At 42.1% G+C, this 72,089-nt stretch overlaps 3 protein-coding genes and 1 pseudogene across 3 annotated transcripts; 1 reads left to right on the top strand and 3 right to left on the bottom strand.

The window, feature by feature from the left end:
• The first annotated feature begins 11,397 nt into the window (after nt 1-11,397).
• Nucleotides 11,398-11,811, top strand: LOC132867777 (histone H4). Its single transcript, XM_060900781.1, has one exon. It carries the CDS (start codon nt 11,415-11,417, stop codon nt 11,724-11,726), a length of 312 nt encoding a protein of 103 aa, XP_060756764.1. The 5' UTR covers nt 11,398-11,414; the 3' UTR covers nt 11,727-11,811.
• Nucleotides 11,812-12,327: 516 nt separating this feature from the next.
• Nucleotides 12,328-12,885, bottom strand: LOC132866987 (histone H3-like). The gene has a single exon (XM_060899641.1). The coding sequence runs from the start codon at nt 12,868-12,870 to the stop codon at nt 12,460-12,462; it is 411 nt and encodes a 136-aa protein (XP_060755624.1). The 5' UTR covers nt 12,871-12,885; the 3' UTR covers nt 12,328-12,459.
• A 547-nt stretch (nt 12,886-13,432) lies between these two features.
• LOC132866988 (histone H2A-like) lies at nt 13,433-13,836 on the bottom strand (annotated as a pseudogene).
• A 3,029-nt stretch (nt 13,837-16,865) lies between these two features.
• On the bottom strand, nt 16,866-18,211 carry LOC132868093 (histone H1-like). The gene is made up of 2 exons (XM_060901049.1): nt 17,697-18,211; nt 16,866-16,953 (listed from the first exon to the last, which is right to left on the bottom strand). Exons 1-2 carry the CDS (start codon nt 18,209-18,211, stop codon nt 16,866-16,868), a joined length of 603 nt encoding a protein of 200 aa, XP_060757032.1.
• Between the last annotated feature and the right edge of the window lie 53,878 nt (nt 18,212-72,089).

Here is a 72,089-nt window from a genome sequence, read left to right on the forward strand (position 1 = left end):
CCAGAACCCGGGAAAAAGGTGGCGCACCAACCCCGCAGCCCCATGGAATCCTCCCCATTCGCGGACCTGGTCCACGCCCTTGCCATGGCTCAGCAAAGCCAGCACCAGGCACTCGTCACGCTCCGAAAGGAGCAAGAGTGGCGCTTCGAAGCCCTGGTACTGGCCCAGCAGGAAGATCGTGAGGCATTCCGGCATCTCCTCGCGTCGGCGGGGTCCACCAGTGCCCCGGCCGCGGGCCCGTCTCCCCTCACCGTGACCAAGATGGACCCGCAGGATGACCCTGAGGCATTCCTCACATTGTTCGAACAGGTCACCGAAGCCTCGGGGTGGCCGATGGAGCAGCGCGCGGCGTGCCTCCTCCCCTTCCTGATGGGAGAGGCGCAGCTGGCCACGCTACAGCTCCCCGCCGACCGGCCTACGCGGACCTTCGCCGGGCCGTCCTCCAGGGCGTGGGGTGCACACCAGAACAACAGCGCCAGCGCTTCCGCGCGCTGCGGTTGGAGGAAGTCGGCCAGCCGTTCAGCAGCTCCGGGACGCCTGCTGGCGGTGGCTGAGGGCCAACGATCGCGACGCCGAGGGAATCATCAATCAGGTGGTGCTGGAGCAGTTCATCACGCGCTTACCAGCCGGAACCGCGGAGTGGGTCCAATGCCACCGCCCGGCGTCGCTGGATCAGGCAGTAGGACTGGTGGAGGATCATTTGGCGGCTGTTCCGGTGGCAGGACAACCAACGATGTCTTCTCTTCTCTCTCTCTTTCTCCCCTCCCTTCTGTGTCCCGTCCTCGCCCCATTCCCCCACCACAGAGGCAGGGGCCGGCTCCACCCCAGCCGGCCCACCGCACCCATGGTGCCCTCCCGTTTCTCCCTTCTGTGTCTGTCTCTCCCCCCCCTCAGGTGAGTGAGCCCCAGAACACAAGTGCAGAGGGAAAGCCCGGGCCGGTTTGCTGGCGCTGCAGGGAGCCGGGCCACCTGCAACAACAGTGCACAGCAATGGAGGTGGGCACGGTGGTACGGATCCCCGACGCGCCAGAAGCTGCCCTCGATCGGGCCGGAGCGTATCGCATACCAGTGAGTGTCCAAGGGACTATATATCAGGCGTTCGTGGATTCTGGTTGCAATCAGACCTCGATCCGCCAAAGCCTGGTGCAAGACGAGGCCTTGGGGGGAGCACAGGGGGTGAAGGTGTTGTGTGTGCACGGGGATGTTCACAGCTACCCTTTGGTGTCGGTCCACATATATGTCAGAGGGGAAAAATCTATAGTGAAGGCGGAGGTTAATCCTCGCCTTACCCACTCTTATTTTGGGGACTGATTGGCCAGGATTTCGTGGTTTAATGACACGCCTAGTAAAGAGTGGGTCCTGCCATTTGACAGGGGGAGGTCCCGGTGTCACTTTGGCTGGAGCTGCTGTCGCAGAGCCGTCTACGTCATCTCCGCGACAGAGTGAGGAGCCACCGGCTCCTCCTCTTTCTGTTGGGGAATCCCTCGCGGATTTCCCATTAGAACAATCGCGAGACGAGACTCTGCGACATGCATTTGACCAAGTGAGAGTAATCGATGGTCAAACGCTCCAGCCGAACGCCACCCCGTCCTTCCCCTATTTTTCTATTATGAAGGATAGATTATACCGAGTGATGCAGGACACTCAGATGAAAGAGCGAGTCACACAGCTGTTAATTCCAAAGAGCCGCCGGGAATTGGTATTTCAGGCGGCTCACTTTAATCCCATGGCTGGACACCTAGGGCAGGATAAGACACTAGCCCGGATAATGGCCCGATTCTATTGGCCGGGGATTCGCGGTGATGTCCGTAAGTGGTGTATGGCGTGCCGCGAATGCCAGTTAGTAAATCCAGCGGCCATTCCAAAAGCACCTTTGCGCCCTCTACCATTAATTGAGACCCTGTTCGAAAGAATTGGGATGGATCTCGTCGGGCCATTAGATCGGTCAACACGAGGGTACCGCTTTATATTGGTTCTGGTGGACTATGCAACGCGATACCTGGAAGCGGTGCCTCTTCGCAATATCTCAGCATGCAGTATTGCGGAGGCCCTCTTCCACGTCATCTCCCGGGTTGGAATCCCGAAAGAGATTCTGACTGACCAAGGCACCTCGTTTATGTCACGAACACTGAGCGAACTGTATGGGCTATTAGGTATTAAGCCAATCCGCACCAGCGTTTATCACCCACAAATGGATGGTTTAGTTGAACGGTTCAATCACACCCTCAAGAATATAATTAAAAAATTCGTAAGTGAGGACGCACGTAACTGGGATAAATGGCTCGAACCCTTGTTATTTGCAGTGCGAGAGGTCCCCCAAGCCTCCATGGGGTTCTCCCTGTTTGAATTGTTATACGGGCATAAGCCGCGTGGCATTTTAGATGTGCTGCAAGAAAATTGGGAGGAGGGACCTTCACAGAGTAAAAACGAAATTCAGTACGTTATGGACCTGCGCGCAAAACTCCCCATGCTCACACACCTAACTCAGGAGAATTTGCGGCAGGCCCAGGAATGGCAAGCCCGCCTGTACAACAAGGGCACACGCCTTAGAGAGTTCACTCCGGGAGATAAGGTACTCATACTGTTGCCCACGTCGAGCTCCAAATTAATCGCCAAGTGGCAAGGACCCTTTGAGGTCACACAGCGAGTCGGGGACGTCGACTATGAGGTAAGGCGAACGGACAGGGAGGGGGCGCTACAGATCTACCACCTCAATCTGCTTAAACTCTGGAACGAGGAGGTCCCCGTGGCGTTGGTGTCGGTAGTTCCGGAGAAGGCGGAGCTGGGGCCGGAGGTTCAAAAAGGGACATTGGCATCACGTACCTCTCTGGTCCCCTGTGGAGACCACCTCTCCCCGACCCAACTCATGGAGGTCGCCCAGTTGCAGGCCGAGTTTTCGGATGTGTTCTCGCCCCTGCCCGGGTGCACTAACCTCATAGAACACCACATAGAGACGCCCCCAGGGGTGGTAGTGCGTAGCCGCTCTTACAGGCTACCCGAACACAAAAAAAAGGTGGTTCGGGAAGAACTTCTGGCCATGCTCGAAATGGGCATCGTCGAGGAGTCCCACAGTGACTGGAGCAGCCCGGTGGTCTTGGTACCCAAGGCCGACGGGTCGGTCCGGTTCTGTGTGGACTATAGAAAAGTCAATGCGGTGTCTAAATTCGACGCGTACCCAATGCCTCATACTGACGAGCTGCTCGATCAACTAGGCACGGCTTGCTTTTACTCGACACTGGATTTGACAAAGGGATATTGACAGATCCCCTTGACTCCATTATCCCGGGAAAAAACGGCCTTTTCCCACACCGTTTGGCTTACATCAATTTGTCACACTTCCTTTTGGGCTGTTTGGGGCGCCCGCTACATTTCAGCAGCTGATGGACAGGGTCTTCCGGCCCCACATCACCTATGCGGCCGCATATCTCGATGACATTATCATTTATAGTAATGACTGGCAGCGGCACCTGCAACACCTGAGGGCCGTCCTTAGGTCGCTGAGGCGGGCGGGTCTCACTACCAACCCGAAGAAGTGTGCGATTGGGCAGGTGGAAGTACGGTATCTGGGCTTCCACTTGGGCAATGGGCAGGTGCGTCCCCAAATTAATAAGACAGCAACGATTGCGGCCTGCCCAAGGCCCAAGACCAAAAAGGGGGCGAGACAGTTCCTGGGGCTGGTTGGCTACTATCGTAGGTTTATACCTAATTATTCGGACGTCATCAGCCCGCTGACTGACCTCACTAAAAAGGGGGCGCCAGATCCGGTCCAGTGGACGGAGCAGTGCCAGCAGGCTTTCTCTGAGGTAAAGGCTGCACTGTGTGGGGGGCCACTATTACACTCCCCTGACTTTTCTCTCCCTTTTGTGTTGCAGACCGACATGTCGGACAGAGGGCTGGGGGCGGTGTTGTCCCAGGAGGTGGAGGGGGAGGACCGCCCCATCCTGTACTTTAGCAGGAAGCTGTCGGTACGTGAGGGGCGCTACAGCACTATTGAGAAAGAATGCCTGGCAATCAAGTGGGCAGTCCTTGCCCTCCGCTACTACCTGCTGGGGTGCCCTTTCACCCTCTGTTCGGACCACGCGCCCCTCCAGTGGCTCCACCGCATGAAAGATGCCAACGCGCGGATCACCTGTTGGTATCTGGCACTCCAACCCTTCAATTTCAAGTTGGTCCACAGGCCGGGGGCGCAGATGGTCATGGCGGACTTCCTCTCCTGTCAAGGGGGGGGGAGTCGGCTGCGGGCCAGACGGGCGCCCGGCCTGAGTCGGGCGGTGGGGGTATGTGGCAGCGGGGGCGTGGTCAAGCACCGGTTTGTGACAGGAGGGCGGAGCCAGGGAAGGTGAGTGGCTGAATCACTACACCTGATGGTAATTAACCTGTGTTTGTGTGTCTTCCCAGTAACCACGCCCTATTTAATGAGGCAGAGGGACAGCAGAAGAGAGCTCTTCCCAGGACAAGAACACAGCATGTGTGTGTGTTTATCAGAATAAAAGCTTTTTTGTTATACTGAAAAGTCTGGCAATAAAAGCCTATTTCGTTCCTGAAGCTTTGTCCTGCCGTCCTCTGTGCTCCACCCACACCTCAGAGAGCCCTACACCGTGTTAATGAAAAGGTAAATTTTCTTAAAATGAAAACCACTTACTCGATATCGAATCAGTAGCCTTGGTGAACCACGAGGTGAATTTCATTAATCTTTTTATCTGCCGATTATCTTATGACACTATGAAGTTATAAGGAGGTTTCTCTTATTCCGTTTCTGGTTCTGATTGGTTCTTAAGTTTATCAAGAAGTAGAACGGGTAATCGAACTTGATCAGGATAAGTGCTGATTGGTTACGAAGTTTTGCTATTGTTACACTCATTCTTACAGCACGATGACAGTGGCTACTGCCTCGCTTCGCCTTTATGAGGCAGTAGCCACAAAAAAACCCCAAAACAAACAGTGGATTAAATGCTGAGCTGCAGAGCAGGAATGTCTATGAGCCAGAAGTTGGTGTGCATTTTTTTTGTGCATGTATGAGCATCCGGTGTTACTGAGTGCTACCAGCGGTCCCCTTGGGTAAACAATAGCCCCATGGCTATATGCCAGCTGCCCCAATATGAGTGCGAACAGAAGTCCCCAAACAAGCAGAAAAAACACGAGTGTTCTGAACATAGTTCATATAGTAAAATAAATAGCAGTTCAAAGAAACTAAGTAAACTGTGAAAAACTGACTGTGTACCACAGTCACACTGGGATAGGAAGTCTTGACCAGGTCAAGTATTGGGGATAGATGGGTCTATATGGCTGCGGGGCCCTTTTCTTTTGATGAGCTGATTGTGCCAAAGCAGACATGTTCTTCCACTCCACCAACACTTGATGGGTAACACTAGCCTGGGCCCGCCCATCCTAAGTGTGAGGCAACACGAGGGCCTGTTGCGAGCTTAGTCTGGCCAGGCAAGCTATCTACAGCTCTTCCAAGCTCCCAAAAAATTGGGAGCCAATCAACTTTGAGCATCTCCAACGGCCCTGGGTAGAGGCGTGTTCAAGGCAGTGACGTAGTAGAACTGCGACCGGAAGCCATAGATTGTTTACAGAATCTATGCCGGAAGTGCTTCATTCACTAGAAACATTACGAACATGGAGCAAGTACTCATTGAAAACGGAGCAAAGAGCAGCCCTGGAGGTATTTATTGAAAGGAAGGACATTTTCGCCTTGCTCCCGACCGGCTTCGGTAAGAGTTTAATCTACCAGTTAGCCCCGTCGCGTCACATACGTCAGAGGAAAGAGTGATGTGATTGGTTTAAGCTTCGTCACAGCCTTTTCTGGCTTCGACCAGTAGCAAACTGAGGCATTTCAGGGAGGCGGGTCAACCACGCACTTTGGGAAATGGTTGGGCTTAATATCTTTGCCAGACCAAATGCTTGCAGAGCTTTGAAGTCGCGTTAGCCAGACTAGGTAACATGACATTTCTTTCATTTTAGGCCCTTGTGCTAGCCGCTAGGTGCTAACATGTCACCTCATGAACTTGATCAACATCTGTTTAAACAATCTTTCTCTACAGTGTTGTAAATATAATATCTAAATCAAGTGCACATGAACATGTTGATAACACAGTTGACGAGCAATTAACCCACTCTATGTGCAGACAATAATATTGATGAAATATTGAGGAGGAGGAGAAAAGACGGACCACACTGAAGTTAAAATTTCCTCCACTAAAGGAAGTGACATCACATGCTGTTGGACAGGTGACTTTGGAGCAAACCATTGCTAAGTTAAAGGGGTTTTGCCAGTGGCTAACACAGTTGACAGAGATTTCTCGGACACATGCAAAGTGAATAATTGAATATATAGTTGTGAGTCAAATAGATTTAAAAAACACCTTTATCATGTTTTAATAGTTATTTTCAACAAAAAATGATGAAAATAATATACAAAAACATGCATCCTACTGTTAATTTGGAGAGCAAACCTTGACCTTTAACAAATCAGACAGCACAAAAAAAAAAATTCCAATGTAGTGTACACAATTTCTGCAAAATAAACTATGGGACTTGCTGACGTTTTGTATTAAATTAAAAAAGAATGTGTACCAATGTAAAATTGATAATTTTTTGAAGTGAATATTTTGTAAAATTTATAAATACAACCTGTGGACATGACATGTACCCCTAATTATAGAATGAACCAAATAAGTTAGGACAATGGATTAAAAAGATCGGCATGAGTATTAAAATAGAACATCTCCAAAAGACTGCCTTGTTAGGAACAGCGAGAATATTGCAGAAAGTTTTGGAAAAATGAAAATGATGCTTATGAAGAAACAATTAAATTCCTTTGGACCTTTGGCTACTAGTTGTAGCTCGCTCCTGAGGACAAGTCCAGTTTAACATCTATATACTGAGAAATGTAGAAACACATATTATAATAATAATAATAATAATAATAATAATAAATTAACTAAGTAGGGAAATACTTGGAGAAATGCTAAAGATTGATCCATTCATTCATTCATTCATTCATTATCTCTAGCCGCTTTATCCTTCTACAGGGTCGCAGGCAAGCTGGAGCCTATCCCAGCTGACTACGGGCGAAAGGCGGGGTACACCCTGGACAAGTCGCCAGGTCATCACAGGGCTGACACATAGACACAGACAACCATTCACACTCACATTCACACCTACGGTCAATTTAGAGTCACCAGTTAACCTAACCTGCATGTCTTTGGACTGTGGGGGAAACCGGAGCACCCGGAGGAAACCCACGCGGACACGGGGAGAACATGCAAACTCCGCACAGAAAGGCCCTCGCCGGCCCCGGGGCTCGAACCCAGGACCTTCTTGCTGTGAGGCGACAGCGCTAACCACTACACCACCGTGCCGCCCCCGCTAAAGATTGATGAATAATGTAAATAATAATGGGTGTGTTAGACAACGCTGTGTTCTGCGTGGCTCTTGATTGCCATCGTGTGGCCAAGTTTAGGAAGTGCACGTTCCCTTTGTTGATTAAAATCACAGCGTTTCAGCAATAAATCTGTAGGAAATAGCTGTGGGGGGGGGCCTTGTGCGAGGCTCGTTGCCTGTTAGAAAATCTCATCTCATCTCATTATCTCTAGCCGCTTTATCCTTCTACAGGGTCGCAGGCAAGCTGGAGCCTATCCCAGCTGACTACGGGCGAAAGGCGGGGTACACCCTGGACAAGTCGCCAGGTCATCACAGGGCTGACACATAGACACAGACAACCATTCACACTCACAATCACACCTACGGTCAATTTAGAGTCACCAGTTAACCTAACCTGCATGTCTTTGGACTGTGGGGGAAACCGGAGCACCCGGAGGAAACCCACGCGGACACGGGGAGAACATGCAAACTCCACACAGAAAGGCCCTCGTCGGCCCCAGGGCTCGAACCCAGGACCTTCTTGCTGTGAGGCGACAGCGCTAACCACTACACCACCATGCCGCCCCTGTTAGAAAATGTATTTATTAATATTAATAATAATAATAATAATTGATGTTGTACTGGATGGCTGTTGGTTTCCCTCATGTGGTCACATTTGGAAACTTGACTCGCTGCATTTTCAGTCAATAAATCGGTTGAAATAATGAAATAATCCAATAATTGTAATGTAGGATATGGATGCATGCTGCGCCCATCCCATTCATCCATGAGAGATGTGAAGAGTGTGAGTTTGTCACCATTGTGTATTAATGCCTGCATTCAACCCACTGTACTGCATGGCAGTTTGATCAACACTGGAGTGTGAATTGAGGAATATTGTAGACATGTAATAAATTAAGTAGTTAGATCAAAAATAATCAAAATAAATAATCACAAAACTAAATAAACACATCGATCTGGTCAAAACAGAGTGTAGATGTCTATACATTTACTGTAACCCAGATTGGGAAGATGATGGGCCTTAAACTCCCATTTACTGTGAGCATTGTGTTTATGGAGAAGAAAAGGCCTGGGAGTAGACAGTGCTGAGTGTGTTCATTAGAGCACTGGCTTTATTTTGACAGATGGGTTTGATGTTCTGCATGTTGGTTTATTTTGCCCAACTGGTGAAATGAATAAGATTTCCCTGTAAATGAAACTTGGAGTTTAAGAATGAGGTTAGTGTTGGTGAAAATGCAGCGAATTTAGAACTTTATAGATTCTGTATTAAATGTTGCATTTGTGAGAGCTGATAAAGTAAGGTCTGATATTTGTTATTGCATTCCTTTCTGTCCTGCTGCTGGTAACTTAGATAAATTAGTGGCATGTTCATTGACATTTATATAACTATTTTGTCTATTTTTAAATTATTTTATCTTAACCGTTCAAGCACCAACCACCAAAGCAAATTCCTTGTATGTGAGAACCAACTTGGCAATAAACTAGATTCTGATTCAGATTTGTGCGTAACTAACACACACACACACACACACACACACACAGAGGATAAACATTGAGTGACATGCACTTCTTAAACTTGACCATACGATGGTAGTCAAGGTGGTCATTATTTTTTAATCTTCCTCCAAAATTATTTATTTAAATTACCTATTATTATTATTATTATTATTATTATATAAGAATATTTGAATATTTTGATATAAATGTCCCTTGTGACAATGTCATTACTATGTAGTGTTTTAGAAATTGTGATCGGAGGCCAATTTTGGGAATGAGACTCGCAATGGGGCCCTCATCTAAAAGAAGAAAACTCTCCTCATCTACTGCCTCACCTGAAACACAGAAAACAGTAGTTGTACATTGTGGGTCTTATAATGGCACAAATTATACAGCTAACCCACTGCCATCCCAGCCCTTATCCACAGACACACAGTACACATTTTACTCATTCATCTCATCTCATTATCTCTAGCCGCTTTATCCTTCTACAGGGTCGCAGGCAAGCTGGAGCCTATCCCAGCTGACTACGGGCGAAAGGCGGGGTACACCCTGGACAAGTCGCCTGGTCATCACAGGGCTGACACATAGACACAGACAACCATTCACACTCACATTCACACCTACGGTCAATTTAGAGTCACCAGTTAACCTAACCTGCATGTCTTTGGACTGTGGGGGAAACCGGAGCACCCGGAGGAAACCCACGCGGACACGGGGAGAACATGCAAACTCCGCACAGAAAGGCCCTCGCCGGCCCCGGGGCTCGAACCCAGGACCTTCTTGCTGTGAGGCGACAGCGCTAACCACTACACCACCGTGCCGCCTACACATTTTACTGTGTATTATATTGGATACTATTGTTAATTAATATAAGTATTGTAGTTTTCCATTGCAGAAACTTCCAGCAATTACACACCTACCTCCAAAACCGTCTGTGAGCTCGTGAAGCTCCTATTTTGCAAGTTTGTTTTTGACACAGCTGTCCGTTTATATGCATACAAAGGCTGCAGGAAAAACACACATCTGTCAAAACAAAATCAACATGTCTGTCTCAATGAAGAAAAGCAGCAGCAACATGTCGTAACATTTGATGATATCTGTGTCAATACGAATAAGGATTGACATTCACCACCTGTATCACCATGCAAACTGGCTAACTGTGAATAAATTTTTCCATGTAATTTTGCTGCCTTTACAGCAGGGAGAGTTTGTGTAAGCACATCATAATATTACAAACCTTAATCTGTGTGGCTTTAAACTGCCTCCTTGCCAGTCGTCGTCTTCCCGGGCACAAAGACTGTTCATTGGGGAAAAAACAGTGCTTTTAAATGTAGTGTGGCCCAGCGGCTGGGGTGTTTTGACTCAACAGCAGCCCAACAGCTGCGCAAGATTAGAAGTGACCGTGCCTGAGTACACTGGACAATGCCTAGCTGTTAAAACTACACAACACTACACAACATGATCATCACAAATAAAGCATTATTTGTTTACATTAATTAATCAGATCATTCACAATCATCTCTGAAAATCAGCAGGGGAAGGAGCTTAGAAACAGCTGGTTATGGCTTGCGGCTCCTTGTCCCATTGACTGTCCATTCCCTTCCCTGTCAGTTCCCTTCTGTCTGTGAATCGCCACTCTGCTGATCCGCTGAAACTACTTTGTTTATTGCCCTTCAAAATCAGCCCTTTTCCAGTTCATTTTGAAAGATACTGGACAGGACAGTTGGAAGAATAGTGGGGTTTTTTTTAATTGTTATGTAACTCAACTACTATAACGACCGATTTAAATGAACGCAGCTGCTGGGTAGATTGCATCATATCTGACTGTCCTCAACCACTAAGCCAGCAGCTGGGTTATAGAAAGCAACTCAGAATGAGTTAAAATAACCCAAGAATATGACCCCACAGCCTCGACCCAGCGTTTAGGTTGGGGGAGGAAGAAAAACAAGGCAGCATTTTTTCGAGGGTACTTGTGTGGTGAAGCGTCGGCTCTTTTAACAGTGTACAGAGACATCGGTGTGGATCAGAGCTGAGTGCCGGGCCGAGTAATAAGGTGATGTTCTGCGTTCTGTGACCTGTAGCTGTAGTGGACCGAGGAGTTTAGAATCCGGGCCTTGAAGCCACAGACGGGCTCAAAAGGGAACGCCAATGTTGCACAAACACAGAGTGCTTTTACTAACCTCATTACAGTGATGGCTGTTTGTTTGTTTGTTGACAGGGAGTAACTGCGCATGAGCAGACTATGATCTGTCGGCAGTTGTTTGCAGTTCGCTCAGCCGATCAAAACGGCGTAAAAAATAATGTGAATGATAATGTTTCTGTGCACAGAAAGGATGAAGAATGCGCTCGCCAGTGAAAAGCTGTGGCGTTTTGTTTCTTTTTGAATGTGTTTTACTGCGGGACCGTTGTTCTTAGGCCTGAGGCCCGCCCACTCCGGGTCTCAACTCGGTCCTGTAGAGAGTGTATAAAAGCTGTGGGTGCTACGCAGTGACATGAACTGAGCGGCTTGATTTGGAGAGAGCAGCGCGATGTCTGGCAGAGGAAAGGGCGGCAAGGGGCTCGGGAAAGGCGGCGCTAAGCGGCACCGGAAAGTTCTTCGCGACAACATCCAGGGAATCACCAAGCCGGCTATTCGCCGTCTCGCTCGCCGTGGCGGTGTGAAGCGCATTTCCGGCCTGATCTATGAAGAGACCCGCGGTGTGCTGAAAGTGTTCCTGGAGAACGTGATCCGCGACGCCGTCACTTACACGGAGCATGCCAAGAGAAAGACCGTCACCGCTATGGATGTGGTGTACGCCCTGAAACGCCAGGGACGCACTCTATACGGCTTCGGCGGTTAAACGCTGCGACACTGAACCGCACCAACACAACGGCTCTTTTAAGAGCCACCCACTTATTCATAGAAGAGTAAATTCGTGTCTCTCGGTACTGTTTCCTTGTCTTACATTAAATGCAGAGTTGAATGAATACTTATTTACGGAAGATACATCGAAAAAAGTTACTATGTCAATGAGTAAATAAAGGAGCTATTTTACTTACAAAGCGAAAATAACTGAGTAAAAATTATATGGGTGCTGCGCAATGACTTCTATTGAGTCGCTTGACTGAGTTATTTAAAATGTTTTATTTGTATCTGCGGATAAATGGAAATCTGCCTTGTGACAATGTCCATTGTTAAAAACAAAACGTGTGTGAAGTGATAAATGTATTGAAATACGCACAAGGATTTGTCCTTGATACAAATAGACCAATTATTAAATACAACATTACCTTTGCTCATTTCCAAGCAGCGGAGAAAACTTTCTGCTTCCCTCTTCTGATTACTGAAGCGGCGCTCAGACACCACAATATCTAAAAGGACGGGGACAAAAACCTGTCAGTCAAACCGCGAGGAGTTCTAGAACTCTGGCCACTGTGTCCTAACAGCTGTTCTGTTTCACTGCTCTGATTCCACTCTAACCGTGAGCTCAAACAGAACGGTGTTCCGTGCAGGGGATGGAGACGGGCTCGTTTCTGTGAGACAGTGAGGTGGCTCTTAAAAGAGCCTTTGTGTGCGTTAGACGGAGTCCGCGTTTAAGCGCGCTCTCCGCGAATACGGCGTGCCAGCTGAATGTCCTTGGGCATGATGGTCACTCTCTTGGCGTGGATGGCACACAGGTTAGTGTCCTCGAACAGGCCGACCAAGTATACCTCGCTCGCCTCCTGCAGTGCCATGACAGCCGAGCTCTGGAAGCGCAAATCGGTCTTAAAGTCCTGAGCGATTTCTCTTACCAGGCGCTGGAAGGGCAGCTTACGGATGAGCAGCTCAGTAGATTTCTGATAACGGCGGATCTCCCTCAGAGCCATGGTGCCGGGCCTGTAACGGTGAGGCTTCTTCACGCCGCCAGTAGCGGGGGCGCTCTTGCGGGCAGCCTTCGTGGCGAGCTGCTTCCTGGGCGCCTTGCCACCAGTGGATTTACGAGCCGTCTGCTTGGTTCTTGCCATAGCGGCGAGTTCTGCACTTCACAAATAAGAAACAGAATAAACGGCGCCGGCGGACGCTGGCTTTTTCAACTCTAACAGCGCCCTGCGCTCATTGGGCGTCTTGAACGCGGTCGGCTGTCATTGGAGAGAACGCGCTGCGTCACCTATTCGCTATTGGACCGCCTTTTCCCGCCGATACAGTTTGAAACACAGCCACACCCGTCCCTAATTTATTGCCGCTCGCGCAGCTCCGCAGAGCCAACAGCGCAGCTTAGCGCATTTTGTAGGTTCAATCGCCGCACGGACAGCGCCGTCATAATCTATTTTCACCCATCAACCTTCCTTTATCGCCAGCACACTACTGTTATTAGTGTTATACTATTACGACTAAAATGCGTTCTAAATAAAATGCATCATTACTATTAACACCACTTGATTATATTGTTTATGAATTCCTTTTAGGCTAGAGCTATGAAATACCCCAAAACCTGGGAAAGGATTAAAAAAAAGTGCACTTTTTGAGCATAGATGGGTGGCTTTTAAAAGAGCCTTTAGGGACTGACGAACGCACCAACGGGCGAATTTATTTGGTCTTGACGGTCTTCTCGGTCTTTTTGGGCAAAAGCACCGCCTGAATGTTCGGCAGCACACCACCCTGAGCGATGGTCACTCCGCCGAGCGGTTTGTTCAGCTCCTCGTCGTTGCGCACAGCGAGCTGTAAGTGGCGGGGAATGATGCGAGTCTTCTTGTTGTCACGAGCGGCGTTACCGGCCAACTCCAGGATCTCAGCAGTCAGGTACTCCAGCACGGCGGCCAGATAAACTGGAGCGCCGGCGCCGACACGCTCGGCATAGTTGCTTTCCGCAGGAGCCTGTGGACACGGCCCACGGGAAACTGGAGTCCGGCTCTGGATGAACGAGTTTTAGGTTTAGCTTTAGCCTTACCACCGGTCTTTCCTCTTCCACTCATTCTGCTGCTCAAATCTGTTGTAGGAACAACTCTGAAATAAAAAGCGCTGCAGCTCGTGCCCTCTGTGATAAAGACAACACGGCTCTTCTCTGATTGGTTAAGATCGTTGTGGCTGAAAAAACAATCACAAACATACCGTCAAATTCCAGCGTCAGTCTGCGTGACAACCATCCCACGAGTGTGTGTGTGCACAGCAAATTCCTCAGTGTTGAATTAACACTTTCAGAGTTAATTTGTGTCCAATTGGACCTATATAAACACAGTAGGGTGTTAAAGCAACACTCTGGGTGTTAATTCAACACTGGGGATTTTGCTGTGTGTGTGTGTGTGTGTGTGTGTGTGTGTGTAAGAGAGAGATATGAAAAAGGAAAGAAGGGAATATAGGCATATATATATATATATATATATATATATATATATATATATATAAAGTTTATATATATATATATATATATATATATATATATATATATATATATATATATATATATATATATAAAGTTTATATATCGGAAATGTAAATTGTTATTAGCAGGGCCGGCTCTAGGTCTTTGGCTGCCCTAGGCGAGATTGAGTTTTGGCGCCCCCCCCCAAGAAAAATACCCCTCTAATAACATCTAAATAACACTTTAATCTAATCACTCTATTCTGTTACTATTAAACAATGTACGGTGCATGGACAATAAACAAGAAGTCATTTTTATCTTTTTCATTATTGTTATTATTGTTATCATTATTAACATAAAGGCCGAATCCCATTTCACCCCTTGGACCAACCCCTTGGCCCTTCCCCTCCATTTTGCGCGTTCACGTGAAGGGGTAGGGGTATCCCAATCCCAGTTAACGCGGAGGGGTAGGGGAAGGGGTAGGGCTTCTGTACCCTTCCAAACGGAGATTTTCCTGGAGCTGACTCTGAACGAAGGGGTTTGAGTGATTTCCCACAATGCCATGCGGATTTCAGCGAGATTTCATGTGGATTTCAGAAAGATGGCGGTTCCCGTGGCGAAAGATAGTCATAAATGTATTTTCTCCATTATTTACGTGTTTTAAGTTGTTATCCAGAGGAAACACGCCGCTTGATTCGCTTTCGAGCTGAGAATGAGCAGCGATTTCTGAAATCCAAGCTGCTGCTAAAAAGCTTTGGGAGTGAGTATTGTTTTCGGTTGCTTGACTGTGTACGTTTTGTTCTGTTATTCTCGCTTTTATTGTTTACATGAGTGTTCTGACACCTCATTCTGTCGGATGTGGTGCACGAAGCGCCAAAGATATCCCATTCAGTGGTGTTAGTTAACAAATCACACCCTGCCAGCAGAGATCTCTGGCTCTGACTGTAGCGGCTGGTCGCAGCCAATGATGCATTTGGTCGCGTTTTGCTAACGTAAACGCTGACGGAGGTACGCAATGACGTATGCGATCGTTGAAGGGCTATCCCAATACGTAAGGGTTGAATTTCAAGCCCTATCCCTTGTAGTTCAGTTTCAAGGGGAAGGGCCAAGGGGAAGGGGGAGGGGAAGGGGGAGGGGTAGAAATTAGAATTGGGATTGGGCCATATGTCACAAAGTAAAATGACCACACAAATTCAATACATATCTCCATATAATGGGCAAAAACTCTTCCGCACCCTGTTCAAAGTGTAGTGCATGGGCAATAAACAAATTATTTTTAGTTTCTTTTTTGCTATTAAAAGTTAAGTCATCTCTGAAGAATTAACAAATTAAATGAATAAAAAATTCTACAATTCTAAATTGTGCAAACTTAAGCACCCTGTTAGGACATCAATGGGCTGTATTTTCAAACAAAAGTGCTATTATGGGTACTTTGTTATTGAAGTCTATTGCTGTTTGCATCTAGTTAGCTAGGCAGACATTGATTCAGGCGTCTAAAATATTAATTTGCCACTATAATGGTTGATATGAGAGATTAGATCAGACTTACCTCTATACTTGGCTCTATTTGTTTCTTCCTGTAGCCTTTGTTTGCGCTCTTGCACACCCGAGAGTTTGGATTTCTTTATTTAAGCACTTGTAGTCTGGGCTACTTTTTGCAGTGGATAGCCATTCTCATTCCCCGATGAACACCGCTCCCCCCGCCCCCCTTATAACCTATCATTGTGCATTTTTAGTAGGTATAAGGAAATCACCGACCACTACTGAGTAGGCTACACTTGTTTTTCAACCTTTTTGAGCCAGGGCGCACTTTTTTCAATGAAAAAATCTCAAGGCACATCACCAATAGAAAATGTTGACTGAAACTAAAACGCTGTTGCCAATATTTACAATATACAGTCATTCTATAATTTTCCACGGTACACTTGGTGATCTCTCACGGCACACTAGTGTTCCACGGTACTAGAGTTCGGCAGCACAGTGGTTGAAAACACTGTACACCACTGATGCACTTGGTAACCTCTCCATTCAATAACTCCATCCCTCCTTTTTGGTGGGGTTTTGGTCGCCCTTGGCGCCCCTGGGCACACTTTGCGCTCTAGGCAATTGCCTAGGTCGCCTATAGCAATTGCCGGCTATGATTACATGGCCAAAACAGAGACTAGCCGCGGATGCACACTTGCGCGCCCGAAGACACACTATAGACAGGGCGAACCACTGTTGAGCGCTTATTGTTTCATGATTAACAATCACCACCACACCCCACCCCACCCCGCTTTTTTTGACAAATCGCACCCTGACTACATGCTTTGCTGGACAATTAAATTAGGCTAAGACATTATAATGCTGACTCGTTTTCAGAATAGTGGAAGTCAATTTTTCTCCCCCCATTTCTGCGCCCCTGGATGGACGCAGCGCCCTTAGCATTTGCCTATATTGCCTATGCCATGGGCCGGCTCTGGTTATTAGTTCCATCAGCCCTGACTCAGTTCATGTTCTCCCAGCGCCCTCCTGTCACCATTTTGTAAAGCAGGAATCAACTCCACCACAACAATCAGCAGCATCTGATATCATGAGTGAATATGGAATACTGCTCTTTGAACGAGAACATGGGTGGCTCTTAAAAGAGCCGTTTAGGGAAATTAAACAGTAGTCACACAATCATGTCCACTTCTTTTTGGGGGCCGCCTTTTTCGCTCTGGCCGTTTTGGGCTTTACGGCTTTGGGCTTCGCAGTTTTGGGCCGAATCCCATTTCACCCCTTGGACCAACCCCTTGGCCCTTCCCCTCCATTTTGCGCGTTCACGTGAAGGGGTAGGGGTATCCCAATCCCAGTTAACACGGAGGGGTAGGGGAAGGGGTAGGGCTTCTGTACCCCTCCAAACGGAGATTTTCCTGGAGCTGACTCCGAACGAAAGGGTTTGAGAGATTTCCCACAATGCCATGCGGATTTCAGCGAGATTTCATGCGGATTTCAGAAAGATGGCGGTTCCCGCGGCGAAAGATTGTCATAAATGTATTTTCTCCATTATTTACGTGTTTTAAGTTGTTATCCAGAGGAAACACGCCGCTTGATTCGCTTTCGAGCTGAGAATGAGCAGCGATTTCTGAAATCCAAGCTGCTGCTAAAAAGCTTTGGGAGTGAGTATTGTTTTCGGTTGCTTGACTGCGTACGTTTTGTTCTGTTATTCTCGCTTTTATTGTTTACATGAGTGTTCTGACACCTCATGTGGTGCACGAAGCGCCAAAGATATCCCATTCAGTGGTGTTAGTTAACAAATCACACCCTGCCAGCAGAGATTTCTGCCTCTGACTGTAGCGGCTGGTCGCAGCCAATGACGCATTTGGTCGCGTTTTGCTAACGTAAACGCTGACGGAGGTACGCGATGACGTATGCGATCGTTGAAGGGCTATCCCAATACGTAAGGGTTGAATTTCAAGCCCTAACCCTTGTAGCTCAGTTTCAAGGGGAAGGGGTAGAAATTAGAATTGGGCCTTTGTCTTCTTCGCGCTCTTGGCAGCCTTTTTGGGGGTCGACGGTTTTTTCGCCTTCTTCGGGCTCTTGGTACCTTTCTTGGCGGCGGCCTTCTTAGAAGACTTCTTGGCGGCGGGTTTCTTGGCCGCTACCTTCTTAGCGGCGGTTAGCTTTTTGGCGGCCGCCTTTCTGGCTTTGGGCACGGCTTTCTTGGCGGGCTTCTTGCCTTCGGTCTGCGTCTTGTTCAGCTTGAAAGAGCCAGACGCACCGGTCCCTTTGGTCTGCACCAGGACGCTTTTCCTCACAAGGTTCCTGACGGCGATTTTGACGCGGGAGTTGTTCTTCTCCACATCGTATCCGGTGGCCTGTAAAGCTTTCTTCAAGGCGGAGAGGGACACGCCGCTCCTCTCCTGCGACGCAGAAACCGCTTTGATGATGAGCTCGCCGACGCTCGGGCCTGATTTCTTGGTCTTTGAAGCTGCTTTCTTCTTGGGCGCTTTGGCCGGCGCGGCGGCGGGAGCGACTTCTGCCATCTGGAAGCGAGTGAAACGCTGTGTGGGAAACGGAGGCCGGGGGCAGGGCTTAAAAGCGCTCATGAGAACGTTTGAGACTCAACCGCGCTGCCGCTGAGTGAGCGCGCTTCCGTCACACACTCGCACTTGTGTTTTCTCACGGCGTTTCTCGGCGAAAATAAGACTTGGAAGACAAGATCCAAAGTGATCGAGCACACGTTTAGCGAGAACGGGCTTTCTCGTTCTTCCCGAGCTCCAGCAGGCCCAGGTACAGACCGAGCGTGTCGCAAAGTGGCCATAAAACAGCACGGTGCGACTCGAGCCGGCGGGCTGCGCATTTTGTGCGATGCCATGTGTAAAAACGGGCTGAGAAACGGCGTGGCCGCTGTAAGCGCTCTGGGCTGAGTGGAAGGAAGGAGAGCCCTGTCAATGAGCCTGATGGATTTCCACTGTCCGAGTGTAGTGTGCAGTTTTGGAAACGGAGCTGCTTTTGTGCTGTGGAAAGCACAGCTTTGGAGTGAGTGTGCGCGCGCATGGGTGTCAGGGGTGTGTGTGTGTCAGGTGTGTGTGTGGTGTGTCAGGTGTTTGTGTGTCTATGTGGCGGAGTTGTGGTGTTGGATTTGGTGGAATTTGATGTGCCAACAGGAAGACTAGGCCAGGCGGAGACTCTGCTGCAGCCTTTTGGTTATTTTATTCCACACTCCTGGAGCTCTACTCGGACGACATCAAAAGAGATGTGAACCCGACTGTGGAATTCCTTCCTGATGCTATAATCCTAACACGAATCACGTTGTGAAGCTATAACCCTAAAAATAATCACTTTGCGCAGCTACAACCCTAAAAATAATCACTTTGTGCAGCTAGAACCCTAAAAATAATCACTTTGCACAGCTATAACCCTAAAAATAATCACTTTGAGCAACTACAACCCTAAAAATAATCACTTTGCACAGCTAGAACCCTAAAAATAATCACTTTGCGCAGCTACAACCCTAAAAATAATCACTTTGCGCAACTACAACCCTAAAAATAATCATTTTGTGCAACTACAACCCTAAAAATAATCATTTTGTGCAGCTAGAACCCAAAAAATAATCCTTTTGTGCAACTACAACCCTAAAAATAATCACTTTGCACAGCTAGAACCCTAAAAATAATCACTTTGTGCAGCTACAAGCCTAAAAATAATCACTTTGCGCAACTACAACCCTAAAAATAATCCTTTTGTGCAACTACAACCCTAAAAATAATCATTTTGTGCAGCTAGAACCCAAAAAATAATCCTTTTGTGCAACTACAACCCTAAAAATAATCACTTTGTGCAGCTAGAACCCAAAAAATAATCCTTTTGTGCAACTACAACCCTAAAAATAATCACTTTGCACAGCTACAACCCTAAAAATAATAACTTCGCGCAGCTATAACCCTAAAATGAATCACTTTGGGCAGCTGTAAGGACATTAGACACTGGATGCTGGAAAATAACGAATTTACCGTCAGAATTTTTCTCGAATTATCTAAAGCTTTTGACAATGTTGATCACAATATACTACTCAATAAACTAAACTCCTATGGTTTTAAAGGTTTTGCCTTCCAATGGTTAAAAGATTATCTGTCCGATACAAAAGCAATATGTTTTTAGTAATAGTTTTGTCTCATCCCATAAAACTGCAACATGTGGAGTCCCTCAAGGATCCATACTTGGTCCTCTTTTGTTCTTGATTTATGTGAATGACCTCGCCTTGGTATGAGACAAAGGCCCAATCCCAATTCTAATTTCTACCCCTACCCCTCCGCCTTCCCCTCCGCCTTCCCCTTGGCCCTTCCCCTTGAAACTGAGCTACAAGGGATAGGGCTTGAAATTCAACCCTTACGTATTGGGATAGCCCTTCAACGATCGCATACGTCATCGCGTACCTCCATCAGCGTTTACGTTAGCAAAACGCGACGCGTCATTGGCTGCGACCAGCCGCTACAGTCAGAGCCAGAGGCAGAAATCTCTGCTGGCAGGGTGTGATTTGTTAACTAACACCACTGAATGGGATATCTTTGGCGCTTCGTGCACCACATCCGACAGAATGAGGTGTCAGAACACTCATGTAAACAATAAAAGCGAGAATAACAGAACAAAACGTACGCAGTAAAGCAACCGAAAACAATACTCGCTCCCAAAGCTTTTTAGCAGCAGCTTGGATTTCAGAAATCGCTGCTCATTCTCAGCTCGAAAGCGAATCAAGCGGCGTGTTTCCTCTGGATAACAACTTAAAACACGTAAATAATGGAGAAAATACATTTATGACAATCTTTCCCCGCGGGAACCGCCATCTTTCTGAAATCCGCATGAAATCTCGCTGAAATCCGCATGGCATTGTGGGAAATCACTCAAACCCCTTCGTTCGGAGTCTGCTCCAGGAAAATCTCCGTTTGGAGGGGTACAGAAGCCCTACGCCTTCCCCTCCCCCTCCGCGTTAACTGGGATTGGGATACCCCTACCCCTTCACGTGAACGCGCAAAATGGAGGGGAAGGGCTAAGGGGTTGGTCCAAGGGGTGAAATGGGATTCGGCCAAACTCTTTACATTACTATTTGCAGACGATACCAATCTATTCATGTCTCATAAAGAGTTTGATACACTGATAATAATACACAAAGTGATTCATGTTAACTTCATAGCTAAACAAAGTGATTCATCTTAGCTTCAAAGCTACACAAAGTGATTCATGTTAAATTCATGACTGGACAGAGTGATTCATGTTAGCTTAATAGCTGAACGAAGTGATTCGTGTTAGCTTCCAAACTGCACAAAGTGATTCGTGTTAGCTTGATGGCTGCACAAAGTGATTCATGTTAGCTTCATAGCTGCAGAGTGATTCATATTAGCTTCAAGGCTGCACAAGTGATTTATGGTAGCTTCCTAGCTGCACAAAGTGATTCGTGTTAGCTTCATGGCTGCAAAAGGGATTCATGTTAGCTTCCTAGCTGCACAGAGTGATTCATATTAGCTTCAAGGCTGCACAAGTGATTCATGTTAGCTTCATGGCTGCACAAAATGATTCATCTTATCTTTATATCTGCAAAAAGTGATTCATATTAGCTTCAAAGCTGCACAAAGAGAGTCATGGTTGCTTCATGGCTGCACAAAGTGATTCATGTTAGCTTCATAGCTACACAAAGTGATTCATGTTAGCTTCATAGCTGCACAAAGTGATTCATGTTAGCTTCAAGGCTGCACAAAGTGATTCATGATAGCTTCATGTCTGCACAAAGTGATTCATGTTATCTTTATGTCTGCAAAAAAGTGATTCATGTTAGCTTCATAGCTGTACAAAGTGATTCATGTTAGCTTCATTGCTGCATGAAGTGATTCATGTTAGCTTCAAAGCTGCACAAAGTGATTCATGTTAGCTTCACAGCTGCCCAAAGTGATTCATGTTAGCTTCATAGCTGCACAAAGTGATTCATGTTAGCTTCAAAGCTACACAAAGAGATTCATGTTAAATTCATGGCTGCACAGATTGATTCATGTTAGCTTCATTGCTGCATGAAGTGATTCATGTTAGCTTCATAGATGCACAAAGTGATTCATGTTAGCTTCATAACTGCACAAAGTGATTCATGTTAGCTTCATAGATGCACAAAGTGATTCATGTTAGCTTCATAGCTGCACAAAGTGAGTCATGTTAGCTTCATAGCTGCACAACATGATTCATGTTAGCTTTATAGCGACACAAAATAATTCGTGTTAGCTTCATAGCTGCACAAAGTGATTCATGGTAGCTTCATAGATGCACAAAGTGATTCATGGTTACTTCATAGCTACACAAAGTGATTCATATTAGCTTCATCGCTGCACAAAGTGATTCATGATAGCTTCATAGATGCACAAAGTGATTCATGTTAGCTTCATAGATGCACAAAGTGATTCATGTTAGCTTCATAGCTGCACAAAGTGATTCATGTTAGCTTCATAGCTGCACAAAGTGATTCATGATAGCTTCATAGATGCACAAAGTGATTCATGATAGCTTCATAGCTGCACAAAGTGATTCATATTAGCTTCATAGCTGCACAAAGTGATTCATGATAGCTTCATAGCTGCACAAAGTGATTCATATTAGCTTCATAGCTGCACAAAGTGATTCATGACAGCTTCATAGCTGCACAAAGTGATTCATATTAGCTTCATAGCTGCACAAAGTGATTCATGATAGCTTCATAGATGCACAAAGTGATTCATGTTAGCTTCATAGCTGCACAAAGTGATTCATGTTAGCTTCATAGCTGCACAAAGTGATTCATGTTAGCTTCATAGCTGCACAAAGTGATTCATGATAGCTTCATAGATGCACAAAGTGATTCATGATAGCTTCATAGCTGCACAAAGTGATTCATATTAGCTTCATAGCTGCACAAAGTGATTCATGACAGCTTCATAGCTGCACAAAGTGATTCATATTAGCTTCATAGCTGCACAAAGTGATTCATATTAGCTTCATAGCTGCACAAAGTGATTCATGATAGCTTCATAGATGCACAAAGTGATTCATGTTAGCTTCATAGCTGCACAAAGTGATTCATGTTAGCTTCATAGCTGCACAAAGTGATTCATGATAGCTTCATAGATGCACAAAGTGATTCATGATAGCTTCATAGCTGCACAAAGTGATTCATATTAGCTTCATAGCTGCACAAAGTGATTCATGACAGCTTCATCGCTGCACAAAGTGATTCATGTTAGCTTCATAGCTGCACAAAGTGATTCATGTGAGCTACATAGCTGCACAAAGTGATTCATGTTAGCTTCAAGGCTGCACAAAGTAATTGATGTTTGCTTCATGGTTGCACAACGTGATTCATGTTAGCTTCATAGCTGCACAAAGTGATTCATGTTAGCTTCATAGCTGCACATAGTGATTCATGTTAGCTTCATAGCTGCACAAAGTGATTCATGTTTGCTTCATAACTGCACAAAGTGATTCATGTTAGCTACATAGCTGCACAAAGTGATTCATGTCACCTTCATAACTGCACAAAGTGATTCATATTACCTTCAAAGCTGCACAAAGTGATTCGTGTTAGCTTCATGGCTACACAAAGTGATTCATGGTAGCTTCATAGCTGCACAAAGTGATTCATGATAGCTTCATGTCTGCACAAAGTGATTCATGTTAGCTTCATAGCTGCACAAAGTGATTCATATTAGCTTCATAGCTGCACAAAGTGATTCATGATAGCTTCATAGATGCACAAAGTGAGTCATGTGAGCTTCATAGCTGCACAAAGTGAGTCATATTTGCTTCATAGCTGCACAATGTGATTCGTCTTAGCTTCATAGCTACACAAAGTGATTCATGTTAGCTTCATAGCGACACAAAGTGATTCATGTTAGCTTCATAGATGCACAAAGTGATTCATGTTAGCTTCATAACTGCACAAAGTGATTCATGTTAGCTTCATAGATGCACAAAGTGATTCATGTTAGCTTCATAGCTGCACAAAGTGAGTCATGTTAGCTTCATAGCTGCACAACATGATTCATGTTAGCTTTATAGCGACACAAAATAATTCGTGTTAGCTTCATAGCTGCACAAAGTGATTCATGGTAGCTTCATAGATGCACAAAGTGATTCATGGTTACTTCATAGCTACACAAAGTGATTCATATTAGCTTCATCGCTGCACAAAGTGATTCATGATAGCTTCATAGATGCACAAAGTGATTCATGTTAGCTTCATAGATGCACAAAGTGATTCATGTTAGCTTCATAGCTGCACAAAGTGATTCATGTTAGCTTCATAGCTGCACAAAGTGATTCATGATAGCTTCATAGATGCACAAAGTGATTCATGATAGCTTCATAGCTGCACAAAGTGATTCATATTAGCTTCATAGCTGCACAAAGTGATTCATGATAGCTTCATAGCTGCACAAAGTGATTCATATTAGCTTCATAGCTGCACAAAGTGATTCATGACAGCTTCATAGCTGCACAAAGTGATTCATATTAGCTTCATAGCTGCACAAAGTGATTCATGATAGCTTCATAGATGCACAAAGTGATTCATGTTAGCTTCATAGCTGCACAAAGTGATTCATGTTAGCTTCATAGCTGCACAAAGTGATTCATGTTAGCTTCATAGCTGCACAAAGTGATTCATGATAGCTTCATAGATGCACAAAGTGATTCATGATAGCTTCATAGCTGCACAAAGTGATTCATATTAGCTTCATAGCTGCACAAAGTGATTCATGACAGCTTCATAGCTGCACAAAGTGATTCATATTAGCTTCATAGCTGCACAAAGTGATTCATATTAGCTTCATAGCTGCACAAAGTGATTCATGATAGCTTCATAGATGCACAAAGTGATTCATGTTAGCTTCATAGCTGCACAAAGTGATTCATGTTAGCTTCATAGCTGCACAAAGTGATTCATGATAGCTTCATAGATGCACAAAGTGATTCATGATAGCTTCATAGCTGCACAAAGTGATTCATATTAGCTTCATAGCTGCACAAAGTGATTCATGACAGCTTCATCGCTGCACAAAGTGATTCATGTTAGCTTCATAGCTGCACAAAGTGATTCATGTGAGCTACATAGCTGCACAAAGTGATTCATGTTAGCTTCAAGGCTGCACAAAGTAATTGATGTTTGCTTCATGGTTGCACAACGTGATTCATGTTAGCTTCATAGCTGCACAAAGTGATTCATGTTAGCTTCATAGCTGCACATAGTGATTCATGTTAGCTTCATAGCTGCACAAAGTGATTCATGTTTGCTTCATAACTGCACAAAGTGATTCATGTTAGCTACATAGCTGCACAAAGTGATTCATGTCACCTTCATAACTGCACAAAGTGATTCATATTACCTTCAAAGCTGCACAAAGTGATTCGTGTTAGCTTCATGGCTACACAAAGTGATTCATGGTAGCTTCATAGCTGCACAAAGTGATTCATGATAGCTTCATGTCTGCACAAAGTGATTCATGTTAGCTTCATAGCTGCACAAAGTGATTCATATTAGCTTCATAGCTGCACAAAGTGATTCATGATAGCTTCATAGATGCACAAAGTGAGTCATGTGAGCTTCATAGCTGCACAAAGTGAGTCATATTTGCTTCATAGCTGCACAATGTGATTCGTCTTAGCTTCATAGCTACACAAAGTGATTCATGTTAGCTTCATAGCGACACAAAGTGAGTCATGTTTGCTTCATAGCTGCACAAAGTGAGTCATATTTGCTTCATAGCTGCACAATGTGATTCGTGTTAGCTTCATAGCTACACAAAGTGATTCATGGTAGCTTCATAGCTGCACAAAGTGAGTCATATTTGCTTCATAGCTGCACAATGTAATTCGTGTTAGCTTCATAGCTACACAAAGTGATTCATGGTAGCTTCATAGCTGCACAAAGTGAGTCATATTTGCTTCATAGCTGCACAAAGTGATTCGTGTTAGCTTCAAGGCTGCACAAAGTGAATCATGTTAGCTTCATAGATGCACAATGTGATTCGTGTTAGCTTCATAGCTACACAAAGTGATTCATGGTAGCTTCATAGCTATACAAAGTGATTCGTGTTAGCTTCATAGCTACACAAAGTTATTCATGGTAGCTTCCTAGATGCATAAAGTGATTCATGCTTGCTTCATGGCTGCACAAAGTGATTCATGTTAGCTTCATAGCTGCACAAAGTGATTCATGTTAGCTTCATAGCTGCACAAAGTGATTCATGTTAGCTTCATAGCTGCACAAAGTGATTCATGTTAGCTACATAGCTGCACAACGTGATTCATGTTACCTTCATAACTGCACAAAGTGATTCATATTAGCTTCAAAGCTGCACAAAGTGATTCGTGTTAGCTTCATAGCTACACAAAGTGATTCATGTTAGCTTCATAACTGCACAAAGTGATTCATATTAGCTTCAAAGCTGCACAAAGTGATTCGTGTTAGCTTCATAACTGCAGAAAAGTGATTCATGTTAGCTTCATAACTGCACAAAGTGATTCATATTAGCTTCATAGCTGCACAAAGTGATTCATGTTAGCTTCATAGCTACACAAAGTGATTCATGTTAGCTTCATAACTGCACAAAGTGATTCATATTAGCTTCAAAGCTGCACAAAGTGATTCGTGTTAGCTTCATAGCTACACAAAGTGATTCATGGTAGCTTCATAGCTGCACAAAGTGATTCATGTTAGCTTCATAGATGCACAAAGTGAGTCATGGTAGCTTCATAGCTGCACAAAGTGAGTCATATTTGCTTCATAGCTGCACAACGTGATTCGTGTTAGCTTCATAGCTACACAAAGTGATTCATGTTAGCTTCATAGCGACACAAAGTGATTCATGTTAGCTTCATAGCTACACAAAGTGATTCATGTTAGTTTCTTAGCTGCACAAAGTGAGTCATATTTGCTTCATAGCTGCACAATGTGATTCGTGTTAGCTTCATAGCTGCACAAAGTGATTCATGGTAGCTTCATAGCTGCACAAAGTTATTCATGGTAGCTTCATAGATGCATAAAGTGATTCATGCTTGCTTCATGGCTGCACAAAATGATTCATGTTATCTTTATATCTGCAAAAAGTGATTCATGTTAGCTTCAAGGCTGCACAAAGTGATTCATGTTAGCTTTATATCTGCAAAAAGTGATTCATGTTTGCTTCATGGCGGCACAAAGTGATTCATGTTAGCTTTATGTCTGCAAAAAAGTGATTCATGTTAGCTTCAAAGCTCCACAAAGTAAGTCATGTTAGCTTCATAGCTACACAAAGTGATCATGTTAGCTTCATAGCTGCACAAAGTGATTCATGATAGCTTCATAGATGCACAAAGTGATTCATGATAGCTTCATAGCTGCACAAAGTGATTCATATTAGCTTCATAGCTGCACAAAGTGATTCATGACAGCTTCATAGCTGCACAAAGTGATTCATATTAGCTTCATAGCTGCACAAAGTGATTCATATTAGGTTCATAGCTGCACAAAGTGATTCATGATAGCTTCATAGATGCACAAAGTGATTCATGTTAGCTTCATAGCTGCACAAAGTGATTCATGTTAGCGTCATAGCTGCACAATGTGATTCATGATAGCTTCATAGATGCACAAAGTGATTCATGATAGCTTCATAGCTGCACAAAGTGATTCATATTAGCTTCATAGCTGCACAAAGTGATTCATGACAGCTTCATCGCTGCACAAAGTGATTCATGTTAGCTTTATATCTGCAAAAAGTGATTCATGTTTGCTTCATGGCGGCACAAAGTGATTCATGTTAGCTTTATGTCTGCAAAAAACTGATTCATGTTAGCTTCATGGCTGCACAAAGTGATTCATGTTAGCTTCAAAGCTACAAAGAGTAAGTCATGTTAGCTTCATAGCTACACAAAGTGATTTTTGTTAGCTTCATAGCTGCACAAAGTGATTCATGTTAGCTTCAAGGCTGCACAAAGTGATTCATGTTTGCTTCATGGTTGCACAAAGTGATTCATGTTAGCTTCATAGCTGCACAAAGTGATTCATGTTAGCTACATAGCTGCACAAAGTGATTCATGTCACCTTCATAACTGCACAAAGTGATTCATATTAGCTTCAAAGCTGCACAAAGTGATTCGTGTTAGCTTCATGGCTACACAAAGTGATTCATGATAGCTTCATGTCTGCACAAAGTGACTCATGTTAGCTTCATGTCTGCACAAAGTGACTCATGTTAGCTTCATAGCTGCACAAAGTGATTCATATTAGCTTCATAGCTGCACAAAGTGATTCATGATAGCTTCATAGATGCACAAAGTGAGTCATGTGAGCTTCATAGCTGCACAAAGTGAGTCATATTTGCTTCATAGCTGCACAATGTGATTCGTGTTAGCTTCATAACTACACAAAGTGATTCATGTTAGCTTCATAGCGACACAAAGTGAGTCATGTTTGCTTCATAGCTGCACAAAGTGAGTCATATTTGCTTCATAGCTGCACAATGTGATTCGTGTTAGCTTCATAGCTACACAAAGTGATTCATGGTAGCTTCATAGCTGCACAAAGTGAGTCATATTTGCTTCATACCTGCACAATGTAATTCGTGTTAGCTTCATAGCTACACAAAGTGATTCATGGTAGCTTCATAGCTGCACAAAGTGAGTCATATTTGCTTCATAGCTGCACAAAGTGATTCATGTTAGCTTCATAGATGCACAAAGTGATTCATGTTAGCTTCATAGCTGCACAAAGTTAGTCATGTTTGCTTCATGGCTGCACAACGTGATTCATGTTAGCTTCATAACTGCACAAAGTGATTCATGTTAGCTTCATAGCTGCACAAAGTGATTCATGGTAGCTTCATAGATGCACAAAGTGATTCATGGTTACTTCATAGCTGCACAAAGTGATTCATGTTCGCTTCATAGCTACACAAAGTGAGTCATGTTTGCTTCATGGCTGCACAACGTGATTCATGTTACCTTCATAACTGCACAAAGTGATTCATATTAGCTTCAAAGCTGCACAAAGTGATTCGTGTTAGCTTCATAGCTACACAAAGTGATTCATGGTAGCTTCATAGCTGCACAAAGTGATTCATGATAGCTTCATGTCTGCACAAAGTGATTCATGTTAGCTTCATAGCTGCACAAAGTGATTCATGTTAGCTTCATAGCTGCACAAAGTGATTCATGATAGCTTCATAGCTGCACAAAGTGATTCATGTTAGCTTCATAGCTGCACAAAGTAATTCATGTTAGCTTCTTAGCTGCACAAAGTGAGTCATGTTAACTTCATAGCTGCACAAAGTGATTCATGTTAGCTTTATAGCGACACAAAATAATTCATGTTAGCTTCATAGCTGCACAAAGTGATTCATGTTAGCTTCATAGATGCACAAAGTGATTCATGGTTACTTCATAGCTACACAAAGTGATTCATGTTCGCTTCATAGCTACACAAAGTGAGTCATGTTTGCTTCATGGCTGCACAACGTGATTCATGTTACCTTCATAACTGCACAAAGTGATTCATATTAGCTTCAAAGCTGCACAAAGTGATTCGTGTTAGCTTCATAGCTACACAAAGTGATTCATGGTAGCTTCATAGCTGCACAAAGTGATTCATGATAGCTTCATGTCTGCACAAAGTGATTCATGTTAGCATCATAGCTGCACAAAGTGATTCATGTTAGCTTCATAGCTGCACAAAGTGATTCATGATAGCTTCATAGCTGCACAAAGTGATTCATGTTAGCTTCATAGCTGTACAAAGTGATTCATGTTAGCTTCATAGCTGCACAAAGTGATTCATGATAGCTTCATAGCTGCACAAAGTGATTCATGTTAGCTTCATAGCTGCACAAAGTGATTCATGTTAGCTTCATAGCTGCACAAAGTGATTCATGTTAGCTTCATAGCTGCACAAAGTGATTCATGTTAGCTTCATAGCTGCACAAAGTGATTCATGATAGCTTCAAAGCTGCACAAAGTGATTCGTGTTAGCTTCATGGCTACACAAAGTGATTCATGATAGCTTCATGTCTGCACAAAGTGACTCATGTTAGCTTCATAGCTGCACAAAGTGATTCATATTAGCTTCATAGCTGCACAAAGTGATTCATGATAGCTTCATAGATGCACAAAGTGAGTCATGTGAGCTTCATAGCTGCACAAAGTGAGTCATATTTGCTTCATAGCTGCACAATGTGATTCGTGTTAGCTTCATAGCTACACAAAGGGATTCATGTTAGCTTCATAGCGACACAAAGTGAGTCATGTTAGCTTCATAGATGCACAAAGTGATTCATGTTAGCTTCATAGATGCACAAAGTGATTCATGTTAGCTTCAAGGCTGCACAAAGTGATTCATGTTTGCTTCATGGTTGCACAACGTGATTCATGTTAGCTTCATATCTGCACAAAGTGAGTCATGTTTGCTTCATAGCTGCACAAAGTGATTCATGTTAGCTTCTTAGCTGCACAAAGTGATTCATGTTAGCTTCATAGCGACACAAAGTGAGTCATGTTTGCTTCATAGCTGCACAAAGTGAGTCATATTTGCTTCATAGCTGCACAATGTGATTCGTGTTAGCTTCATAGCTACACAAAGTGATTCATGTTAGCTTCATAGCTGCACAAAGTGAGTCATATTTGCTTCATAGCTGCACAATGTGATTCATGTTAGCTTCATAGCGACACAAAGTGATTCTTGTTAGCTTCATAGATGCATAAAGTGATTCATGCTTGCTTCATGGCTGCACAAAGTGATTCATGTTTGCTTCATGGTTGACACAACGTGATTCATGTTAGCTCATTGGCTGCACAAAATGATTCATGTCAGCTTTATATCTGCAAAAAGTGATTCATGTTTGCTTCATGGCGGCACAAAGTGATTCATGTTAGCTTCAGAGCTGCACAAAGTGATTCATGTTAGCTTAATAGCTGCACAAAGTGATTCATGTTAGCTTCAGAGCTGCACAAAGTGATTCATGTTAGCTTCATATCTGCACAAAGTGATTCATGTTACCTTCATAACTGCACAAAGTGATTCATGTTATCTTTGTCTGCAAAAAAGTGATTCATGTTAGCTTCATGGCTGCTCAAAGTGATTCATGTTAGCTTCAGAGCTGCACAAAGTGATTCATGTTAGCTTAATAGCTGCACAAAGTGATTCATGTTAGCTTCATAGCTGCACAAAGTGATTCATGTTAGCTTCATATCTGCACAAAGTGATTCATGTTACCTTCATAACTGCACAAAGTGATTCATGTTATCTTTATGTCTGCAAAAAAGTGATTCATGTTAGCTTCATGGCTGCACAAAGTGATTCATGTTAGCTTCAGAGCTGCACAAAGTGATTCATGTTAGCTTCATAGCTGCACAAAGTGATTCATGTTAGCTTCAAGGCTGCACAAAGTGATTCATGTTAGCTTCATAGCTGCACAAAGTGATTCGTGTTAGCTTCATAGCTACACAAAGTGATTCATGATAGCTTCATGTCTGCACAAAGTGATTCATGTTATCTGTATGTCTGCAAAAAAGTGATTCATGTTAGCTTCAAAGCTCCACAAAGTGAGTCATGTTAGCTTCATAGCTACACAAAGTGATTCATGTCAGCTTCATAGCTCCACAAAGTGAGTCATGTTAGCTTCAAGGCTGCACAAAGTGATTCATGTTAGCTTCATAGCTGCACAAAGTGATTCATGTTAGCTACATAGCTGCACAAAGTGATTCATGTTACCTTCAAAGCTGCACAAAGTGATTCGTGTTAGCTTCATAGCTACACAAAGTGATTCATGATAGCTTCATGTCTGCACAAAGTGATTCATGTTATCTTTATGTCTGCAAAAAAGTGATTCATGTTAGCTTCAAAGCTCCACAAAGTGAGTCATGTTAGCTTCATAGCTACACAAAGTGATTCATGTCAGCTTCATAGCTGCACAAAGTGATTCATGTTAGCTTCAAGGCTGCACAAAGTGATTCATGTTAGCTTCATAGCTGCACAAAGTGATTCATGTTTGTTTCATGGCTGCACAAAGTGATTCATGTTAGCTTCAAAGCTCCACAAAGTGAGTCATGTTAGCTTCATAGCTACACAAAGTGATTCATGTTAGCTTCATAGCTGCACAAAGTGATTCATGTTAGCTTCAAGGCTGCACAAAGTGATTCATGTTTGCTTCATGGTTGCACAATGTGATTCATGTTAGCTTTATATCTGCAAAAAGTGATTCATGTTTGCTTCATGGCTGTACCAAGTGATTCATTTTTGATTCATGGCGGCACAAAGTGATTCATGTTATCTTTATGTCTGCAAAAAAGTGATTTCATGTTAGCTTCATGGCTGCACAAAGTGATTCATGTTAGCTTCAAAGCTCCACAAAGTGAGTCATGTTAGCTTCATAGCTACACAAAGTGATTCATGTTAGCTTCATAGCTGCACAAAGTGATTCATGTTACCTTCATAACTGCACAAAGTGATTCATGATAGCTTCATAGATGCACAATATGATTCGTGTTAGCTTCATAGCTACACAAAGTGATTCATGGTAGCTTCATAGCTGCACAAAGTGATTCGTGTTAGCTTCATAGCTACACAAAGTTATTCATGTTAGCTTCATAGCTGCACAAAGTGATTCATGTTAGCTTCATAGCTGCACAAAGTGATTCATGTTAGTTTCATAGCTGCACAAAGTGATTCATGTTAGCTTCATAGCTGCACAAAGTGATTCATGTTAGCTTCATAGCTGCACAAAGTGATTCATGTTAGCTTCATAGCTGCACAAAGTGATTCATGTTAGCTTCATAGCTGCACAAAGTGATTCATGTTAGCTTCATAGCTGCACAAAGTGATTCATGTTAGCTTCATAGCTGCACAAAGTGATTCATGTTAGCTCATTGGCTGCACAAAATGATTCATGTTAGCTTTATATCTGCAAAAAGTGATTCATTTTTGTTTCATGGCGGCACAAAGTGATTCATGTTATCTTTATTTCTGCAAAAAAGTGATTCATGTTAGCTTCTTAGCTGCACAAAGTGATTCATGTTTGCTTCATAGCTACACAAAGTGATTCATGTTAGCTTCGTAGCTACACAAAGTGATTCATGTTAGCTTCATAGCTGCACAAAGTGATTCATGGTAGCTTCATAGCTACACAAAGTGATTCATGGTTACTTCATAGCTACACAAAGTGATTCATGTTAGCTTCATAGCTGCACAAAGTGATTCATGTTAGCGTCATAGCTGCACAAAGTGAGTTATGTTTGCTTCATCGCTGCAGAAAGTGATTCATGTTAGCTTCATAGCTACACAAAGTGATTCATGTTTGCTTCATAGCTATACAAAGTGATTCATGTTAGCTTCATAGCTACACAAAGTGATTCATGGTAGCTTCATAGATGCACAAAGTGATTCATGGTTACTTCATAGCTACACAAAGTGATTCATGTTAGCTTCATAGCTGCACAAAGTGATTCATGTTAGCGTCATAGCTGCACAAAGTGAGTTATGTTTGCTTCATCGCTGCAGAAAGTGATTCATGTTAGCTTCATAGCTACACAAAGTGATTCATGTTAGCTTCATAGCTACACAAAGTGATTCATGTTAGCTTCTTAGCTACACAAAGTGATTCATGTTAGCTTCATAGCTACACAAAGTGATTCATTTAAGCTTCATCGCTGCACAAAGTGATTCATGTTTGCTTCATGGCTGCACAACGTGATTCATGTTAGCTTCATGGCTGCACAACGTGATTCATGTTAGCTTCATAGCTGCACAAAGTGATTCATGTTAGCTTCATAGCTGCACAAAGTGATTCATGTTAGCTTCATAGCTGCACAAAGTTATTCATGTTAGCTTCATGGCTGCACAACGTGATTCATGTTAGCTTCATAACTGCACAAAGTAATTCATGTTAGCTTCATAGCGCAGAAAGTGATTCATGTTAGCTTCATAGCTGCACAAAGTGAGTCATGTTTTCATCATGGCTGCACAAAGTGATTCATTTTAGCTTCAAATCTGAACAACGTGATTCATGTTGGCTTCAAAGCTGCACAAAGTGATTCATGTTAGCTTCATAGCTAAACAAAGTGATTCATGTTAGCTTCATAGCTGCACAGAGTGATTCATGTTAGCTCATTGGCTGCACAAAATGATTCATGTTAGCTTTATATCTGCAAAAAGTGATTCATGGTTGCTTCATGGCTGTACCAAGTGATTCATTTTTGCTTCATGGCAGCACAAAGTGATTCATGTTAGCTTAAAAGCTCCACAAAGTGAGTCATGTTAGCTTCATAGCTACACAAAGTGATTCATGTTAGCTTCATAGCGACACAAAGTGATTCATGTTAGCTTCATAGCTGCACAAAGTTATTCATGTTAGCTTCAAGGCTGCACAAAGTGATTCATGTTAGCTTCAAAGCTGCACAAAGTGATTCATGTTTGCTTCATAGCTACACAAAATGATTCATGTTAGCTTCATAGCTACACAAAGTGATTCATGTTAGCTTCATGGCTGCACAAAGTGATTCATGTAAGTTTCATGGCTGCACAACGTGAGTCATTTTAGCTTCATGGCTGCACAAAGTGATTCATGTTAGCTTCAAGGCTGCACAAAGTGATTCATGTTAGCGTCATAGCTGCACAAAGTGATTCATTTTAGCTTCATAGCTGCACAAAGTGATTCATTTTAGCTTCATAGCTGCACAAAGTGATTCATGTTAGCTTCATAGCTGCACAGAGTGATTCATGTTAGCTTCATCGCTGCACAAAGTGAGTCATGTTAGCTTCATAGCTACACAAAGTGATTCATGTTAGCTTCATAGCGACACAAAGTGATTCATGTTAGCTTCATAGCTGCACAAAGTTATTCATGTTAGCTTCAAGGCTGCACAAAGTGATTCATGTTAGCTTCAAAGCTGCACAAAGTGATTCATGTTTGCTTCATAGCTACACTAAATGATTCATGTTAGCTTCATAGCTACACAAAGTGATTCATGTTAGCTTCATGGCTGCACAAAGTGATTCATGTAAGTTTCATGGCTGCACAACGTGAGTCATTTTAGCTTCATGGCTGCACAAAGTGATTCATGTTAGCTTCAAGGCTGCACAAAGTGATTCATGTTAGCGTCATAGCTGCACAAAGTGATTCATGGTCGCTTCATAGCTGCACAAAGTGATTCATTTTAGCTTCATAGCTGCACAAAGTGATTCATGTTAGCTTCATAGCTGCACAGAGTGATTCATGTTAGCTTCATCGCTGCACAAAGTGATTCGTGTTAGCTTCATAGCTGCACAAAGTGATTCATGTTTGCTTCATAGCTGCATGAAGTGATTCATGTTAGCTTTATGGCTGCACAAAGTGATTCATTTTAGCTTAATAGCTGCACAAAGTGAGTCACGTTAGCTTCATGGCTGCACAACGTGATTCATGTTAGCTTCATAACTGCACAAAGTGATTCATGTTAGCTTCATAGCTGCACAAAGTGATTCATGTTAGCTTCATAGCTGCACAAATTGATTCATGTTAGCTTCAAAGCTGCACAAAGTGATTCATGTTTGCTTCATGTCTGCACAACGTGAGTCATGTTAGCTTCATGGCTGCACAAAATGATTATTGTTAGCTTCAAGGCTGCACTAGTGATTCATGTTAGCTTCATTACTGTAGCTGCACAAAGTGATTCATGTTAGCTTCAAGGCTGCACAAAGTGATTCATGTTTGCTTCATAGCTACACAAAATGATTCATGTTAGCTTCATGGCTGCACAAAGTGATTCATGTAAGTTTCATGGCTGCACAACGTGAGTCATTTTAGCTTCATGGCTGCACAAATTGATTCATGTTAGCTTCATGGCTGCACAAAATGATTCTTGTTAGATTCAAGGCTGCACTAGTGATTCATGTTAGCTTCATTACTGTAGCTGCACAAAGTGATTCATGTTAGCTTCAAGGCTGCACAAAGTGATTCATTTTCGCTTCAAAGCTGCACAAAGTGATTGTGCAGCTTTGAAGCTAAAATGATTCATTTTGTGCAGCTTTGAAGCTAAAATGAATCACTTTGTGAAGCCTTGAAGCTAACATGAATCACTTTGTGTAGCTATGAAGCTACCATGAATCACTTGGTGTAGCTATGAAGCTAACACGAATCACTTTGTGCAGCTATGAAGCTAACATGAATCACTTTGTGCAGCCATGAAGCTAACATGAATCACTTTGTGTAGCTATAAAGTAACCATGACTCACTTTGTGCAGCTATGAAGCTACCATGAATCACTTTGTGCAGCTATGAAGCTAACACGAATCACTTTGTGCAGCTATGAAGCTAACATGAATCACTTTGTGCAGCCATGAAGCTAACATGAATCACTTTGTGTAGCTATGAAGCTAACATGAATCACTTTGTGCAGCTATGAAGCTATCATGAATCACTTTGTGCAGCCATGAAGCTAACATGACTCACTTTGTGCAGCTATTAAGCTAACATGAATCACTTTTTGCAGCCATGAAGCGAACATGAATCACTTTGTGCCGCCATGAATCTAACATCACTTTGTGCAGCCTTGAAGCTAACATGAATCACTTTGTGCAGCTACAGTAATGAAGCTAACATGAATCACTAGTGCAGCCTTGAAGCTAACATGAATCACTTTGTCTAGCTATGAAGCTATCATTAATCACTTTGTGCAGCCATGAAGCCAACATGAATCACTTTGTGCAGCTTTGAAGCTAAAATGAAAGTGATTCATGTTAGCTTCATAGCTACACAAAGTGATTCATGTTTGCTTCATAGCTATACAAAGTGATTCATGTTAGCTTCATAGCTACACAAAGTGATTCATGGTAGCTTCATAGATGCACAAAGTGATTCATGTTAGCGTCATAGCTGCACAAAGTGAGTTATGTTTGCTTCATCGCTGCAGAAAGTGATTCATGTTAGCTTCATAGCTACACAAAGTGATTCATGTTAGCTTCATAGCTACACAAAGTGATTCATGTTAGCTTCTTAGCTACACAAAGTGATTCATGTTAGCTTCATAGCTACACAAAGTGATTCATTTAAGCTTCATCGCTGCACAAAGTGATTCATGTTTGCTTCATGGCTGCACAACGTGATTCATGTTAGCTTCATGGCTGCACAACGTGATTCATGTTAGCTTCATAGCTGCACAAAGTGATTCATGTTAGCTTCATAGCTGCACAAAGTGATTCATGTTAGCTTCATAGCTGCACAAAGTTATTCATGTTAGCTTCATGGCTGCACAACGTGATTCATGTTAGCTTCATAACTGCACAAAGTAATTCATGTTAGCTTCATAGCGCAGAAAGTGATTCATGTTAGCTTCATAGCTGCACAAAGTGAGTCATGTTTTCATCATGGCTGCACAAAGTGATTCATTTTAGCTTCAAATCTGAACAACGTGATTCATGTTGGCTTCAAAGCTGCACAAAGTGATTCATGTTAGCTTCATAGCTAAACAAAGTGATTCATGTTAGCTTCATAGCTGCACAGAGTGATTCATGTTAGCTCATTGGCTGCACAAAATGATTCATGTTAGCTTTATATCTGCAAAAAGTGATTCATGGTTGCTTCATGGCTGTACCAAGTGATTCATTTTTGCTTCATGGCAGCACAAAGTGATTCATGTTAGCTTAAAAGCTCCACAAAGTGAGTCATGTTAGCTTCATAGCTACACAAAGTGATTCATGTTAGCTTCATAGCGACACAAAGTGATTCATGTTAGCTTCATAGCTGCACAAAGTTATTCATGTTAGCTTCAAGGCTGCACAAAGTGATTCATGTTAGCTTCAAAGCTGCACAAAGTGATTCATGTTTGCTTCATAGCTACACAAAATGATTCATGTTAGCTTCATAGCTACACAAAGTGATTCATGTTAGCTTCATGGCTGCACAAAGTGATTCATGTAAGTTTCATGGCTGCACAACGTGAGTCATTTTAGCTTCATGGCTGCACAAAGTGATTCATGTTAGCTTCAAGGCTGCACAAAGTGATTCATGTTAGCGTCATAGCTGCACAAAGTGATTCATTTTAGCTTCATAGCTGCACAAAGTGATTCATTTTAGCTTCATAGCTGCACAAAGTGATTCATGTTAGCTTCATAGCTGCACAGAGTGATTCATGTTAGCTTCATCGCTGCACAAAGTGAGTCATGTTAGCTTCATAGCTACACAAAGTGATTCATGTTAGCTTCATAGCGACACAAAGTGATTCATGTTAGCTTCATAGCTGCACAAAGTTATTCATGTTAGCTTCAAGGCTGCACAAAGTGATTCATGTTAGCTTCAAAGCTGCACAAAGTGATTCATGTTTGCTTCATAGCTACACTAAATGATTCATGTTAGCTTCATAGCTACACAAAGTGATTCATGTTAGCTTCATGGCTGCACAAAGTGATTCATGTAAGTTTCATGGCTGCACAACGTGAGTCATTTTAGCTTCATGGCTGCACAAAGTGATTCATGTTAGCTTCAAGGCTGCACAAAGTGATTCATGTTAGCGTCATAGCTGCACAAAGTGATTCATGGTCGCTTCATAGCTGCACAAAGTGATTCATTTTAGCTTCATAGCTGCACAAAGTGATTCATGTTAGCTTCATAGCTGCACAGAGTGATTCATGTTAGCTTCATCGCTGCACAAAGTGATTCGTGTTAGCTTCATAGCTGCACAAAGTGATTCATGTTTGCTTCATAGCTGCATGAAGTGATTCATGTTAGCTTTATGGCTGCACAAAGTGATTCATTTTAGCTTAATAGCTGCACAAAGTGAGTCACGTTAGCTTCATGGCTGCACAACGTGATTCATGTTAGCTTCATAACTGCACAAAGTGATTCATGTTAGCTTCATAGCTGCACAAAGTGATTCATGTTAGCTTCATAGCTGCACAAATTGATTCATGTTAGCTTCAAAGCTGCACAAAGTGATTCATGTTTGCTTCATGTCTGCACAACGTGAGTCATGTTAGCTTCATGGCTGCACAAAATGATTATTGTTAGCTTCAAGGCTGCACTAGTGATTCATGTTAGCTTCATTACTGTAGCTGCACAAAGTGATTCATGTTAGCTTCAAGGCTGCACAAAGTGATTCATGTTTGCTTCATAGCTACACAAAATGATTCATGTTAGCTTCATGGCTGCACAAAGTGATTCATGTAAGTTTCATGGCTGCACAACGTGAGTCATTTTAGCTTCATGGCTGCACAAATTGATTCATGTTAGCTTCATGGCTGCACAAAATGATTCTTGTTAGATTCAAGGCTGCACTAGTGATTCATGTTAGCTTCATTACTGTAGCTGCACAAAGTGATTCATGTTAGCTTCAAGGCTGCACAAAGTGATTCATTTTCGCTTCAAAGCTGCACAAAGTGATTGTGCAGCTTTGAAGCTAAAATGATTCATTTTGTGCAGCTTTGAAGCTAAAATGAATCACTTTGTGAAGCCTTGAAGCTAACATGAATCACTTTGTGTAGCTATGAAGCTACCATGAATCACTTGGTGTAGCTATGAAGCTAACACGAATCACTTTGTGCAGCTATGAAGCTAACATGAATCACTTTGTGCAGCCATGAAGCTAACATGAATCACTTTGTGTAGCTATAAAGTAACCATGACTCACTTTGTGCAGCTATGAAGCTACCATGAATCACTTTGTGCAGCTATGAAGCTAACACGAATCACTTTGTGCAGCTATGAAGCTAACATGAATCACTTTGTGCAGCCATGAAGCTAACATGAATCACTTTGTGTAGCTATGAAGCTAACATGAATCACTTTGTGCAGCTATGAAGCTATCATGAATCACTTTGTGCAGCCATGAAGCTAACATGACTCACTTTGTGCAGCTATTAAGCTAACATGAATCACTTTTTGCAGCCATGAAGCGAACATGAATCACTTTGTGCCGCCATGAATCTAACATCACTTTGTGCAGCCTTGAAGCTAACATGAATCACTTTGTGCAGCTACAGTAATGAAGCTAACATGAATCACTAGTGCAGCCTTGAAGCTAACATGAATCACTTTGTCTAGCTATGAAGCTATCATTAATCACTTTGTGCAGCCATGAAGCCAACATGAATCACTTTGTGCAGCTTTGAAGCTAAAATGAAAGTGATTCATGTTAGCTTCATGGCTGCACAAAGTGATTCATGATAGCTTCATAGCTAGACAAAGTGATTCATGTTAGCTTCATAGCTATACAAAGTGATTCATGTTAGCTTCATGGCTGCAAAAAGTGATTCATGATAGCTTCATAGCTAGACAGAGTGATTCATGTTTGCTTCATAGCTACACAAAGTGATTCATGTTAGCTTCATGGCTGCACAAAGTGCTTCATTTTAGCTTCATAGCTGCACAAAGTGATTCATGATAGCTTCATAGCTGCACAAAGTGATTCATGTTAGCTTCATAGCTACCCAAAGTGAATCGTGTTAGCTTCATAGCTACACAACGTGAGTCATGTTAACTTCATGTCCGCTCAAAGTGATTCATTTTAGCTTCATAGCTGCACAAAGTGATTCATGTTAGCTTCATAGCTGCACAAAGTGAATCATGTTTGCTTCATAGCTGCACAAAGTGATTCGTGTTAGCTTCATAGCTGCACAAACTGAGTCATGGTTACTTTATAGCTACACAAAGTGATTCATGTTAGCTTCATGGCTGCACAAAGTGATTCATGTTAGCTTAAAAGCTGCACAAAGTGATTCATGTTAGTTTAATTGCTGCACAAAGTGAGTCATGTTAGCTTCAAAGCTGCACAACGTGATTCATTTTAGCTTCATAGCTGCACAACGTGATTCATGTTAGCTTCATAGCGGCACAAAGTGTTTCATGTTAGGTTATTAGCTGCACAAAGTGATTCATGGTAGCTTCAAAGCTGCACAAAGTGATTCATGGTAGGTTCATAGCTGCACAAAGTGATTCATGTTAATTTCATGGCTGTACAAAGTGATTCATTTTAGCTTCAAGGCTGCACAAAGTGATTCATGTTAGCTTCAAAGCTGCACAAAGTGATTCATGTTTGCTTCATGGCTAAACAAAGTGATTCATGTTAGCTTCATGGCTGCACAAAATGATTCATGTTAGCTTCATAGCTGCACAAACTGATGCATGTTAACTTCATGTCCGCTCAAAGTGATTCATGTTAGCTTCATAGATGCACAAACTGATTCATGTTTGCTTCATGTCCGCTCAAAGTGATTCATTTTAGCTTCAAAGCTGCACAAAGTGATTCATGTTAGCTTCATGGCTGCACAAAGTGAGTCATGTTAGCTTCATCGCTGCACAAACTGATGCATGTTAACTTCATGGCTGCACAAAGTGATTCATGTTAGCTTCATAGATGCACAAAGTGATTCATGTTTGCTTCATGGCTGCACAAAGTGATTCATGTTAGCTTCATAGCTGCACAAAGTGATTCATGTTAGGTTCATGGCTGCACAAAGTGATTCATGTTAGCTTGATAGATGCACAAAGTGATTCATGTTTGCTTCATGGCTGTACAAAGTGATTCATGTTAGGTTCTAAGCTGCACAAAGTGATTCATGTTAGCTTCATAACTGCACAAAGTGATTCATGTTAGCTTCATGGCTGTACAAAGTGATTCATGTTAGCTTCAAAGCTGCACAAAGTGATTCATGTTAGCTTCAAAGCTGCACAAAGTGATTCATGTTAGCTTCAAAGCTGCACAAAGTGATTCATGTTAGCTTCAAAGCTGCACAAAGTGATTCATGTTAGCTTCATAGCTACACAAAGTGAGTCATTTTTGCTTCATGGCTGCACAAAGTGATTCATTTTAGCTGCATAGCTGCACAAAGTGATTCATGTTAGCTTCATAGCTGCACAAAGTGATTCATGGTAGCTTCATAGATGCACAAAGTGATTCATGTTAGCTTCATAGATGCACAAAGTGATTCATGTTAGCTTCATAGATGCACAAAGTGATTCATGTTAGCTTCATAGCTGCACAAAGTGATTCATGTTAGCTTCATAGCTGCACAAAGTGATTCATGGTAGCTTCATAGATGCACAAAGTGATTCATGGTAGCTTCATAGATGCACAAAGTGATTCATGGTAGCTTCATAGATGCACAAAGTGATTCATGTTAGCTTCATAGCTGCACAAAGTGATTCATGGTAGCTTCATAGATGCACAAAGTGATTCATGTTAGCTTCATAGCTACACAAAGTGAGTCATTTTTGCTTCATGTCTGCACAAAGTGATTCATGTTAGCTTCATAGCTGCACAAAGTGATTCATGTTAGCTTCAAAGCTGCACAAAGTGATTCATGTTAGCTTCATAGCTGCACAAAGTGATTCATGTTAGCTTCATAGCTGCACAAAGTGCGTCATTTTAGCTTCAGAGTTGCACAAAGCTTTTCATGTTATCTTCATTGCTGCACAAAGTGATTCGTCTTTGCTTCATGGCTGCACAAAGTGATTCATTTTAGCTTCATGGCTGCACAAAGTGATTCATGTTTGCTTCATGGCTGCACAAGATGATTCATGTTATCTTTATATCTGCACAATGTGATTCATTTTAGCTTCATAGCTGCACTAAGTGATTCATGATAGCTTCATAGCTGCACAAAGTGATTCATGTTAACTTCATTGCTGCACAAAGTGATTCGTCTTAGCTTCATGGCTGCACAAAGTGATTCATTTTAGCTTCATAGCTAAAAAAGTGATTCATGTTAGGTTCTAAGCTGCACAAAGTGATTCATGTTAGCTTTATATTGGCAAAAAGTGATTCTTGTTAGCTTCATGGCTGCACAAAGTGATTCATGTTAGCTTCATGGCTGCAAAAAATGATTCATGTTAACTTCATGGCTGCACAAAGTGATTCATGTTGTCTTTATATCTGCACAAAATGATTTATGTTAACTTCATGGCTGCACATCGTGATTCATGTTAGCTTCATGGCTGCACAAAATGATTCATGTTATCTTTATATCTGCAAAAAGTGATTCTTGTTAGCTTCATAGCTGCACAAAGTGATTCATGTTAGCTTCATAGCTGGACAAAGTGAGTCATGTTAGGTTGATGGCTGCACAAAGTGAGTCATGTTAGCTTCATAGCTGCACAAAGTGAGTCATGGTAGCTTCAAAGATGCACAAAGTGATTCATGTTTGCTTCATGGCAGCACAAAGTGATTCATGTTATCTTTATGTCTGCAAAAAGTGATTCATGATAGCTTCATAGCTGCACAAAGTGATTCATGTTAGCTTCAAGGTTGCACAAAGTGATTCATGTTAGCTTCAAAGCTGCACAAAGTGATTCATGTTAGCTTCAAAGCTGCACAAAGTGATTCATGTTAACTTCATGTCTGCACAAAGTGAGTCATTTTAGCTTCATGGCTGCACAAAGTGATTCATGTTAGCTTCATGGCTGCACAAAGTGATTCTTGTTAGCTTCAAGGCTGCACAAAGTGATTCATGTTTGCTTCATGGCTGCACAAAGTGATTCTTGTTAGCTTCATGGCTGCACAAAGTGATTCATGTTAGCTTCATGGCTGCACAAAGTGATTCTTGTTAGCTTCATGGCTGCACAAAGTGATTCATGTTAGATTCAAAGCTACACAAAGTGATTCATGTTAGCTTATTAGCTGCACAAAGTGATTCATGTTAGCTTCATGGCTGCACAAAGTGATTCATGTTAGTTTCATGGCTGCACAAAGTGATTCATGTTAGCTTCATTGCTGCACAAAGTGATTCATGTTAGCTTCATGGCTGCACAAAGTGATTCATGTTAGCTTCATTGCTGCACAAAGTGATACATCTTAGCTTCATAGCTGCACAAAGTGATTCATGTTTGCTTCATAGCGTTACAAAGTGATTCATGTTAGATTCAAAGCTACACAAAGTGATTCATGTTAGCTTCATGGCTACACAAAGTGATTCATGTTAGCTTCATGGCTGCACAAAGTGATACATCTTAGCTTCATGGCTGCACAACGTGATTCATGTTATCTTTATATCTGCAAAAACTGATTCTTGTTAGCTTCTTGGCTGCACAAAGTGATTCCTGTTAGCTTCATAGCTGCACAAAGTGATTCATGTTAGCTTCATGGCTGCACAAAGTGATTCATGCTAGCTTCATGGCTGCAAAAAATGATTCATGTTAACTTCTTGGCTGCACAAAGTGATTCATGTTAGCTTCAGGGCTGCAAAAAGTGATTCATGTTAGCTTCATGGCTCCACAAAGTGATTCATCTTAGCTTCATGGCTGCACAAAGTGATTCATGTTAGCTTCATGGCTGCAAAAAATGATTCATGTTAACTTCATGTCTGCACAAAGTGATTCATGTTATCTTTATATCTGCAAAATCTGATTCATGTTAGCTTCATGGCTGCACAAAGTGATTCATGTTAGCTTCATGGCTGCACAAAGTGAATCATGTTAGCTTCATGGCTGCACAAAATGATTCATGTTAGCTTCATGGCTGCACAAAGTGATTCATGTTAGCTTCAGGGCTGCACAAAGTGATTCATGTTTGCTTCATGGCTGCACAAAGTGAATCATGTTAGCTTCATGGCTGCACAAAATGATTCATGTTAGCTTCATGGCTGCACAAAGTGATTCATGTTAGCTTCATGGCTGCACAAAGTGATTCATGTTAGCTTCATGGCTGCACAAAATGATTCATGTTAGCTTCATGGCTGCACAAAGTGATTCATGTTAGCTTCAAAGCTGCACAAAGTGATTCATGTTCTCTTTATATCTGCAGAAAGTGATTCATGTTAGCTTCTTGGCTGCACAAAGTGATTCATGGTCGCTTCATAGCTGCACAAAGTGATTCATGTTAGCTTCATGGCTGCACAAAATGATTCATGTTAGCTTCATGGCTGCACAAAGTGATTCATGTTAGCTTCATGGCTGCACAAAATGATTCATGTTAGCTTCATGGCTGCACAAAGTGATTCATGGTCGCTTCATAGCTGCACAAAGTGATTCATGTTTGCTTCATGGCTGTACAAAATGATTCATGTTAGCTTCTTGGCTGCACAAAGTGATTCATGGTCGCTTCATAGCTACACAAAGTGATTCATGTTAGCTTCATGGCTACACAAAGTGATTCATGTTAGCTTCATGGCTCCACAAAGTGATACATGTTAGCTTCATAGCTACACAAAGTGATTCATGTTAGCTTCATTGCTGCACAAAGTGATTCATGTTAGCTTCAAAGCTGCACAAAGTGATTCATGTTAACTTCATGTCTGCACAAAGTGATTCATGTTCGCTTTATATAGCCAAAAAGTGATTCATGTTAGTTTCATGGCTGCACAAAGTGATTCATGTTAACTTCATGGCTGTACAAAGTGATTCATGTTCTCTTTATATCTGCAGAAAGTGATTCTTGTTAGTTTCTTGGCTGCACAAAGTGATTCATGGTCGCTTCATAGCTGCACAAAGTGATTCATGTTTGCTTCATGGCTGTACAAAATGATACATGTTAGCTTAATAGCTACACAAAGTGATTCATGTTAGCTTCATAGCTCCACAAAGTGATTCATGTTAGCTTCATGGCTACACAAAGTGATTCATGTTAGCTTCATGGCTCCACAAAGTGATACATGTTAGCTTCATAACTACACAAAGAAATTCATGTTAGCTTCAATGCTGCACAAAGTGATTCATGTTAGCTTCAAAGCTGCACAAAGTGATTCATGTTAACTTCATGTCTGCACAAAGTGATTCATGTTCGCTTTATATAGCCAAAAAGTGATTCATGTTAGCTTCATAGCTGCACAAAGTGATTCATGTTAGCTTCAAAGCTGCACAAAGTGATTCATGTTAACTTCATGTCTGCACAAAGTGATTCATGTTCGCTTTATATAGCCAAAAAGTGATTCATGTTAGCTTCATAGCTGCACAAAGTGATTCATGTTAGCTTCAAAGCTGCACAAAGTGATTCATGTTAACTTCATGTCTGCACAAAGTGATTCATGTTAGCTTCATGGCTGCACAAATTGATTCATGTTAGCTTCATAGCTGCACAAAGTGAGTCATTTTTGCTTCATAGCTGCACAAAGTGATTCATGTTAGCTTCAGGGCTGCACAAAGTGATTCATGGTAGCTTCATAGATGCACAAAGTGATTCATGTTAGCTTCATAGCTGCACAAAGTGATTCATCTTAGCTTCAAAGCTGCACAAAGTGATTCATGTTAGCTTCATAGCTGCACAAAGTGAGTCATTTTTGCTTCATGGCTGCATAAAGTGAGTCATTTTAGCTTCATAGTTGCACAAAGTGATTCATGTTAGCTTCAGGGCTGCACAAAGTGATTCATGGTAGCTTCATAGATGCACAAAGTGATTCATGTTAGCTTCAAGGCTGCACAAAGTGATTCATGGTAGCTTCATAGATGCACAAAGTGATTCATGTTTGCTTCATGGCTGCAGAAGATGATTCATGTTATCTTTATGTCTGCACAAAGAGATTCATGTTTGCTTCATGGCTGCAGAAGATGATTCATGTTATCTTTATGTCTGCACAAAGAGATTCATGTTAGCTTCCTAGCTGTACAAAGTGATTCATGATAGCTTCATAGCTGCACAAAGTGATTCATGTTAACTTCATGTCCGCTCAAAGTGATTCATTTTAGCTTCATGGCTGCACAAAGTGATTCATGTTAGTTTCATGGCTGCACAAAGTGATTCATGTTAGCTTCATTGCTGCACAAAGTGATTCGTCTTAGCTTCATGGCTGCACAAATTGATTTCATGTTAGCTTCATGGCTGCACAAAGTGCTTCATTTTAGCTTCATAGCTGCACAAAGTGATTCATGATAGCTTCATAGCTGCACAAAGTGATTCATGTTAACTTCATGTCCGCTCAAAGTGATTTCATGTTAGCTTCATGGCTGCACAAAGTGATTCATTTTAGCTTCATGGCTGCACAAAGTGATTCATGTTACTTTCATGGCTGCACAAAGTGATTCATGTTAGCTTCATAGCTGCACAAAGTGATTCATGTTTGCTTCATGACAGCACAAAGTGATTCATGTTATCTTTATGTCTGCAAAAAGTGATTCATGATAGCTTCATAGCTGCACAAAGTGATTCATGTTAGCTTCATGGCTACACAAAGTGATTCATGTATAGCTTCAAGGCTGCACAAAGTGATTCATGTTAACTTCATGGCTGTACAAAGTGATTCATGTTCTCTTTATATCTGCAGAAAGTGATTCTTGTTAGCTTCATAGCTGCACAAAGTGATTCATGTTAGCTTCATGGCTACACAAAGTGATTCATGTTAGCTTCATGGCTCCACAAAGTGATACATGTTAGCTTCATAGCTACACAAAGTGATTCATGTTAGCTTCAATGCTGCACAAACTGATTCATGTTAGCTTCATGGCTGCACAAGTGATACATGTTCGCTTCATGGCTGCACAAGTGATACATGTTAGCTTCATAGCTACAAAAAGTGATTCATGTTAGGTTCTAAGCTGCACAAAGTGATTCATGTTAGCTTTATATTGGCAAAAAGTGATTCTTGTTTGCTTCATGGCTGCACAAAGTGATTCATGTTAGCTTCATGGCTGCAAAAAATGATTCATGTTAACTTCATGGCTGCACAAAGTGATTCATGTTGTCTTTATATCTGCACAAAATGATTTATGTTAATTTCATGGCTGCACATCGTGATTCATGTTATCTTTATATCTGCAAAAAGTGATTCTTGTTAGCTTCATGGCTGCACAAAATGATTCATGTTATCTTTATATCTGCAAAAAGTGATTCTTGTTAGCTTCATAGCTGCACAAAGTGATTCTTGTTAGCTTCATAGCTGCACAAAGTGATTCATGTTAGCTTCATAGCTGGACAAAGTGAGTCATGTTAGGTTCATGGCTGCACAAAGTGAGTCATGTTAGCTTCATAGCTGCACAAAGTGATTCATGGTAGCTTCAAAGATGCACAAAGTGATTCATGTTTGCTTCATGGCAGCACAAAGTGATTCATGTTATCTTTATGTCTGCAAAAAGTGATTCATGATAGCTTCATAGCTGCACAAAGTGATTCATGTTAGCTTCAAGGTTGCACAAAGTGATTCATGTTAGCTTCATGGCTGCAGAAAGTGATTCGTATTTGGGTGATAGCTGCACATAGTGATTCATGTAGCTTCAAAGCTGCACAAAGTGATTCATGTTAACTTCATGTCTGCACAAAGTGAGTCATTTTAGCTTCATGGCTGCACAAAGTGATTCATGTTAGCTTCATGGCTGCACAAAGTGATTCTTGTTAGCTTCAAGGCTGCACAAAGTGATTCATGTTTGCTTTATGGCTGCACAAAGTGATTCTTGTTAGCTTCAAGGCTGCACAAAGTGATTCATGTTAGCTTCATGGCTGCACAAAGTGATTCTTGTTAGCTTCATGGCTGCACAAAGTGATTCATGTTAGATTCAAAGCTACACAAAGTGATTCATGTTAGCTTAATAGCTGCACAAAGTGATTCATGTTAACTTCATGTCCGCTCAAAGTGATTTCATGTTAGCTTCATGGCTGCACAAAGTGATTCATGTTACTTTCATGGCTGCACAAAGTGATTCATGTTAGCTTCATGGCTGCACAAAGTGATTCATGTTTGCTTCATGGCAGCACAAAGTGATTCATGTTATCTTTATGTCTGCAAAAAGTGATTCATGATAGCTTCATAGCTGCACAAAGTGATTCATGTTAGCTTCATGGCTACACAAAGTGATTCATGTATAGCTTCAAGGCTGCACAAAGTGATTCATGTTAACTTCATGGCTGTACAAAGTGATTCATGTTCTCTTTATATCTGCAGAAAGTGATTCTTGTTAGCTTCATAGCTGCACAAAGTGATACATGTTACCTTCATGGCTACACAAAGTGATTCATGTTACCTTCATGGCTACACAAAGTGATTCATGTTAGCTTCATGGCTACACAAAGTGATTCATGTTAGCTTCATGGCTGCACAAGTGATACATGTTAGCTTCATGGCTCCACAAAGTGATACATGTTAGCTTCATAGCTACACAAAGTGATTCATGTTAGCTTCATGGCTGCACAAGTGATACATGTTCGCTTCATGGCTGCACAAGTGATACATGTTAGCTTCATAGCTACAAAAAGTGATTCATGTTAGGTTCTAAGCTGCACAAAGTGATTCATGTTAGCTTTATATTGGCAAAAAGTGATTCATGTTAGCTTCATGGCTGCAAAAAATGATTCATGTTAACTTCATGGCTGCACAAAGTGATTCATGTTGTCTTTATATCTGCACAAAATGATTTATGTTAACTTCATGGCTGCACATCGTGATTCATGTTATCTTTATATCTGCAAAAAGTGATTCATGTTAGCTTCATGGCTGCACAAAATGATTCATGTTATCTTTATATCTGCAAAAAGTGATTCTTGTTAGCTTCATAGCTGCACAAAGTGATTCATGTTAGCTTCATAGCTGGACAAAGTGAGTCATGTTAGGTTCATGGCTGCACAAAGTGAGTCATGTTAGCTTCATAGCTGCACAAAGTGATTCATGGTAGCTTCAAAGATGCACAAAGTGATTCATGTTTGCTTCATGGCAGCACAAAGTGATTCATGTTATCTTTATGTCTGCAAAAAGTGATTCATGATAGCTTCATAGCTGCACAAAGTGATTCATGTTAGCTTCAAGGTTGCACAAAGTGATTCATGTTAGCTTCATGGCTGCAGAAAGTGATTCGTATTTGGGTGATAGCTGCACATAGTGATTCATGTTAGCCTCAAAGCTGCACAAAGTGATTCATGTTAGCTTCAAAGCTGCACAAAGTGATTCATGTTAACTTCATGTCTGCACAAAGTGAGTCATTTTAGCTTCATGGCTGCACAAAGTGATTCATGTTAGCTTCATGGCTGCACAAAGTGATTCTTGTTAGCTTCAAGGCTGCACAAAGTGATTCATGTTTGCTTCATGGCTGCACAAAGTGATTCTTGTTAGCTTCAAGGCTGCACAAAGTGATTCATGTTAGCTTCATGGCTGCACAAAGTGATTCTTGTTAGCTTCATGGCTGCACAAAGTGATTCATGTTAGATTCAAAGCTACACAAAGTGATTCATGTTAGCTTAATAGCTGCACAAAGTGATTCATGTTAGCTTCATGGCTGCACAAAGTGATTCATGTTAGTTTCATGGCTGCACAAAGTGATTCATGTTAGCTTCATTGCTGCACAAAGTGATTCATGTTAGCTTCATGGCTGCACAAAGTGATTCATGTTAGCTTCATTGCTGCACAAAGTGATACATCTTAGCTTCATGGCTGCACAAAGTGATTCATGTTAACTTCATGGCTGTACAAAGTGATTCATGTTATCTTTATATCTGCAAAAAGTGATTCTTGTTAGCTTCTTGGCTGCACAAAGTGATTCATGCTAGCTTCATGGCTGCAAAAAATGATTCATGTTAACTTCTTGGCTGCACAAAGTGATTCATGTTAGCTTCAGGGCTGCAAAAAGTGATTCATGTTATCTTCATAGGTGCACAAAGTGATTCATGTTAGCTTCAAAGCTGCACAAAGTGATTCATCTTAGCTTCATGGCTGCACAAAGTGATTCATGTTAGCTTCATGGCTGCAAAAAATGATTCATGTTAACTTCAGGTGGCACGGTGGTGTAGTGGTTAGCGCTGTCGCCTCACAGCAAGAAGGTCCTGGGTTCGAACCCCGGGTCCGGCGAGGGCCTTTCTGTGTGGAGTTTGCATGTTCTCCCCGTGTCCGCGTGGGTTTCCTCCGGGTGCTCCGGTTTCCCCCACAGTCCAAAGACATGCATGTTAGGTTAACTGGTGACTCTAAATTGACCGTAGGTGTGAATGTGAGTGTGAATGGTTGTCTGTGTCTATGTGTCAGCCCTGTGATGACCTGGCGACTTGTCCAGGGTGTACCCCGCCTTTCGCCCGTAGTCAGCTGGGATAGGCTCCAGCTTGCCTGCGACCCTGTAGAAGGATAAAGCGGCTAGAGATAATGAGATGAGATGAGATGTTAACTTCATGTCTGCACAAAGTGATTCATGTTCGCTTTATATAGCCAAAAAGTGATTCATGTTAGCTTCATAGCTGCACAAAGTGATTCATGTTAGCTTCAAAGCTGCACAAAGTGATTCATGTTAACTTCATGTCTGCACAAAGTGATTCATGTTCACTTTATATAGCCAAAAAGTGATTCATGTTAGGTTCATGGCTGCACAAAGTGATTCATGTTAGTTTCATAGCTGCGCAAAGTGAGTCATGTTAGCTTCATGGCTGCACAAAGTGATTCATGTTAGCTTCATTGATGCACAAAGTCATTCATGTTAGCTTCATAGCTGCACAAAGTGATTCATGGTAGCTTCATAGCTGCATGAAGTGATTCATGTTAGCTTCATGGCTGCACAAAGTGATTCATGTTAGCTTCATGGCTGCACAAAGTGATTCATGTTAGCTTCATGGCTGCACAAAGTGATTCATGGTAGCTTCATCGCTGCATGAAGTGATTCATGTTAGCTTCATGGCTGCACAAAGTGATTCATGTTAGCTTCATGGCTGCACAAAGTGATTCATGTTAGCTTCAGGGCTGCACAAAGTGATTCATGTTAGCTTCATGGCTGCACAAAATGATTCATGTTAGCTTCATTGATGCACAAAGTTAATCATGTTAGCTTCATAGCTGCATGAAGTGATTCATGTTAGCTTCAAAGCTGTACAAAATGATTCATGTTAGCTTAATAGCTGCACCAAGTGATTCATGTTAGCTTCATGGCTGTACAAAGTGATTCATGTTAGCTTCATCGCTGCACAAAGTGATTCATGGTAGCTTCATAGCTACACAAAGTGATTCATGGTAGTTTCATAGCTGCATGAAGTGATTCATGTTAGCTTCAAAGCTGCACAAAATTATTCATGTTAGCTTCATACCTGCTCAAAGTGATTCATTTTAGCTTCATTTCTGACCATGGGCTCTGACCAGCAACCCTTTGAGAGAGGGAAAATTTTCTTACAGATAACATATCTGTATGATATGTATGTGTGTGTGTGTGTGTGTGTGAGGGACTTTGCTGTGTGGTGCAACAGGACCCACCTGCAGCTCAACACCTCGAAGACCAAGGAGCTGGTCATTGACTTTATAGGTCCAGACCAAGGTCACACCCAGTTCTGATTGAGGGAGTTGAGGTGGAGGCTGTGGATTCCTACATGTACCTTGGGCTGTGGCTGGACAGCAAGCTGGACTGGACTTGCAACACCAATCACTTATACAGGAAGGGACAGAGCAGGCTATACATCCTTAGGATGCTGCGGTCCTTTAATATCTGCAGGAAACTCCTGTGGATGTTCTATCAGTCTGTGGTCGCCAGTGTCCTGTTTTACACCGTGGGGTGCTGGGGGGGCAGCACATCCAAGAAGGACACATCCAGGCTGGACAAACTGATCAGGCACGCCGGCTCTGTAGTCGGCATGAAGCTGGAGTCTCTGGTGACGGTGGCAGAGAAGAGGACTATGGACAAACTATTGAACATCATGGACAATACCAGTCACCCTCTGCTCACCATCATCAGCAACCAGAGAAGCCTGTTCAGTGACAGAATGCTCCTTCCCAAGTGCAGGACAAACAGACTTAAAATCTCCTTTGTCCCTCACGCCATCAGACTGTCCAACTCCTCTCTGGGGGGGAGGAGGGGTAACAGGAGGACAGAGGATGGGAAGGAGCAGTAGCCTAGTCTAACAATAAGCAATACTGGACAATGTGCAATATAATGTGCATATCTTTTTCTTTTTATATTTGTATGTGTAAATACTTAATTTAATTTGTCCAGAAGTTTTTTCTCTATTTTCTATTCTCTCTTTATCCTGTAATGATGCTGCTGGAATCTTAATTTCCCTGAGGGAACCCTCCCAAAGGGATCAATAAAGTTCTATCTAATCTAATCTAATCTAATCTCAGTCCTGCATGCTTTTGGTCATGATATCACTCCTGCAGCCCCTTCGAAATGGGACAGTGTAAAGTTGTTTTAAACTCAAATAAAAATCAAACCTGTGCATAGATGTGAACTTTGCCATGGAGAAATCAGCTGAGTGGAGCAAGAGATATCATGTCTTATTATGGATGAGAAGATTCTAAGTTTGGATGGCATGGCTCTCCTTTATCCCATGCAATGTTCTGGATAATACATTTACTAACCACAACAAAGTTCTAACTGCGAGCCACACAACTAAACAAAATAAAAATTGACAGTTACTTTTCTGGAAAACTCCTAGGTTCTCCTGGGTGTAAAGGTGGCCTTTAAACTTTAACTCTGTCCCATATGGTCTAGTGGTCAGGATTCCTGATTTTCACTCAGGTGGGATGGGTTCAACTTCTGGTATGAGAATGCGTCTTTGTTGTTGTCACCCTAGTTGCAAGTCATGTGACCTTGAGTGAAATCCTCATTTCATAGGCTCTCACTTTTATCAGTCCTTTTTTTTGCCAGGTGTCATGATGGGACAAGAAGTCTGATGACAGAGTAGAAGATTCCAGGATTGACTTCTGGCTTACTCAGCTTAGCTCTCTCTTACCCCATCTAAGGTTTTGGGCCCAGTTGTTTGTTAACTCCAACAAAGCACAAAGACTGTAATCTGAATCTGACCACAGCAGCTGCTGTTCAGCGTTAAAGCTATTCTTAACACCATGGCCTGTACAGGAGGAAAGGGTAAGCATCCATGTTTTCACTACACCAGGCCAAATGTGTGCAAGTGCATCCAGCTGTTTTTCCTGATTTCCTGGCAAAGTATAAGAAAAAAAATTATCAGGCTATGTCAGTTCAGAGTGCCACAGGGTCATTTTCTCACATACCAATCTGCATATTCTTAAAGGAACCTCCTGTCTTGTAAATGCTCAAATGTCAATCAAATGCTCAAAATGAGCAAAATGTCCAGCAAATTACATCGCAAATGAAAGACAGGACGCGTATGTCCATTTCCTTCACAGAATCTGAACATGGTCATTGATGGAACTTCTGAATTGTTGGTGTTGCATTTATTTCAATTCATTGCCCAAAGCACTATATCAATACAATTAAACAAAAGCGAAGATTTGAAAGTTGCATTGAAGCTTGTTGACTGCGAACTGAGAAGTAGTCTCTCCGCCTTTTATTTCTGTCTGTATTTGTGAGTGCGATTACCAAAGTGAAATTGAACCAAATATGCAGTGTATTTGGGTTGTGGCGTATTTTTCTGAATTAAAAAGTTAGTATAGTACAGATATGTATAAGGTCATCTTTATAAATCACATTAATATTTAATATTATGTTGGTGATCTTTCCCATCAAAATCAAATCAGGTTGCAAGATCTTGAAAGATTTTAGGTGCAAATTTGCATTTAATAAGTACAAACTGTCTTGTTATGAGCAGAGAAAATGCAATCATGACAAAATATTTCATGATTTCAGTCAACACTTCACACTCACACACTGAGGTGAGAACTGTCATGTGATCCTGAAAATGTCCCTTATTATCTTGGGAAGGGGTATCTGGCCAGGTTGTGCTTTTGCATTGAGCTTGTGCTCATCCTTGTAAAAACTCGAGTTCAGATTTCAGAGCGATGCCAACTCGGTGCCATGATGATATGGTATGGATCCTCTCCCCTCAGACCTCATGATGCAATGGTAGTGTGTCTGATGCCAAATCAAAAATCTGAGTGTTTCAATTACATCATAGTCACATAATATGCTGCTGGGCTTTTTGCACAGTTTTATGCAGAAACTTTCAGATGGACTCCAATCTCTATGATGAGCATCCATTTTTTCAAGTTCATGCTGCAAGATAAGATTGCTCTGCTAACAACTCTTTCACCAAATTATCATTCATAACAACATAATGTAATGTTTCCAAAATTTGCCCATTGCTCTGGCTGAAAAAAATGCCTCAGCATACTGCTTGAGATGCTTTCAGAACACAGGTTTCAGTGGGCTTCTTGAATAATGCCCTAGATTCAGAATGTTTGAACCATAGAATTTTCTGTTTAAGTACTGTGATACAAATCCATGTCAAATCACCAGGAAGTAATTCAAATGAATGTGACAGAATCAGGAAGTGGTTTAAATTAGTGTCATTAATCTGGAAGTTATTCAAACTGAAGTAATAAAATGACTATTAATTCAAATTGATGTTATAGCAGCAATCATAAATTCAAATAAATATTACAAACCCAGGAAGTAATTCAAATAAATATCTTAAGATCACGGGCGGCACGGTAGTGTAGTGGTTAGCGCTGTCGCCTCACAGCAAGAAGGTCCAGGTTCGAGCCCCGTGGCCGGCGAGGGCCTTTCTGTGTGGAGTTTGCATGTTCTCCCCGTGTCCACGTGGGTTTCCTCCGGGTGCTCCGGTTTCCCCCACAGTCCAAAGACATGCAGGTTAGGTTAACTGGTGACTCTAAAATTGACCGTAGGTGTGAATGTGAGTGTGAATGGTTGTCTATGTGTCAGCCCTGTGATGACCTGGCGACTTGTCCAGGGTGTACCCCGCCTTTCGCCTGTAGTCAGCTGGGATAGGCTCCAGCTTGCTTGCGACCCTGTAGAACAGGATAAAGCGGCTACAGATAATGAGATGAGATCTTAGGATCACAATTAATTCAAATTAATCTGAATGGAACAAAAAGTAATTCAAATGAATGTATAGAATCAGAAAAGAGTCAAACAGTGGTGAGGCACTGCAGTCAGTTCCGTAATCAGGTGGGTATCTACTTCATCGGATGTTTCAGCGCAACCCACTACATCCTCCAGAGGTGCGCCGACTGGGTTAGTTTATTCAGCCCGGAACTGCTAGCTCTCCCATTGCTGTTCTCTCTTAACCCACAACCAGTGAGAGACTGACTCAATCTGTCTACTAATGTCAGATATGGCTTTCCTGCAGGTTGATCCTATGATGCCCAGGATGCTGAGTGCTTTCCACAAGGATTTCCACCAACAAATCCTCTGCACCCTACTTCTACTGGCAGGTTCCACATCTTCTATCCTTTCTGCTGGCACTCTTCTAGTATAGCGACTGGTATTTAGCCTGCTTCCTCTCGTGTGCCTCTTCAATGCATTCTTACCATGGTACAGTCAGTTCAAGCACCATAAGCTGCTTTGTTGACCTTGAAAACAGCAGTGCATCTGGTCTTAGCCTTGTTGTGGCGATATCCAAAGGAAACTTCAGTTGTTCTTTCAGATCAGTTTAGGAGTGTGATTGGGCACCAGCTATCTAAATTTTCTTTATCTTTATTTGGTTTCAGTATCAGAGTGACGACACCTTGAGTCATAGTTGTTAGAAGAGCTTCACTATCAATGCTTTCTGAGAAGACCTTCACTAAAAAGGGAGACAGTTCTTCATCAAACCTTTTATAAAACTCTGAGGTTAAACCATCACATCCTGGACTTTTTTTTAAAGATGATGAATTACTTTTATCATCTCATCAAGGGAGATGCTACAGTCATAGGTATCCCTATCTTCTGAGGAAATAATTTTACACTGGCTGATTGAATCTATAAATGAGTTGGTAGCTGCTTCAGAATATTTCGACATGTATAAGTTGTTATAAAAACTGTGGCAAATGTAAGCTATATCCTTAGGATCATCAAATGTTTGTTTATCCCTTTTAAGTTTATCAATTGTGGTGAGCACAGCCCTATTTCTTTCCAGTCTAAAAAAAATAGGCTGAGTTTTGTTCACCCTCCTCTAACCACTTGATTCTAGATCGAATACATGCTCCTTCACCTCTTTCCTGATATAAATCATCTTGTTTATGATTATTTTTTAATTTTATGTCTTCACATCTCTCCCTATCAGTTAGGTCCTCCCTTTGAGAAAGAGAAGTGAGCTGCACAATAACATCATCTTCAAATGCTCTTTTTTGCTTGGCTAAATTCACACAAAACCTTCTGAAAAACATCTCCAATTCATATTTTAGAAGTTCCCACTTCCTCCCATAAGATTTCTGGGGTTTTGCATTAGTCCAATGAATTTTGATTAAATCTTTGACATGCTCTTTGACTTGTGTTAAGTTCAGGAGAGAACTATTCAATTTCCAAAATAAGGCTTTCGGACTTGCTGAGTGACCTCCAGACAAAGATATTGATAAATGGATCGCTCTGTGATCAGTCAGAGGCCATCAATCTAAGGTATTGTTTAATGCTATGTTAAATTCCCCCCCCCCCCCCCCCCCCAAGATTAAAGAGGCATTAGGATATTTGGTAAACCAGTCAAATTTTCTCTTTTAAGGTATCAAAGAGGGTGGTATTCTCCATAAAAGAGTGGTATCCATAGATCTCATCTCATCTCATTATCTCTAGCCGCTTTATCCTTCTACAGGGTCGCAGGTAAGCTGGAGCCTATCCCAGCTGACTACGGGCGAAAGGCGGGGTACACCCTGGACAAGTCGCCAGGTCATCACATGGCTGACACATAGACACAGACAACCATTCACACTCACATTCACACCTACAGTCAATTTAGAGTCACCAGTTAACCTAACCTGCATGTCTTTGGACTGTGGGGGAAACCGGAGCACCCGGAGGAAACCCACGCAGACACGGGGAGAACATGCAAACTCCACACAGAAAGGCCCTCGCCGGCCCCGGGGCTCGAACCCAGGACCTTCTTGCTGTGAGGCGACAGCGCTAACCACTACACCACCGTGCCGCCCGGTATCCATAGATAATAATGTTAATATTATTTATGGCTATTATCATAATAATAAAGTGACCTGAGGAATCTATATTAGTCTCAATAATATTCCCATTAAAGTTATATTTAAAAATTCCTACTCCAGCTGAATGCTCAGATCTGTGAGCTAACCATATATCGTTTCCCCACTGTGACCTCCAAAAGCTTAAATCACTGGGTGTTGAGTGACATTCTTGAAACAACTAAAAATCTGCCTTGTACTTCTTTGCAAACAAAAATAATGCCTTACGTTTCGTATTATCTTTAAGACCCCTAGCACTGATAGACAACAAAGACAAAGACATGAAATAATAAGATGAAAAAACTAGAGAATTTCAACTTTTTCTCACAACACTTGATGCAATGAACTCTACAACAGATCAATGAACCTATAGCCTGAGCAATAAGGGCAAGTAGGTCAATACATATACGCTAACTTATCTTCAATAAGTATAAATTCAACCATGAGAAAGAAATCCAAACACTATTTAACCTTCTCAGAAAAAAGGAGAATATCATATAATTTGAATATAAAAGTAACACATTGATAGAGTTTTCAAACAAAGAAGTTTTTTTCTCCTTTCATTTGAAGTGAGACCAAATCATGACAGGAATGCACCACCACCTGTTGACTAAAGGTATAGCATGCAAACCAAAGATTCAAATGAGAAAGATTGATATTGCTAAATAAACCATATCACATGCTTTTTAGTAGTTGAACCCCATAGAAGGCAGTACTACACAAGAATAGCAGCAAATAGAAAAATTGTTTTCATTCACTCATTATTTACTGTTACTATTTTTTTTTTTACCAATAATGTCTGCAGAGGGTGTGTCAGCCCTGTGATGACCTGGTGACTTGTCCAGGGTGTACCCCGCCTTTCACCCATAGTCAGCTGGGATAGGCTTCAGCTTGCCTGCGACCCTGTAGAACAGGATAAAGCAGCTAAAGATAATGAGATGAGATGATCCTTTCAATACCTATCTCAAACTTTTTCTACATCTATGTGTCATACGTGGAATCTTTGAATAACTTATGCTGTTATCATTTCTTTCTTTCGAGGGCAACCACATGTTGGCCAAAACTGGTTCGGGCCCATTACTGCGGAATGCAAACACCATTTATTTACAATCCTTTTAAATTAAGCAACATTTAGTGACATTTAAAAAAATATTTAAATAAAGCTTAGATTTGTAAGAGAAAACGGAGAATTATGGATTTGAAAGACTGACAGTAAAACACATGATAGTCTGTCCTGTCATGATATCCAGCTTCATTTAGTTGGACAAACATGGATTTCTTTCATGTTGGCTCTAAAAAATTGAAAAACATGCTCGCCAACAATCCTGTTTGATACGTGTAGAGTGATCACAAACCCTCTTTTTCATGGAGTTTCATTTTTGTGAAGCATTATTGCAGTGTTAAAACACCTACTTTCATTTCATTCCTATTTTCATTGATGTAGTCGAGAACACAATGTAAGTAGCAGCTAAACAGTAAACAGCTTGTGTCCAATCTAGTTATAGTTACCTTTGGCTAAAGTCCGGTAACAATAGCTGGTTCTTCGTTCTCTGTCCTTCTGTAACACCAATGCACAGCTTCTCTCTTTCATGTGAGGAATCCACCGCCAGAGAGGGAATCCACCCCCAGAGAGACAGAATTTCGGTGCTGCCGCTGGTTTAAAGCAGTCGTGACGTCACTGTATTTGGTATCTGGTATTGTCTCTGTCCGTTACAGGGAGTCAAAAGAATGGGCGGAGATAAAACATGGCATCGAGTACAGAGATTGGTGTGTTCAAACTGTACTGTGAAAGGTTTACTAGGGTTATCGGCATGGCAGCTGCCCCTACATCAGACGTTGGAAGAACAGCTGGATGCACTGGCACCCATTTGGCCTGGTGTAGTGAAAACCCAGACGCTTACCCTTTCCCTCTGTACAGGTTTGAGCCCACGGTGTTAAAAAAAATAGCTGTCATGCTGAACACCGGCTGCTGTGGTCAGATTCAGAGTACCGCCTTTGTGCTTTGTTGGAGTTAACAAACAGCCAGGCCCAGGACCTTAGATAAGGTAAGAGAGAGCTAAGCTGAGTAAGCCAGGAGTGAATCCTGGAATCTTCTGCATTGTCTTCAGACTTCTTGTCCTATCATGACACCAAAAGGACTCATGAAAGCAAGAGCCTATAGAATGAAGATTTCACTCAAGGTCATGTGACTTGCAACTAGAGTGGCACAACAAAGACACATTCCCATACCAGGAGTCAAACCCAGGTCACCTGGGTGAAAACCAGGAATCCTGACCACTAGACCATGTGGAACAACCTTGAGGTGTAAAGGCCACCTTTGAAGTGCTTAGGCCATTGGTGAGAATTCAGGCATTTTCCAGAAAAGGAGCTGTTATTTTTTATTTTATTTAGTCAGGATGGAAAAGATTACAAAACCATCTCTAAATAGTTTGGACTCCATCAATCCACAGTCAGACAGACTGTGTACAAATGGAGGAAATTCAAGACCATTGTTACTCTCCCCAGGAGTGGTCGACCAACAAAGATCATTCCAAGAGCAAGGTGTGTAATAGTCGGCGAGGTCACAAAGGACTCCAGGGTAACTTCTAAGCAACTGAAGGCCTCTCTCACATTGGCTAATGTTCATGAGTCCACCATCAGGGGAACACTGAACAACAATGGTGTGCATGGCAGGGTTGCAAGGAGAAAGCCACTGATCTCCAAAAATAACATTGCTGCTCATCTGCAGTTTGCTAAAGATCACATGGACAAGCCAGAAGGCTATTGGAAAAATGTTCTGTGGACGGATGAGACCAAAATAGAACTTTTTGGTTTAAATGAGAAATGTTATGTTTGGAGAAAGGAAAACACTGCATTCCAGCCTAATAACCTTATCCCATCTGTGAAACATGATGGTTGTTCAGAATTGCGGTGCCAGGTCTTAATTATTTTGACCTTTAAAAGTAGTAAACAGGCACCCTTGTCAGACATAGTGGCTCCCAACCCGTTAGTTGTCAGGGCATGTTACAACATGCCAACTTCAGACACCCTGGCGCCACTGTCCATCACACGCCAACTTCAGACACCCTGGCGCCACTGTCCATCACACTGTGCTGCGTGGACTATATAAGATGCGCACAAACATCGAGGAAAACACAGCACACATCAGACGGGGACTCCATGCAACACCTGCTTCTCATCAGTGAATATTTGGATCCGTTTCTCTCTTTCTTTCTCGGTTTCATTTCTTTCTTGCTTTCTGTCTTTCTATCGCGGACGTGTCAGGATCCAACGTCCATCATTTGTGCCGTGTGAGCATTCCGTGCGTCCTTGAATGTAAGTTGTTTATTGTTGCGTAGCTACTGTGTTATGTGTGTACTCGTTATCTGTAACTGTTACATGTGGCGGTAAGGCTAGCGAGTATTTCTTCTCCTTTTCTCTCATCCTGTGTCTGTCTATTTTCTTACGTGTTTGTTCTGTTCTGTTCAGTAGCCATGTAATGATAGCGCTTGTTTTCTCGACCACGGTTTGTTACGGGAGCACATTTCATTATTAGCCATTGCCGTGTTGGGAGTGTAGTGGTGGTATGTACAGTTCATAATCGCGCCACATATTCTAACCTTCTATGCGCAATACAGCGCGGGGCAGCGCTTAAAGGAGCCACGCTCCCCTTCATTCAGCCGACACACTCTGTGTCTTCATGCGGGTGTGACTCGCTGTAAGCAGTTGCACCACGCACCTTGGTAATGATAGCTGCTGTAGGCAGCTATCCTCATCCTCCGTGTACATTGTACACATTGTACATATTGTGTACATATCGTGTATATAGTCAGTATCTAGTGTGTTGTGTTATTTATTATGGGGTGTAAATAGCATTCATTGGGCTTTACATTGTTTTACTTATATAGTATTCATTTGTGTGTTTTACATTGTATTACATTGTATATAATTATTATTCATTTGCGTTAATATATATTTAATGCGATGTGTATTTGTATTTATATCATTGTCATTATTTACATTATTGCTTGTGTGTATATTATTGCTCATGTCTTGTTGTATTTGTATTTTATTCTGTTTTCTAGTAAAACCACGGTTTACACGGTTTCTCGTGAGTGGACATCCATTAATTCCTGTTCTAACCGGACAGCCTGTGTAGCTTGCTGTATACCCGATCCAGTGTCCCCCTTATACAGTCCTTTACCCTGTCCATCACCGGACACCCATTTTTATAATGGTGGTAGTATCATGGTTTGGGCCTGTTTTGCTGCATCTGGGCCAGCACAGCTTGCCATCATTGACGGAACAATGAATTCTGAATTATGCCTGCGATTTCTAAAGGAAAATGTCAGGACATCTGTCCATGAACTAAATCTCAAGAGAAGGTGGGTCATGCAGCATGACAACGTCCCTAAGCACACAAGTGGTTCTACCAAAGAATGGTTAAAGAAGAATAAAGGTAATGTTTTGGAATGGCCAAGTCAAAGTCCTGACCTTAATCCAATGGAAATGTTGTGGAAGGACCTGAAGCGAGCAGTTCATGTGAGGAAACCCACCAACTTCCCAGAATTGAAGCTGTTCTGTATGGAGGACTGGGCTAAAATTCCTCCAAGCCGGTGTGCAGGACTGATCAACAGTTACCGGAAATGTTTAGCTGCACTTATTGCTGCACAAGGGGGTCACACCAGATACTGAAAGCAAAGGTTCACATACTTTTGCCACTGACAGATATCTAATATTGGATCATTTTCCTCAATAAATAAATGACCAAGTATAATATTTTGCCTCATTTGTTTAACTGGGTTATCTTTATCTACTTTTAGGACTTGTGTGAAAATCTGATGATGTTTTAGGTCATATTTATGCAGAAATATAGAAAATTCTAAAGGGTTCACAAAGTTGCAAGCACCACTGTAAGAGTGATGCAGAACTGACTGGAGATGTTATCTGTAATAAAATTTTCCCTCTCTCAAAGGGTTGCTGGTCACAGCCCATGGTCAGACTCTGAGCAGAAGCTTCGAGCTTTCTCAGTGTCAACAACGAGTCTTGTACAAAGTGCTGTATGGAGTAAGAGAGAACCAAGCAGCAATGTGAGAAGCATCTGATCCGAGGTCACATGCACCAACCGTCGTGCCCCAAGCCAATGTAAGGTTTCAGGCAGTGGTGATCCTTTCTCATTTTGCTATCCCTCACAAGCCATGCTAACAGTTGCAAAACATGGACAAACTCAGAGATGAAGAGTGACTCAGTGAAACTGAAAATTCAATGAGATAACCCAGATTCCGACCAGGGTGACGGAGATGCCAGAACAGAATCAAGTCAACTTTATTGTTAAAAATGCTATGCATGCTCGACATACAGCACAGATGAAATTTCAGTCCTCACTGACCCACGGTGCAAACAGGCAATGCAATAAATAAAAACAGAATAATTGAAAAAACAAACAATATAAACAGTATAAACACTCTAGATAAGAACTAGACATAGACTAAACACTCATAAACAATATAAACAGTATAAACACTCTAGATAATAACTGGACATAGAATAAACACTCATATATATATATATATATATATATATATATATATATATATGAGTGATTTCACGCTTATGGGTACTGAAATGGGGACATGAACTTATTCACCTAAAACCATTTCTTTTTTTACCATCAGGTCACAAAACATGTAATCTTTAATGAATGAGATGTTAAAAGATAACTTAAATTTTCTGAGATGTAATAAAAACATATTTATATGCCAAAGTCAAGCCTATGAGTTCCAAAATGATGTCTGTTACATTACTTCTGTTACGATTGTCCATCTCGCGTCTGTTACAAATTAATTACAATCTAGCTATATACCATGTTAATCTTATTGAAAGAATGTGTATGTTTATTCTACTACACATGTTTATTAATTATATTTGCTAAAACATCACCTTCCTATGTTTCAAAAAGTAATTCTACATTGTTAAAATTGAGAATATATATGTCCACAACACTTCTGTTACGTTCTGACTTTGGCATATAAATATGTTTTTATTACATCTCAGAAAATTAAAGTTATCTTTTAACATATCATTCATTAAAGATTACATGTTTTGTGACCTGATGGTAAAAAAAGAAATGGTTTTAGGTGAATTTTTAAAAATAAGTTCATGTCCCCATTTCAGTACCCATAAGCGTGGAATCACATATATATCATTCATTATCTCTAGCCGCTTTATCCTTCTACAGGGTCGCAGGCAAGCTGGAGCCTATCCCAGCTGACTACGGGCGAAAGGCGGGGTACACCCTGGACAAGTCGCCAGGTCATCACAGGGCTGACACATAGACACAGACAACCATTCACACTCACACCTACGGTCAATTTAGAGTCACCAGTTAACCTAACCTGCATGTCTTTGGACTGTGGGGGAAACCGGAGCACCCGGAGGAAACCCACGCGGACACGGGGAGAACATGCAAACTCCACACAGAAAGGCCCTCGCCGGCCCCGGGGCTCAAACCCAGGACCTTCTTGCTGTGAGGCAACAGCGCTAACCACTACACCACCGTGCCGCCCCATATATATATATATATATATATATATATATATATATATATTCACACACACACACGCAAATTGGTGCAAATAAACAGTCAAGGGCACTTGAGGTATAGCAGGTAAACATGAAATAAGCAGTATAAACAATAAACTAATAGCTGTTAAGGTGAGGTAGTGCAGAATAGTGCAAATGAGCGGGGTAAAGTGAAATGTGCAGTCCTTGAGTTCAGTGTGTTAATGAAAATTGAGAGTATGTGTCTGTATGTGTGTCTGTGTTGGGGGGGACTGTGAGGGTGACATGTCAGATGCTGAAGGGGGGGGCAGGGGTGTGTGCGAGCAGAATCTGTGGCAGAGGGGGGAGGAGGGGCAGAACAGGGAGGGAGTTGAGCCTCCTGACCGCCTGGTGAAAGAAACTGTTCTTGAGCCTGCTGGTTTTTGGCCCAGAGACTCCGCCGTCTCCTCCCCGATGGCAGCAGACTGAAGAGGCTGTGAGATGGGAGGGTGGGGTCACCTGCAATCCTGATGGCTTTGCGGGTGAGGCGGGAGTTATTGATATCCATTAGAGAAGGGAGAGAGACACCAATGATCCTCTCAGCTGCTCTCACAATGCGCTGCAGAGTCTTGCAGCAGGACACGGTGCAGGCGCTGTACCACACGGTGATGCAGCTGGTCAGAATGTTCTCGATGGTGCCTCTGTAGAATGTGTGCATGATGGGGGCCGGGGCTCTTGCTCTCCTCAGTTTGCGGAGGAAGTACAGACGCTGTTGGGCTTTTTTGGCCAGTGATGCAGAGTTGTTGCTCCAGCACAAGTCTTCAGAGATGTGCACACCCAGAAACTTGGTGCTGCTCATCCTCTCCACTGCAGCACCGTCGATAGATAGTGGAGCATGCTGGGTGTGCGCTCTCCTGAAGTACACAACAATCTCCTTTGTCTTCGCCACATTCAGGCGGAGATTGTTGTCCTTGCACCACATGACCAAACGGCTCACCTCACTCCTGTAGATTGTCTCATCGCCATTGTTGATGAGACCCACCACAGGTCGTGTCATCCGCAAACTTAATGAATTGATTAGAGTTGGATGTTGGTGTGCAATCGTGGGTCAAATCAAATCAAGTTTATTTGTATAGCGCTTTTAACAATAAACATTGTCGCAAAGCAGCTTTACAGAATTTGAACAACTTAAAACATGAGCTAATTTTATCCCTAAGCTATCCCCAATGAGCAAGCCTGTGGCGACGGTGGCAAGGAAAAACTCCCTCAGACGACATGAGGAAGAAACCTCGAGAGGAACCAGACTCAAAAGGGAACCCATCCTCATTTGGGCAACAACAGACAGCCTGACTATAATATTAACAGTTTTAACAGGTACAGTGGTGCTTGAAAGTTTGTGAACCCTTTATAATTTTCTATATCTCTGCATAAATTTGACCTAAAACATCATCAGATTTTCACACAAATCCTAAAAGTAGAGAAAGAGAACCCAGTTAAACAAATTAGACAAAAATATTATGCTTGGTCATTTATTCATTGAGGAAAATGATCCAGTATTACATATCTGTGAGTGGCAAAAGTATGTGAACCTCTAGTCATGAACCAGTGATTTCAAGGTGAAAATAGAGTCAGGTGTTTTCAATCAATGGGATGACAATCAGGTGTGAGTGGGCACCCTATTTTATTTAAAGAACAGGGATCTATCAAAGTCTGATCTTCACAACACATGTTTGTGGAAGTGTATCATGGGACGAACAAAGGAGATTTCTGAGGACCTCAGAAAAAGTGTTGTTGATGCTCATCAGGCTGGAAAAGATGACAAAATCATCTCTAAAGAGTTTGGACTCCACCAATCCACAGTCAGACAGATTGTGTACAAATGGAGGAAATTCAAGACCATTGTTACCCTCCCCAGGAAGTGGACGACGAACAAAGATCACTCCGAGAGCAAGGCGTGTAATAGTCGGTGAGGTCATAAAGGACCCCAAGGCAACTTCCAAGCAACTGAAGGCCTCTCTCACATTGGCTAATGTTAATGTTCATGAGTCCACCATCAGGAGAACACTGAACAACAATGGTGTGCATGGCAGGGTTGCAAGGAAAAAGCCACTGCTCTCCATAAAGAACATTGCTGCTTGTCTGCAGTTTGCTAAAGATCACGTGGACAAGCCAGAAGGCTATTGAAGAAATTTTTTGTGGACGGATTAGACCAAAATAGAACTTTTTGGTTTAAATGAGAAGCGTTATGTTTGCAGAAAGGAAAACACTGCATTCCAGCATAAGAACCTTATCCCATCTGTGAAACATGGTGGTAGTAGTATCATGGTTTGGGCCTGTTTTGTTGCATCTGGGCCAGGACGGCTTGCCATCATTGATGGAACAATGAATTCTGAAATATACCAGCGAATTTGAAAGGAAAATGTCAGGACATCTGTTCATGAACTGAATCTCAAGAGAAGGTGGGTCATGCAGCAAGACAACGACCCTAAGCACACAAGTCGTTCTACCAAAGAATGGTTAAAGAAGAATAAAGTTAAAGTTTTGGAATGGCCAAGTCAAAGTCCTGACCTTAATCCAATGGAAATGTTGTGGAAGGACCTGAAGCAAGCAGTTCATGTGAGGAAACCCAGCAACATCCCAGAGTTGAAGCTGTTCTGTACGGAGGAACGGGCTAAAATTCCTCCAAGCCGGTGTGCAGGACTGATCAACAGTTACCGCAAACGTTTAGTTGCAGTTATTGCTGCACAAGGGGGTCACACCAGATACTGAAAGCAAAGGTTCACATACTTTTGCCACTTACAGATATGTAATATTGGATAATTTTCCTCAATAAATAAATGACCAAGTATAATATTTTTGTCTCATTTGTTTAACTGGGTTCTCTTTATCTACTTGTAGGACTTGTGTGAAAATCTGATGATGTTTTAGGTCATATTTATGCAGAAATTTAGAAAATTCTAAAGGGTTCACAAACTTTCAAGCACCACTGTATAACCCTCAACTGTCCTCATGGGGCCGTCCTTCACAGGAGCGGTGCGATAAAACTCCGACCAGACACAGGGCACCAGGATGGATCAAGCAGGTCCGAGGGGCAGAAGAGGTCAGCATCTCAATCCCAGGATCAACATGTAACTCAGAGGGACAGATTGGGGCGGGGGAGAGAGAGAAAGAAAACACAGGTTGTTAGGTATGCCCTAAAAATGACAAGTATTAAATCTGTGTGGTAGGCTCGCAGAGATGAGAGTCTTTACATCAGGCATAACACACAACAATGGCATGTTAATATGGTAAAAAATATCATGACCTGCTCTGGCTGGATGCTTGATTGGGTGATGGGAGCACACTCCTCAGCAATGATGAGATGCAGATGGGACCCTTAGGGCTGGCCAAGACAATTCAGTTACATTTCACCGGGTCTGGGACATGCGACAGAATGTCTGACGGCCGATTCCCTGCAGGCTACGATAGCCAGTCGAGGTCTCCACCCTCTCCACCAAAAGATTTCCTCTTGACTCCATGTAACTCAGAGGGACAGATTTGGGGTGGGGGGGAGGGAAAGAACACACAGGTTGTTAGGTATGCCCTATGTCACCTGAATAAGTAGGAGCAGTATACATATTGCACCGAGTACAAGCAGGGAGTCCGGCAACTAACTATGACAGCATAACTAAAAGGAGAGAGCCAGAAGGTAACACAGGCATGAGGGAGCCCCGGGACATAAAGCAGCCAGCCACTACACCGTCAACAAACTCGAGTGAGCAAGCGAGTGGGGACTGACAGCATCCATACATCCCAGTTTACCAAAACACTCTATGTCTGAGGACCCTCCAGATCTACTCCTTTACCTCATAAACACCATTAACAAAAGGCTTGACTAAACAGATATGTTTTCAGCCGAGACTTAAATGCTGAGACTGTCTGATTCCCGAACATTACTTGGGAGGCTGTTCCATAACTGTGGGGCTTTGTAAGAAAAGGCTCTGCCCCCTGATGTAGCCTTCACTATACGAGGTACCAGCAGATAGCCTGCACCTTTTGATCTAAGTAGGCATGGCGGGTCATAGAGGAGAGCAATTCCAGCGTTATGGACGTGACACTTGAACTCAAAATGGCAACAAATGACCCAGTGCATGTTTTATTGTCTCCCAGTATTTAAACAGGTGTTGCATATTTTAAGGCTGTACCATACTGGAGAAGTGATAGAACAAGAACAATTCCCATAGTACATCTAGGGCATGCCAGAAAATGCCAATAAAAGATGCGTTATGGATGTGACAGAAAAAGTATCACTTTTCTTGGGTGACTGTGCATTTTTATCAAACTCTGTGAAATTGTAAACCTAATGTCGAAATGGAGATATCCATTTGATAGAGGGGTCCAAGGTGCATATTAAAAAAGACTTTGTTTAAAATATTTTGTATTTCATGCAGAGTTTCGGAAGGAAAAGTCAGCGTTATGGATGTGACGAAATTCTGTTATGGATGTGACGCGTCTGAAATAGACATGGCATATGTTTAGAAAATCAGCAATTTAACCACCATAACCCTTTGAAAAACTCTCTAAATATCAGCTAAAACTATCAAAGTTCTTAAATAATATTTAGGATGGCTATTGTTTTGCTGTTTTGTGGATTTTAGCATACATTTCTGTGGCTTGTGGCAATAATATAGAATTGTACATGATCAAAGTTGATTTTAGCTTGGGTTTTACATTATAAGAAAGAAAGACTGACAGTGACATATTAGGTTGGTTACAAATTGGTTCAACTTATTCACATCTGTAAAATACAGGCCTAGGTGATATCTCTGGGAGTGGTTTTGATGTATTACATGTTGCTTTATTTTTGCATGGTGAGGTTGACATTTACATGGAATTGCCCAGGAGCAGAAGTTCACTCAGGTACTGTGGTGCGAGACCATTTAGTGCTTTAAAGGTCAATAGTAGTATTTTATAATAATACGAAATTTGATTGGGAGCCAATGCAGTGTGGATAAGACAGGCGTGATGTGGTCATATTTTCTAGTTCTAGTAAGGACTCATGCTGCTGCATTTTGAACTAACTGGAGCTTGTTTATGCACTTATTGGAACATCCAGACAGTAAGGCATTACAATAATCCAACCTGGAGGTAACGAAAGCATGGACTAGTTTTTCTGCATCATGCAATGACATTAAATTTCTTATCTTTGCAATATTTCTGAGATGAAAGAAAGCTATCCGGGTGATGTTATCACTGTGAGTTTCGAATGAAAGACTGGGGTCAATAATCACTCCGAGGTCTTTTACTGCTGCACGCGAAGAAACAGAAAGGCCATCCAGAGTCACTGTGTAATCAGAAAACTTACTTCTAGCTGTATGTGGTCCTAGCACAAGTACTTCAGTCTTGTCAGAGTTAAGCAGAAGGAAATTAATAAGCATCCAGTGTCTAATGTCCTTAACACATTCCTCAATTCTATTAAGCTGGTGTCTCTCATCAGGTTTTGCAGAGACATACAACTGTGTGTCATCAGCATAACAGTGGAAACTAATACAATGTTTACGAATAATATCGCCCAGAGGCAACATATATAGAGAAAAAAGCAGTGGACCCAAGACAGAACCTTGTGGAACACCAAACTTTACCTCGGTACGTCTAGAAATATCACCATTTATATCAACATACTGATAACGATCAGTTAGATAAGACCTGAGCCAGGAGAGGGCCATTCCCTTAACTCCCACAACATTTTCTAGTCTATCCAGAAGAATGGAATGATCAATGGTATCAAATGCTGCACTAAGGTCAAGCAACACAAGTAGCGAGACACAGCCCTGATCAGACGCCAACAGTAGGTCATTTACTACTTTAACCAGTGCTGTCTCTGTGCTATGATGAGGTCTAAATCCTGACTGATACATTTCATGGATGTTATTCCTATGTAAATATGAGCATAACTGCTGTGCCACAGCTTTTTCAAGGATCTTGGAGATAAAGGGGAGGTTTGATATTGGCCGATAATTGGACAGCTGACAGGGATCAAGGTCAGGTTTTTTAATCAGGGGTTTGATAACTGCTAGTTTAAAGGATTTGGGTACACAGCCAATCATAAGAGAATAATTTATTATTTTTAGAAGCGGTTCAATTACTCCAGGCATTATCTGTTTGAATAGATGTGTCGGTAAGGGATCTAGTATGCAAGTTGAGGCTTTTGATGTAGAGATTAATGAAAGTAATTCAGTTTCTTTTAGGGGAGTAAAACATTTTAACTGATGATCTGATACAGTTATATTGTTAACTACAAGGTCACTTTCATTGTCTCACTTTAAATTAGTAGTTTGAATTTTTTGTCGCATATTCTCAGTTTTGTCATTAAAAAAATTCATGAAGTCGTTGCTACTACATACTGCAGGTGTGCATGTGTTGATAGTGGACTTATTCCTGGTTAATTATGCTACAGTATTACATAGGAATCTAGGATTATTTTTGTTATCTTCTATTAGGGAGGAGGAATATGTTGATCTCGCAGCACTAAGAGCTTTTCTATACTTCAGGAAGCTCTCCTTCCAAGCTAATTTGAATACTACCAATTTTGTTTGACGCCATTTACGTTCCAATTTTCGAGTGGTCTGTTTTAATGTGCGAGTGTCATCATTATACCAGGGTGCTAATTTTTTGTCTCTGACCATTTTCCTTTTTAGAGGAGCTACATTATCTAAAGTATGGCGGAATGTTGACTCTAAGCATTCAGTTGCCTGATCAAGTTCTGCAGGGGCTGACAGTGACCCAATCAAAGTTGACAGCTCTGGGAGATCATTTATAAAGCTCTGTGCAGTAGTTGACGTGAAAGTACGTTTAATACAGTAGCGTGGTGAGGTGCATATATTATTACTCAGACATATCTTGAATGAGATGAGACAATGATCTGAGATAACTTCAGACTGTGGAAGTATGACTATATTATCTACGTTTAATCTGAATGTTAGTATTAGATCAAGGGTGTGACCACCATTATGGGTCGGTCCTATGACATTCTGCTTAATCCCAACTGAGTCTAAGATGGACACAAACGCTGTTTTTAAAGGGTCTTCTGGGTTATCGAAGTGAATATTAAAATCTCCGACAACTAAAGCTTTGTCTAAGGAAATAACCAGATCTGAGATAAAATCTGCAAATTCAGAAAGAAACTCAGAATATGGCCCCGGGGGCCTGTAAATAATAAGCAATGGAATTAACTGGGTAGACTTATTTTTCGAGGCTACATACATTATATGAGTATGAAGAACTTCAAATGTATTAAATTTATAACCAGGTTTTTGTGTTACACCTAGATAATCATTATAAATAACCGCGACACCTCCTCCTCTGCCAGTTAGACGAGGCTGGTGTATATAACTGTATCCAGGAGGACTCGCTTCATTTAATGCTATATATTCATTTGGCTTAATCCATATTTCTGTTAAACACAGTACATTAAACTCCTGATCAGTAATGAGTTCATTAACCATTAGCGCTTTAGATGTAAGAGATCTAATATTTAATAGCCCCACCTTTAGATCAAAGGTGCTGGCAGCAGCTGTACAGTCAGTATGATCTAATTTTATATTGATTAGGTTACTGGAACAAACTCTCTGAAAATTTCTACCTTTTTGTTGAGCTCGGGGAACAGACACAGTCTCGATGTACTGGGCCCTGAGTGACGACTCTGTGCAGCTAGCAGACAGTCGGTTTAGCCTGTTCGTCTGCTCCCTGGCCTTGGCTCTGGATTGTCAGAAATTAACTAGGCCTGTTCTGAGACTATGACCTATGCTGCAGGAAATGAGAGCAGCACCTTCCTGAGTGGGATGGATACCATCCCGCCCTAACAGGCCAGCAGTGCCCTCAAAATTAGCCCAATTATCTATAAAGCCCACACTGTTTTCAGAGCACCACCTGGACAGCCAGCAGTTCAGCGACCATAACCTGCTGTAAGCTACATCGCCATGCCGCATTGGGATGGGGCCAGAGCATACTACAGCATCGGACATCGCCTTCGCTAATTTAAACACCTCTACAAAGTTACTCTTAGTAACCTCAGACTGACGAAGGCATATATCATTAGCTCCTGCATGGATAACTATCTTTGAGAACCTGTGCTTGCCTAGGACCCTAAGATTACCTGCTATGTCCGGCGCCCTGGCTCCCGGTATACACCTGACTAAAGCTGCTGGTGCCCCTAAAGG

This window comes from Neoarius graeffei, chromosome 19 (assembly GCF_027579695.1).
Source record: "Neoarius graeffei isolate fNeoGra1 chromosome 19, fNeoGra1.pri, whole genome shotgun sequence".
Classification (NCBI taxonomy): domain Eukaryota; kingdom Metazoa; phylum Chordata; class Actinopteri; order Siluriformes; family Ariidae; genus Neoarius; species Neoarius graeffei.

Bases quoted from the DNA above. Each gene is read 5' to 3' on its own strand.
- LOC132866987 (XM_060899641.1), bottom strand. From the start codon at position 12,870: ATGGCAAGAACCAAGCAGACGGCTCGTAAATCCACTGGTGGCAAGGCG.
- LOC132868093 (XM_060901049.1), bottom strand. From the start codon at position 18,211: ATGGCAGAAGTCGCTCCCGCCGCCGCGCCGGCCAAAGCGCCCAAGAAG. The intron at 16,954-17,696 runs CCAATTCTAATT...GGGGTGAAATGG, and splicing joins AGCGCGAAGAAGACAAAGGC to GATTCGGCCCAAAACTGCGA.
- LOC132867777 (XM_060900781.1), top strand. From the start codon at position 11,415: ATGTCTGGCAGAGGAAAGGGCGGCAAGGGGCTCGGGAAAGGCGGCGCT.